The sequence below is a fragment of the Bos grunniens genome, chromosome 11, assembly GCF_055505025.1.
Source record: "Bos grunniens cultivar Pamir isolate PY7600 chromosome 11, Bosgru_T2T1.0, whole genome shotgun sequence".
Taxonomy (NCBI): Eukaryota; Metazoa; Chordata; class Mammalia; order Artiodactyla; family Bovidae; genus Bos; species Bos grunniens.
Window position 1 is genome coordinate 43,393,581 of NC_141175.1, and position 60,948 is coordinate 43,454,528.

Consider the following 60,948-nt stretch of genomic DNA (forward strand, 5'->3'; position numbering starts at 1 on the left):
ATTGGGAGAAATTTGGAGATTCTCTCATAGACCCAGCTACAGAACTCTTAAAAACTGATGGGACCGAGCTATGAATTAAAGAAGAGATCATTCCACCATATACCTGAAAACACATGTTTTCTACATTTACAACACATTTATACAAACACAAAAACACACATGCACACACAGGTTATGAGTCTGTTAGAATACACAGCATGGCACTTCCATATAGTAAGCTGGATATTTTAACTCTGAGAATGGCCCTAGTTTCCAGCCTAAAAGATTGTGGAGGGGTATCTCAGCAGAAGATAAAGAACAGGGATATCACCAAACCCGTCAACAAAGATTTATTTTTAGCATGTCCATGTGTTTCCACTTTTCCAGATCAGGCTTCCCTGCCCTTCAGCAGTTTATATTCTAGAGAATAAAACACAAATCAATCAATCATTAAACTAATTTTAATTTCTGGAAAGTTCTCTGTAGAGACAGATTAGGCTAAAGTGAGAGAAAGTAACTAAAAGTGATCAGGGAAGAATCTGAGGCTGTGATATTTGAGCTGAGACCTGAATGGTGATAAAGTGCAACCACATGAAGAATCAGAGGAAAGAGCCTGTTAAGGAAAGCAAATATAGGGTAAAAAGACTCTGAGACAGCTGAGAGTTTTATACGATGAGTTACAGAAAGAAGCCCAATGTGCCTGGAGCAGAGCAGAGAAGGTGAGACTCGGGAGATGAGGTCACAGAGTTGAGTAGGGAATTTTGCTTCCAGCAGTGTGGCAGATCAACTCCTCTGAAAATCCTCCTGTTGCAGAACCTATAGTGCAGAATCAATTACAATATACTTTTTAATGCATAGCTGAAACTATGAGAAAGTAAGGTAGACCCACATGGTCAAAGAGCTGCTTTGTGAACTGAAACCAGAGCAGTGAGTTAATCGGGAAGCAGTGTCTGCCCTAGGGCAATGTTATTTGGAGCCCAGAGCTTTGAGGATTAATGATCACTGGGCAAACACAGGATGGAGAGATGGTGATGAGGGCCCTACTTCTCAGTGAAAGGCTAGGGGGAAATAGACTAGAAAAAGCAGCCATAGTAGAAACCTGTATCTCTCAGCTGCAATTTCACTTGCAGAAAAGAATAGTCTGGGGTTCAAATTTGTACTATCATGGATGGTAAGGAAACCTCAGTGAGAAATTAAAATGGCCCTTGGATCTCAGGAAAAGGAAATAGAAATTGTCTTAGAGGAATGTACCTGCTCTTCAAGTACCTCATGATCCTCTTCAATGAAATAGCAAAATTTTTATTGAAAAATTACTACATTTGTAAGGAGTCAAGCTACTGTAAGAGCCACCAGAAACAAGGGGCTTCCAAGGTGACTCAGTCAGTAAAGAATCTGGCTGCAATGCAGGAGACCCAGGTTTTGATCCCTGGCTCAGGAAGATCCCCTGGAGAAGGGATGGCTACCCACTCCAGTATTCTTGTCTGGGAAATCCCATGGACAGAGGAGCCTGGCAGGAACAACAAACAATCAGACTTCCAGGAACTTCAGATGATGAAATTCCTAGATATAGAACATAAAATAATTTACATTAAATGTTTAAATAAGTTTTAAAAGGAAACTCAAAAACATGAACAGAAAACCAACATTTCAACTAACCAATTTGGATAAACTTAGTGCCTGATATGGACGGAGGTTCATGACATTGTACAGGAGATATGAATCAAGACCATCCCCAAGAAAAAGAAATGCCAAAAGGCAAAACGGCTGTATGCGGAGGCCATAGCTGTGAAAAGAAGAGAAGTGAAAAGCAAGGGAGAAAAGGAAAGATATACCCATTTGAATGCAGAGTTCCAAAGATTAGCAAGGAGAGATAGGAAAGCCTTCTTCGGGGATCAGTGCAAAAAATAGAGGAAAACAATAGAATAGGAAAGACTAGAGATCTCTTCAAGAAAATTAGAGATACTAAGGGAACATTTCATGCAAAGATGGGCTCAATAAAGGACAGAAATGGAATGGACCTAACAGAAGCAGAAGATATTAAGAAGAGGTGGCAAGAATACACAGAAGAACTGTACAAAAAAGATCTTCAAGACCCAGATAATCATGATGGTGTGATCACTCATACTTACCTAGAGCCAGACATTCTGGAATGTGAAGTCAAGTGGGCCTTAGGAAGCATCACTACGAACAAAGCTAGTGGAGGTGATAGAATTCCAGTTGAGCTATTTCAAATCCTGAAAGATGATGCTGTGAAAGTGCTGCACTCAATATACCAGCAAATTTGGAAAACTCAGCAGTGGCCACAGGACTGGAAAAGGTCAGTTTTTATTCCAATCCCAAAGAAAGGCAATGCCAAAGAATGCTCAAACTATCAGACAATTGCCCTCATGTTACACGCTAGCAAAGTAATGCTCAAAATTCTCCAAGCCAGGCTTCAGCAATACGTAAACCATGAACTTCCAGATGTTCAAGCTGGTTTTAGAAAAGGCAAAGGAACAAGAGATCAAATTGCCAACATCCATTGGATCATTGAAAAAGCCAGAGAGTTCCAGAAAAAAATTTATTTCTGCTTTATTGACTATGCCAAAGCCTTTGACTGTGTGGATCACAATAGACTATGGAAAATTCTGAAAGAGATGGAAATACCAGACCACTGACCTGCCTCTTAAGAAACCTATATGCAGGTCAGGAAGCAACAGTTAGAACTGGACATGGAACAACAGACTGGTTTCTAATAGGAAAAGGAGTACATCAAGGCTGTATTATTATCACCCTGCTTATTTAACTTGTATGCAGAGTACATCATGAGAAATGCTGAGCTGGAAGAAGCACAAGCTGGAATCAAGATTGCCGGGAGAAATATCAATAACCTCAGATATATAGATGACACCATCCTTATGGCAGAAAGTGAAGAAGAACTAAAGAGCCTCTTGATGAAAGTGAAAGAGGAGAGTGAAAATGCTGGCTTAAAGCTCAACATTCAGAAAACTCAGATCATGGCATCTGGTCCCATCACTTCCTGGCAAATAGATGGAAACAGTGGAAACAATGTCAGACTTTATTTTGGGGGGGCTCCAAAATCACTGCAGATGGTGATTGCAGCCATGAAGTTAAAAGATGCTTACTCCATGGAAGGAAAGCTATGACCAACCTAGACAGCATATTGAAAAGCAGAAACATTGCTGTGTCAACAAAGGTCCATCTAGTCAAGGCTATGGTTTTCCCAGTGGTCATGTATGGATGTGAGAGTTGGACTGTAAAGAAAGCTGAGTGCCGAAGAATTGATGCTTTTAAACTGTGGTGTTGGAGAAGACTCTTGAGAGTCCCTTGGACTGCATGGAGATCCAACCAGTCCATCCTAAAGGAGATCATTCCTGGGTATTCATTGGAAGGACTGATGTTGAAGTTGATACTTCAATACTTTGGTCACCTGATGCAAAGAGCTGACTCATTTGAAAAGACCCTGAAGCTGGGAAAGATTGAGGGCAGGAGGAAAAGGGGACGAAAGAGGATGAGATGGTTGGATGGCATCACTGACTCAATGGACATGGGTTTGGGTGGACTCCGGGAGTTGGTGATGGACAGGGAGGCCTGGCGTGCTGCGGTTCATGGGATTGCAAAGAGTTAGACACGACTGAGTGACTGAACTGAACTGAAGAGTCTAAAAATGGAAATAAAAACATAACAGTTAACATTAAAAATCAACGGATGATTTCTCATTAAAAATGGCCTGTATTATTCCGAAAACATAAATATTTCAAAAAACAATAAAAGGAGAGGTAATTGTTTTAGATTCAGAGTCTAGAAAGATAATGCTGCTGCTGCTGCTGCTGCTGCTAAGTCGCTTCAGTCGTGTCCGACTCTGTGCGACCCCATAGATGGCAGCCCACTAGGCTCCTCTGTCCCTGGGATTCTCCAGGCAAGAATACTGGAGTGGGTTGCCATTTCCTTCTCCAAGAAAGATAATAACCAAGTGCAATTTGTGAACCTTGATTGCACCTAGGTTTTAAAAATACTACTAAAGATATTTTACTGACAATTGAGAAACTATGAATATTGACTATGAATTAGAATAGTAAATTAATCCTAGTGTTCTTAATAGAATGATGTAACCAGTAGAATGTTGAAATCAATTCCTTATGTATCTATTTGTAGTCTCAGAAGGAGAGGCTAGTGAGAAAGGGAGAGAATTACTTTCTAGAACAGTTTTACTAAAATATAACTGACATAGCATAAATTCACCCATATAGAGTATATAATTAACATCTTTTGGTATGTTCACTGATATATGCAACCACCACATCAACTTTAGAACATTTTCATCACTTGAAAAAGAAACTATACACTCATTACCTATCCCCTTCGTATACTCCCACTCCATTCCACCCCTGACTCCTTACCGGCCCTAAGCAACCATTAATGTACTTTGTCTCTAAAAATTAGCATGTTTTAAAGTTCATACACAGTGTATTATGTATCAATATTTCATTCCTTTTTCCAGCCAAATTATATTCCCTTGTTTGGATATACCACAGTTCATGCTCCGATAAATATTCAGGTACAAGATTTTCATTTCTCTTGGATATAAAATAGGAGTGGAATTGCTGAGTCACATGGTAACTCTGTTTAATCATTTGTGGAATTGCCTATCTTCCAAATGGCTACACCATTTAACATTCTCACTATATGTTGCTTTTATTCCACTGCTCAGTTGTGTCCAACTCCTTGTGACTCCATGGACTGCAGCACGCCAGGCTTCCCTGTCCTTCACCATCTCCTGAAGCTTGCTCAAACTCATGTCCATCGAGTTGGTGATGCCATCCAACATCTCGTCCTCTGTCATCTCCTTCTCCTGCCTTCAATCTTTCCCAGCATCAGGGTCTTTTCCAATGAGTCAGTTCTACGCATTAGGTGGCCAAAGTATTGGAGTTTCAGCTTCAGCATCAGTCCTTCCAATGAATATTCAGGACTCATTTCCTTTAGTATTGACTGGTTTGATCTCTTTGCAGGCCAAGGGACTCTCAAGAGTCTTGACTAACCATCAGGGGTATGCAAATTGAAACTGTAATGAAATATACTACTCATCTATTAGGATGACTAAAAAAAATTAATCTTTGAAAATACTAAGTTCTGACAAGGATGCAGAGCTTTGGAATTTCTCAGTCACTGAGAGTAGAAATACAAAACAATACAGCCATATTGGAAAACAGTTTAGAAGCTCATTGCAATCTTAAACATCTATTTACTACACAACCCAGAAATCTTACTCCTAGGTACTTAACCAAGAGAAACAAAAACATATGTATACATATAAATGGGGCTAGCCTCCCGATGAGGATGAAAGAGGAGAGTGAAAAAGTTGGCTTGAAATTCAACATTCAAAAAACTAAGATCATGGCATCTGGTCCCATCCCTTCATGGCAAATAGAAGGGGGAAATATAGAAGCAGTGACATATTATTTTCTTGGGCTCCAAAATCACTGTGGACAGTGACTACAGCCATGAGATTAAAAGATGCTTGCTTCTTGGAAGGAAAGAAATAACGAACGTAGACAGCATTTAAAAAGCAGAGACATCATTTTGCCGACAAAGGTCCATCTAGTCAAAGCTATGTTTTTTCCAGTAATCATGTATGGATGTGAGAGGTGGATCACAAAGAAGTCAAAGAACTGATGCTTTCGAATTGTGCTGCTGGAGAAGACTCCTGAGAGTCCATTGTACTGTAAGGAGATCAAACCAGTCAGTGTTAAAGGAAATCGACCCTAAATATTCACTGGAAGGACAGATGCTGAAGCTGAAGCTCCAATACTTTGGCCACCTGATGTGAAGAGTTGACTCACTGGAAAAGAACCTGATGCTGGGAAAGACTGAAGGCAAAAGGAGAAGAAGCTGCAGAGGATGAGATGTTTAGATAGCATCACCAACTCAATGGACATGAATTTAAGCAAAGTCCAGGAAAATGTGGAGGACAGAGGAGCCTAGCATGCTACAGTCTACGGGGTTGCGAAGAGTTGAACATGACTTAGCAACTGAACAACAATACACATAAATGGGGTATAACCTTTAAAACTTGTGAACCATGATATTTTACACATATAACTTATGTAATACATTGACTATACTTCAATAAAAAGGTATATATATAAATCTGTATGCAAATATTTCTATCAGTTTTTCTCATTATCATCCTGTACTGGAACAATGTAAATGTTCATCAGCTGGTAAATGGGCAAACAACAGTAGCATCTACAATCAACTACTATTCTTTTCAGCAAAAAACAGAAAAACCTATCAGTACATGTACCAACACACATGAATCACAAACGACGTGGAAGTTGTCTTGTGGTGGAGCTGATGAGACTCAGTCATGGAAGGTATGAGAGAGAAAAGGAATTAATGGAGATTTTGAAGTGAAGTGAAGTGAAGTGAAGTTGCTCAGTTGTGTCTTTGCGACCCCATGGACTGTAGCCTATCGGGCTGCTCCGTCCATGGGATTTTCCAGGCAAGAGTTCTGGAATGGGTTGCCATTTCCTTCTCCATGGGAACTTCCCAACCCAGGGATCGAACCCGGTCTTTACCGTCTGAGCCACAAGGGATTTTAGACGTAGGCAACTGGGACTCTGGTTGTCTAATAAGCAAAGACAGAAAAGGCTAGGGGTGTGGGAGACACAGTAGCTTTAGAACTGAGAGGAAACAAGAGCTCTTTCTTGGCCATATTAATTTTGAGATGCTTCACAGATACCCAAATGGAGGTATTAGATACGGGGTTTCAGTTTGAAATGGTTTGGATTTATACTTCAAGGATTTGACGAGCTCACCAAAGAGATGGTGAAAAGAGAAAGGGCTAAGGACAAAGCTCTCAGGCCCTTGAACTTAGCAGTTTGGAATTTGGGAGGAATGATGAGAATAGGCCAGTGAGGCAGAAGGAATATCAGGTGAATGTGGGATCAGGGAACCAGAATATTCTACAGAAGAGATTTCAAGAAAGAGGGTGTGGCCTGCCATGCCAAAAAATTGTTAATCATAAAATGAGGCTAGACCGTTGATGACTAACAAAAAAGTAAGTCATCACTGACCCCAAATAACAGCCACTTCAGGGCTGTGGATGAATGCTTAAACTTAGAATGAGAGGTGAAAAAAATAATTTTAGAAAGCATGCTTAGGAAGCTTTGAAGTGAAAAGGAGTCTTACTGTTGTTTTTTAAATAAATAATATCAAGGTTTTTAATACATTAACAGGAAAATTCTTAGAAAAGGAAATGGCAACCAACTTCAGGGTTCTTGCCTGGAAAATCCCATGGACAGATGAGCCTGGTGGGCTACAGTCCATGGGGTCACAGAAATCAGACACGACTTATCAACTAAACCACCACCACCAGGAAAAATCTAACACACAAAAACTGATGTTTTGGGAGAGTGGTTCTGACCACAGAACTGAGTCTCTGAGAAGGTGAATGATAACTGGAGCATAGGAGAAGCTGGCCTTGGGTGAGGTCAGACACATGAGAGGGAAGCTGTTTCTGCGAGCTGTCCACTGTAGCTATAGGTGAACCCGACAGGGCTGGGGGACCCTGAGACAGCGCTTCCACGGCATCACACAGGTATTTGCCGAGGCCAGGAACCCACTGCCTAGGCTCAGTCTTGCTTGTGTCTCTCCAGGCACTGGTTCCTCTCTGAAGTCCAGCTCAGCCCTGGGTCATATTCAGGATGGAACAGCTGACTGTGGATCTCAGTTAGAACGAACCTGCCAAAGAAAGTACCCTGCCCTTCTTTGGGGAATCTCCCTAGTACCCCCCTTTTCCTCAAGCTGCTTACATTCCCTCCAGAGCCTACCTTGCAAACAAATTCATTCCAGCCCCTCCTCTTCAGAGCTATGTCCCCTTTCATGGGTGTGTGTGTGTGAAGAATGAGATGCTAAATCCAGTCAGTTTGCTCTCTCCTAGTGTACACGACAGTTCTCATGACTGGTAGGGCACCTGTAGCACAGGCTTGGGCTGACCACAGAAATCAGTGGCCAGGAGGCATTTAAGTATCTGACTTCCCTATTCTGTAAGAACTTGACCCACCTAAAGAAACCAGTCACGACTGTAAGTTCAGGGCCTCCAGTTCTGAATGCTACGCCACAGGACTACTAGCCTATGATGCCCTGGCCTTGACTGTTCTCTGGAGGATGGAGGCCAGACTGTCAGACAGAAAGGCAGAGGCTTTGGGGGATTCAGCTAGCCCACCAATCAGCAGCTGAAACCTGTCTTCATCTCATGCGCAAAGCATCCATCTTGCACCAAAGGCCAGTTCTCATTTCGTATCACGATCTAAATTGAAGTCCAAGCTGTCTTCACATTAGGGATGAAAGAAATGTTTGGATGCATGCTTGGCCATTGCAGCCATGCTTAGTATCACATAGACACGTGGCTGTCATAGCCTGTGCTCATGACTTTGACCCCTGCCTTTTCAGGGTCAGCATGATTTTCAGGCATACAGAATGAAGTCAAGAATTCAACTGCATTTTCAACTGGGTAAGGTGATAGGTTTGACATGCCACTAGATATGAGACAACATCTCTGGAACATGATCAGGAAGCTTTCTTTGAGAGATGATCAGCACTGGCTGAGAGTCCCACTCAACTTACAACCAGCCTCTCCGAGTTTAGAAGTCTATGATCTCTTCTAAGAGGTGGGGGTGATTTCTCCTGCTCTACATGGCTTGACATGTACCCTATAACATACTGCTTTTGTGTTCTGTAACTGCAGGTGCATTGTGAAGATATTTTAACACAGTAAGCTCAAAGTTTGCTGCATGTTAGAATCATCAGGGGAGAAAAACTGTCTTAGAATCTCTGAATCTGGGACTCAGGCATCGATATATTTTAGTTTTCCAGATGAATTCAATGTGCTACCAAGTCTTTTATGAAAGTATTAGTGAACAAATGTAAGTTAAACTTTGATCCCCATGTGGTGCTACCAATACAGATAATGGAGGTGACAAATGGGTAAGCAAGTCCTACCAACCACAGATCTCACATATATTCAGACAACAAGCCACACATCACAATGTACTCATCTGCTCAGTAACTGTAAATTTTTTCAACTGCTACACATCAATTTCAGAAAAGTTAAAATGTGAAGAAACATGTGGCTCGGAATTCGGGAAACAGTAATATTTTTGGTAACCAGAGGAAAGTGTACCTGGAAGCTTTTCAACCATAAGGTCCTTATTTTTGACTCTGAGTTTAAAGACCTCATCCCTCCCTGTGGTCTGGGGACCAGGATCACCTAGGATCTTGTTAGAAATGCAGAATCCTTCCTTCCCACAATTGCTGCCTCAGGATCCATAGTTTAATAACGCCAGCTCCATACGTTTAAATTTGAGAGACTGCAATTTAAGAAGAAAAGATGGGCAAACAAAACCAAATGTTAAAATTTAACAATTCGAGAGGCTTAGTATTCCATAAATTCACTACGCAACAAAGCAAGATCATTTTGTTGTGGTTTCCTCTTCCACATTTTATCCCATGTGTTAACAAGACATGAATCCTTCATGGAAAGCTTTGAGAGGAGTCATGTCAAGTAACCCAGGGGAGGCTGATGTACATCTTTACATTCTCTCTCCTTCTGTGGTATCAGTTACTAAGAACATTTACATGATGACACTGTCTTTGTCTCTTAGAAGTCTATCTGTTCCTTCAATTGATTCCCATCTGAAGTTATGGTGCTCAGCTTGTGACATCATGATTGTCTCCAAGGCAACTGATTCCATAAACTCAGAAAGAGGACCGCAAGTGAATAAGAGCCGATGTATTCATAAGTAGCAAAGTTCCCATGTTCCTGTAAATAACCCTAGTCAACAGACAAATATACGCACCAAGCATTATATATAAGCACATACAGAGACAGAGCAGAGTGAGACAGAGTCTGAGATAATCATTACTCAACAGGGCAGTTTTCCAAACCTGAAAGCTGTCTTTAATGCTTCAAGGCCTGTACAGCTTCTAAAACAATGAGAGGACATATTCTACTTTTGGTCATGATTATACCAAACCCTACTTTTGACTTTCTTTAGCTTGAGGGGACTGTTGCATTTAAGCCAAATGCATACCACTGTAGGGTCTTCAGAAGGAAAAACAGGCCACACTGCCAGAAGAATTGGATTTTTTTCAATACTCTGAAACAGATGAAGCATACCAACCTCTCCAAGGACCAATACTCACACACATGACTGCATACTTGTGCCCTTCATATATAATAGCTCCCTAAATATTGAGATGTTTTATTCAATTCAACAAATATTTCTTGGATACCTACTCCTGAAAGGCACTCTGCTGGGCTCTTCAGGGAGCACCCAGAGGAGTCATAGGAAATACTCAACTGATATCTCACAGCCCATTACATTACCAGGGTACCTGCCACATTCAATAAAATCCTTTGAACTTCAAATTCCACTGTGAAGGAGAAAGGGGATAATAACAACAATAGCACGTAATAGATCTATATCTATATTGAGGGTATGCCTTTCATGTATTTTGAATTTGATTTTGCCTGATTTTCATCTCCTGATTTTGTAGGTTCTGTTTTGGAATGAGGGAACAAACACAGAGAGATTAAATAACATGTCCAAGAACGCACAAAGAGAAACAGCCAGAGGTGACACCCAGACCCAAATCTCAGGCTCTGCCCATGATGCCCAGAAGTTATGATCCAGAAGTGACCATAAAGTCTGAAAACATAGATAATATGAACTTATTATAAATCTTACCAAGAAACTACTTATTATTTACCTGTCACCCTATAGCGTGTGTGTGCTGGCATATGAGGGGCAGGTATCAGAGTAAGGTATGTGCTATGTGGAAAGAAAAACAGAAAGGTTTTCCATACTGGGACACTTTTATGAAAGTAGCATTGAGCTTGACCTTCAGAGAAGCCAAAATAGAGGAAAGTAATCCAGATGAGGAGAGAACATAGCCAGTCAACAGGGAAACTATTGGGTTAACACGGTAGATTGAAAACACCTCTGATTTTAAACACTGCAGAAAACCCTAAAACCATAGTAAAGGGGCTTCTTTTGCAAATGACATCAAGAGAGAGGAGACAATGACAACTAACCTTGGACAGCTGTAAAGCAGGTAAGCAGTTGAACAGACCTAGACCTGGCAGCGGAGAAGCTGAGACCTAACCTTATTTATACTGCAGAATCCTCAAAAGACTCAGCAAAGGGCATCACCTGGGATGAAGCGGGGATTGAAGGGAAACAAAGAACAGGAAAAGCTGTGTGATGGGTACTTTTGTTTTTGTATTTTGACTTGTATTATAATTCCTAATCTCCCCCACATTCCAAGATGCCATAAGCCTTCCCCTCCCTCATCGAGTGAGAAGACTGAAGGAATGTTCTCTGAAGAAGGTGTAACAGGAGGTCTCTGTATTAGGGGATGCCATTATAGCTGAGGCTATGGGAACTGGGCCAAAAGAGCCATATGCACACTGATGCTCTGACCCCCAGCCTTAATCTCCCACTTGATCCCAGAACATCAGCAGCCAAACTCTCATCTTCCATGGAGGAGATGAAAAAAGTCTTCTCCAGGGAATCATATCAGCTTAAAAAGAAAGGTGTACAGATACTGACGTTAGGTCTTTCCCAAGAAACAGGCAAAATTATTCCACTGTGAAGCTCAAAGTGGGCAAGTCACACCTGCACACCCAGAATTTTTATCATCTGTTTAGTTCTCCAGTCTTAGGCATGAGTATACAGGCAAGAATGACCAGATATCTAAGGAAAGCTTCCAATATGAAAGAAGGACGCCAATACACATACACACACACTGGAGAAACTTAAACAACAACAACAATTATATCCTCAGATATAAAACAGCATATCCATGATCCAAAATGAGAAAGCTATAAAAAGGGAGCATTTAGAAATGAAAAAAAAGCTTTCAAAAATTAAAAATATATAAGCAGAAAATTTTGAAACTCAAAATAAAGGCTGGGGTATAAACTTGAAGAAATCTTTCAGAAAATAAAGAAAGAAAAAAAAAAAAGAGTTGGGAAACAAAGGAAAAGACATTCACCAGCCAAATCAGGGAATTGCTCATGTCAATAATAAGAGTTTCAGAAAGAGAGAAGAAATAAAGTAGGAACAAAATAAAACAACAAGCCAGTAATTTATAATAATTACAAGTGAAGTATGTGTGTGTGCTTAGTCGCTCAGTCATGTCTGACTCTTTGCGATCCCAGGGACTGTAGCCAGTCAGGCTCCTCCGTCCTTGGGATTCTCCAGGCAAGAATACTGGAATGGGTTGCCATTTACTTCTCCAGGGGATCTTCCCAACCCAGGGACTGAACCCAGGTCTCTTGCATTGCTGGTAGATTCTTAACCATCTGAGCCATCAGGGAAGCCAGTAAGTGGAGTATAACCTTTAAAAATTGTGAATCACTGACATACCTGAAACTTACATAACATAAATCAACAATATCTTGATAAAAAATAATTAATGGGTATAATAAAACTTTAAGTCTATATGATGAAGAAAGACATTGTAAAAAATAAAAAGTAAAGTCTATTATTATAGGATGTAAGTTGTTAGGCTAAAAGGTTCCCTAGGTACCTAGTACGTAGGGTAAAAATACATCATTAGAAAATTTCAGAATACCTGAGATAGAAAGTAGATCCTACAAGCTTCCGACAAGAAAGTTTACAAGGATTTTAAAGATAGAATCCCAGGAAAATAGCTAAACACTAGACCTAGAGGCAACCAGTCCATATAGGAGCAGTACAACTCAAGAAAAAAATATCTATTAAGAGCATTCATCATCAAGATTTCCAATACCTCTGTACTGTCTTTGTCACCCAGGGATAGACTGCCTAGGCACATCTTGCCCAGCTTCTTATTAGTACTTGGCTTCTTTTTATTTTGTTCCAGTCAAGTTTCTGTTCTTCATGCCCTGCTGCCTGGAACGCCTATAGAAAGCCTGCTCCTGTTAGCTGGAGGTGAAACAGAGCAGAGTGAGCATCCACTCCCCTATCAGCTTATTCCAACCACCATAACAAAATTCCATAGACTGTGAGCCTTCAGCAACTAATATGTATTTTCTCACAGTTGTAGAGGCTGGATGCACACGATCAAGGTGTTGGCAGGTCTGTTTCTCTTGGGGCCACTCTCCTTGACTTGCGGATAGCAGTCTTGCTATGTCCTTATGTGATCTTTCCTCTGTGTTTCTGGTTTTATTGATGTATCCAAATTTCTTCTTATAAGGACACAGACTGGATTAGGGCCTTCCCTAAAGGCTTCATTTTAACTTAATCATTTTTAAAGGCCCTATCCCCAAATACAGTCACATTCCAAGGTATTGGGGTTCAGGGTTTCAACATATAAACTTATGGGGGGGCGGTTACAATTCAGCCCATAACAACTCCTGCTAATTTTATCAACCTTTAAACTGTACACATGCCTTTTATGGGCTTCCCAGGTGGCGCCAGTGGTAAAGAACTTGCTGCCAAAGCAGGAGATGTAAGAGACATGGTTCGATCCCTGGGTCAGGAAGATCCCCAGGAGGAAGGCATGGCAACCCATTCTAATAATTTTTCCTGGAGAATCCCATGGAAAGAGAAGCCTGGCAGGCTACAGTCCATGGGGTCACAAAAAGTCGGACATGACTCAGCGACCTTCACATTCACTAATACCTTTTATATATTTAAAATTAAAAGAGAGAAGATCATAGAGTTTGAAGGGTAAGGAATGAGTAATTCTCTTTACCTTGAGCACAGGAAATGGGTGGAGGAACAAGTGTACAGAAAGCTGGAAAGCTAAGGCAAAGTTAACAGTGTGCAAGTGTTTGACTTTTAATAGGAGAAACAAAGTCTGCTGGCAGTCTGCAAGGCCATTGTTTGCTTTTGAACAGGAAACAGATATAACTCAACCTGTGTTTTACTAATGGTTACCTGTAGAAGTGAATAGGCTGGAGAACACTGTCAACTGACCTCATGTGGCTCTTTGCAGCTTCTGTCCTGACTGAGCTGGGCCAGACTAGGAGCTGGCTAAACCAAATCAACATGCCAATGAGTCAGTCTTTTTCCTTGCCTCTCCTCACCTTCCATTTTATTATTAAATAGCCCTGCTTGTTATGTGGAAGGATCTCTCTACCTACATGTTCTGGCCCAGGACCAGTGGAACAGGATGCTGGTGGCAATGCTTATGGAAGGCATCAGTAGGTTTTTGCAAATGTGTCAGAGCAGGCAGAACTGGGAAGGAAGCAAGGGATCACTTTTTGTAGCTTTAGAGATCATGGCTTTCCCCAACTGCCCAAAGGACCCACTTGGCTATGACCCTTGCTGTGCTGCTGCTGCTACTGCTGCTGCTAAGTCGCTTCAGTCCTGTCCGACTCTGTGTGACCCCATAGACGGCAGCGCACCAGGCTCCTCTGTCCCTGGGATTCTCAAGGCAAGAACTAAACCCAATAAATCTCATGGTATAACACTAAGAGCAATCACTGAGTGGACTCCCTAATACTACATGCTTGACATGGGCTATCTCACTATGTCTGCTTTTCACAAGGAACTCATTAATCAGGCATTATCACACCTCATCTTTGTTGTTGTTCAATCACTAAGTCACGTCCTACTCCTTGTGACTCCGTGGACTGAAGCACACCAGCCTCCTTGGTCCTTCACTATCTCCTGGCTGCTGCTGCTGCTGCTACGTCACTTCAGTCGTGTCAGACTCTGTGCGACCCCATAGACGGCAGCCCACCAGGCTCCTCTGTCCCTGGGATTCTCCAGGCAAGAATACTGGAGTGTGTTGCCATTTCCTTCTCCAATGCATGGAAGTGAAAAGTGAAAGTGAAGTCGCTCAGTTGTGCCCGACTCTTAGCGACCTATGGACTGCAGCCTACCAGGCTCCTCCATCCATGGGATTTTCTAGGCAAGAGTACTGGAGTGGGGTGCCATTGCCTTCTCCAACTATCTCCTGGAGATTGCTCAAATTTATGTCCATTGAGTCAGTGATGCTACCTTACCATCTCATCCTCTGCCACCTCCTTCTCCTTTTGCCTTCAATCTTTCCCAGCATCAGGGTCTTTTCCAATGAGTTGGCACTTTGCATCAGGTGACCAAAGTAACTGAGAACTGGGGAGTTACATAACTTACCTGGGTTTGCAGCTTTCCATGATGGATTCAGGAGTTAAAACTCCTTCTGTCTGACTCCAAAGCCCCACGCTTTTCCTACTATGCTATGTGACACAAGAGATTTTTATCTTTCCACTTACCATCTTCAACCATAGCCTGTTCACATCAAGGAGATATGAGGAAACTCAGAGGTCAGCTGACCGCGTACACCTTGCAGCAAACCCATTTACCACAGGCCTGAAGGACAGGCACTCCCACTGCTCATTACTCATCATTGGTGGTGGTTCACTCCATTAATCTGGGTAGCCTTGACAAAAAGTTCCTTGGTTTTGTTTTTTTTTAATATTTATTTATTCACTTGGCTGTGTTAGGGTTAAAGTTAGGTTAGTTGTTAGGTCTCAGTTTTGGCACACAGGGTCTTCACTGTGTCCTGTGGGGTCTTTCACTGTAGTGTGGGGACTCTCTAGTTGTGGCATGTGGGTTTAGTTGCTCCGAAGCATGTGGGATCCTAGCTCCGGAACTCATGTCCCCTGCATTGCAAAGTGGATTCTCAACCACCGGACCTCCAGGGAAGTCCCAGAAGTTCACTGTTGAGCAGAGATCTAACCTCCTATACATTCACTTAGCTGGTCTTTGTTCTGTGCTTAAGAACAATTCAGTATCAGTCATCTATATTCCTTGTGATATCCTCAGGAACTTCCAGGAAGCACCACCTTCAGTTCACATGGGCTTTCCTCCTGCCTGTTCAACAACCCCATTTTTCTCAGATAGCGCATCCTCTAGATGTCCATTTACATGTCAGTGACCCTCTGAATATGTCACTGGAAGAATGGACCACAGTACTGCAGGTGTAAATGAGCCGCACATGGAATACCATGAACTGCTAATGGAGTCCACATGGATGCATCCTGGCCACTCACAAGATTCTGAAAGCACAGTGAGCATGACTCATTGCCCTTTTTATCCCCAACGCCTTGCAAATAGAAGGTGTTCAGTGGTGTTTCTTGACCCCCCAACTCATTTGTTCAGTGATATTCTTTTCTTAACTCTCCTTGGGGCCCTTTATATGCTCTCCGTTTTCCAGAAAAACTGGCTTCAAGAGTTGATATCTGCACAGTAGAGCTGTTCCTAATAAGCCATCTGCATCTTGGGACCTCTTTGGGGCAGTGATAAATGTGTCAAGGTCTATGACATACTTGTCAATAACGGACATAAAACCATTTTATGTCAGCGTTCTTTGTACTTCAGTGATAATCTATCTGGAACACGTGAAACACTGATCAGAGTCAAATCCCTCTTGTATTAGTTATCTATTGTTGCATAACAAGTTATCCTAAAATTTAGTGGCTTAAAACAGCAATAATTATTTTTCTGGGCTTCCCTCAGCTCCTGTGTGTTAAGAAGGTAGGTGTAGCTGGGCTGAGCAGTTCTGGCTCACGATCCCTCTAGAGGTTGCATCAGCCTTGGCTGCTGTCATCTGAAAGCTTAACTGGGGCTGGAAGATTTTGTTCCAAGTAATGCACTTACATGGCTGGCGAGTGATGCTGATTAAGAAGGCCTCCTCCATTCCTCTCCCCACAGGCTTCTCCACATTGCTGCACGGATATCCTCACACAGGGTAGCTGCCTTCCCCCAGAGTAAGCCACCCCAGAAACCAAGATAAAGCCTAGGGATTAGCTAGAAGAGGCCAAGCCACTTAAATTCATGAGGTTTTGTGATCCTAATGAGATCCTAGAAATCTACAGTTCATTTGTTCATTTCTAAATACTTATTGAGCATTTATTATATGCAAAGCACATTTCTAGGTGCCTGGAATGTATCAGTGAACAAAACTAAACAATAAGCAAATGTATTCATTCACCATCTGTCTTCTCTCTAGATTTTGAAAAGGAGATAGTGACATCTGATTTCTGGGTTTGAAAGTCATTCTGCTAATTCTAGAACGTGGCCTTCATACATGTGAAACCAAAGCAGCAATAATAACAATTATTATTATTATATAAATAACATTTGTAGGACATTTACTATGTGCCAGATGTGTGCTAAGCAATTTACGTGTATTATATCATTTGATACATTTGAAACTCTTTAACAGCTCTATGAAGTAAGTACTATTATCATCAGCATTTTATTTTCAAATGACAAATCTGGAGATTAGGTAAATAACTTGTCCAAAGTCATATAGTTAGTGAATAGATGATCTGGGACTCAATCTAAAGCTCTTACATCAAATGTGTTCTTAAAGTTGATGAATCATTCCCTAGCAGATGCTGAAACTCAAATGCCTCCTGAGACCAGGTAAGTGATGTAAGGGGAGAGAGCAGTGAAGACACTGGTGAGCCATCGGCTTACGTCTGTCTTGAGGCAGCAAAGTTCACATTTTTCTAAAATGCTTCACGGGCCAAATAAAATACTTCCCAGGGCCAGATTCAGCTAGAAAGAACCAGTTTCAAAGTTTAGGTATCATATGCTAAATTTAATTAATTTCTCAACCACAAGAATCTTTAACAATCTTGTATAGCTTGGTTTTCATCCAAAGTTTATATTTAAAATATTGGCTACTCGTGATGAATAAGACAGGGGAAGATAGAAAACAACTAAAACTTTTCTCTACTTCATTCTTCACTTATTCATTCAACAAATATTTTTGAGAGGCTTCTATATGCTAAGCTCTGGAGTTAAAGCAAATAACAAAATAGATGTCATTCCTGCCTTCTTGGAACTTAGGTCGAGTTAGCAAGCTTTGAATCAACACTCAAGAGGGGATGCACAATGTTTCTCAAACTTATTTAAATATTTTTCAAGACCTAAGTGTTCAGCAACAACATGTGTTCCAAGGAAAAGACTGGGAAATACTTTGCCTTAAACTGGGAGATGCAAGATGACGGCACATTAGCTGAGCTGTCGACATGCCAGGTTTGGCCAGCATAGTAATTGATAAAGCTCTGGGAAACGTCTTTATGAAGGGGCTGCTCTCTGCTATTGGGCACAGACTCCACCATCATCCTTTGGATGTTACCTGTCCTGCTTCAAACATTCATATTGCCTAATGGCTCCTAAACACACTTGCATTTATTGTCCCCCTCTCACGACACAGAATCACTGCTGCTCTGAATGCCTATTGGCATCTCAGAAAAAACTAAGAAGGAATGAAATTTGGTGATTTAAATATGCCAGGTGGAGATAAAGTCTGGGTGATGGCTGTAAAGCAAAAATGCACATGCCCAAACGGGAAAACAGCAGAGACTACAGGCATCTCTGTGGAATAGCAGGAAGCAAAATGTTGTCATGGGAAAATGACTTGGGAGACAGACCCACAGGCAATAAAATGAGATCCATGCCACCCTGGAGTGCACTCGAAACAGAACTCCTCAAGGATAAGACTGTGAGATAAAATACAGAATTTCCTGATAAATTTGAATGTCAGATAAACAGCAGATACTTTTTTAGCATAAATATGCCCCAACTATTGCACAGGGCACACTTATAATAAAAAAAATTATTTGGTATTTATCTGGAATTCAACTGTAACTGGAAATTATGGGGTTTTATTTGCTAAATCTGCAACCCTACTCAAGGGACAACTAACCAGTGGCTTGGTGGCAACTTGCAGATTTTTTTTTTTCCTAATGTGAAGAAAAGGAACTAGTGGGCACCTCCCATGTTTAGACGCTCCTCTCAATGGCCTGTTTTGGATTATAAAGACCGGAGGACATGCAACCATTAGAAATGCAGAAAGGCTGAAGTTCAGCTGTTTGAGAACAGAATCAATGGCTTTGGGCCTGGGAGGGGACTGTACAAGCCATCTAGACCCACCCTCTGTAGCAATGCTAGAGAAACAGCTTAAGCAATGGCTTCATTATAACCAGACTGAAAAATACCACTGCAGGGGTATTGGACATAGGCACCCAGACTTGCATCTTGCTCTGGACAAGGAAGAACTATCCAGAGGCTGCAGAATACCAAGCCAAATTCTGGTTAATGGTCAGAGGAAGGAAACTATAATTTTTCATTTTCAACATCACCTAATGTTTTCTATGCTTCGTTCTAAAGGCTTTGAAGAAAAAAAAAAAAAGCACTTTGTTCATGATTAAGTTTTATTATAAAAGTATATCTAATTCCACAGAAATGTCTGTGTCTTCAAAAACACAGTCTTTTCGATTCTTAGACCATGGTTTTCTCCCCACTGGAATGAGGGTCACTGTTGCACTTTAAAATTAAGCTGGGGTTCTTTGAAAAGAGTTCTCATTATGGTGATCCATCACCCTCAAGGACTTTCATAAATGAAAGGGAGTATCACTGTGCAAAGGTTTCTTTTCTGAACAAAGTGATATTTGAGCTGCAACAGTTTTTTAAAAAAAATCAGACTTTCTCCTTAGGAAATTCCAACAGGAAAGAGTGAAGGTTGTAGAGAATTTTCAGGGCCAACTTTTTCCATTTCTTATTCAGAAAGAGGAAACTTACAGGACACAAGGAGCTGTGTATCTTTAATTTCCTTTCTTTACTGATCACTTTTTCCCTGAAGCTCATTAGTGCTTTTATGTGGATGTGCTTGCGGATCACAGGACTTTGTATGCATGCTTATGTGTGTACGTGTGTGTGTGTGTGCACAGATGGGTATGTGAGGAATACATGTGGTTCTATCATTTTGTGTGATATTGAAACTTATTCCTTTGCACCCCAGTTCTTTTGGTATTTAGGGAAACAAAAACAAATGTAAATTTTCTCACACTTGGGTCTTCTGATTGATAATTTTATGTGTCAACTTGGCTAGTCCACAGTACCTAAATATTTGGCCAAAAATCAGTCGTAGGTCACTGTGAAGGTATTTTTTAGATGAAGTAAACATTTAAGTTAGCAGATATTCAGTAAAGAGTATTACTCTATATCACGGGTCCCCAACCCCAATGTGGGGCTTCCCAGGTGGCTCAGTGGTAACAGAATCCTGCCTGCCAATGCAGGAGACACAGGAAACACTGGTTTGATCCCTGGGTCAGGAAGATGCCTTGGAGGAGGAAATGGCAACCGACTCCAGTATTCTTGTCTAGAGAATTCCATGAACAGAGGAGGCTGGTGGGCTATAGTACATGTGGTTGCAAAGAGCTGGACATTACTGAGCAATTGAGCATGCACACAACTCCCAGGCGGCAGACTGCTATGGGTCCGCAGCCTGTCAGGAACCCAGTCACACAGCAGGAGGTGAGTGGCAGGCGAGGGAGCAAAGTTTCACCTGCCACTCCCCATTGCTCCCCATCACTCACGTTAATGCCTGAACCTTTCCTCCCCTTTAATCACTCTGGTCCATGGAAAAATTGTCTTCCATGAAACCAGTCACTGGTGCCAAAAGGTTTCAGGACCTTTGCTCTATATAATGTGGGTGGGCCTTGTCCAGTCAGCTGAAGATCTTAAAAGAAACAAGTCTGCTGAGGATGAGGGCATTTTGCCAGCAGACTGCCTTCAAACTAGGGCTACATCTTCTCTTCCCTGGGTCTCTAGCCTACTGGTTTACCCTGAAAACGTTGATGTGCCAGCCTCCATATCATGTGAACCAATTTCTTAAAATAAAACTCTTAATAAATCTCCAGTTAAATACACATACACACAAATACAGGTCTTTTACCCCAGATTTTATCCAATAAGATGGTCAAATTCTATTTTATATTATGTAATCAGTTCCTGAAATCCTTCTAGAGTCTTCTCTGAGTTCTGTATGGCTTTCTGAGCTATCTTGACTTAAGGGATGCATGAAGAAGCCACCTTTACACTCAGCTTTGGCCAGAGATTTCAAGGAGCTGACTGGACACCTTCTTCCTTCTCTTTTCCACTTCACTCGTGACAGGTGAATTCACCTATAAACATGCATTCTCCCCAACAGCCTGGATCTTAGGTTTTCGCATCAGAGATAGAATGGTGAGTTTATCTGAAAAGACATCCAGGAGGCCAATGCTCCTACTTTCACCATCTGTGTGAATTTTCATATAGCAGCGGCAGGCTTCCAGGGAGACCCTGTGTGAGGGAGAGGGGTGGCAGGCTGGATCCCAAGGTCTCCAGAAACTCCGGGGTCAGGAATCAGAATTCAGTTCTCAGTACTGAATCGAAGACCCTCCATGAGGACCAGCCAGGCAAGAGGATGAATGAGAGCCTGTGAGCAGGCCTCCTTGGATGACATCCCTGTGACCCAGATGGCATTGAACAGTTATGCTCAGTTTCGAAGGAACACAGGATCACGTGTGTCTTGGGTGTGCTAAGAATCCACCAGTGAGGTTAGGCCAAATGCTCACATTCTGCTTTCGAATGCACGGGTATCAAAGTTAGTGCAGGCTCCTTGACACCATAATCCATTATCAAAAACTGAAAGCAGCTGGTTGGATTTCTAAACTTTCTACACAGAGAAACGCATCTGGTCCCAGTTTGCTGCAAAGAAATCAGTTTCATTCTTTCTCACAGCTTGGCTACAGAAAGCACTGGGGCAGCCTGGCTCCCCCAGATAAAGGAAAGTCGTGCTGGTCTTAAGGCTTCATTCATGCTGAGAAATGTGCTGCCCATCCCCACTGCCAATGCCTGTCTGCCTCCAGCCTGGGGCCTCAGCCAAGCAGGGACTCTGAAACCCCACCAGTTCAGAATGAGGAGGCTGGGAGTTAGCAAAGCAGCTCCAGCCCCTCAGAGAAATCTGCACAGATCATGTGTACGAAGGGGAAAAAAAAAATCATTTTTAATGGATTGTCTCAGAACCGTTTCTTTAGGATTGTGCAAAGTTGAAGTATCGACTAACTTTCTGTTAATTTCAAAGGCAAGGCTCAGCCATAATTTATTCCTTTGATTCCACTGACCATCAGCAGTTGTGGCTACTTTCTGTCCGGCTACAGAGAACAGTTAAATGATGATGTCCTTACCCCCCTTTGACTTCTCTTCCAGCCTGTTTCAGCAGTCTCACCCAGGCACTTCCTGTCTCCCCAGCTACACTGTCTGGCACTTATTTCAGACAAGTCAATATGTTTAAATTATATCTGAACTCAAGGTAATTAATCATAAAGCTCTATGCTTTGTAATTTTTTTTTAAACTTCTGGTTGGCATTCCACTGAATCACAATTAAAAAAAGAAAAGCTATCAGGGATGCACTGTGAATATCACATAAATGCTCAGGCTGGGAATCCTTTCTGGACAAACCACAAGGAGTACATTGCAAACCTCCCCTCTTTCAGGGATCTGAATAAGAGGGTCAAGATGGCATTTCAAGAAATGTTAAGCAGATCAAAGGAAAGACCCATATGAGCTGGCTGGATCCCAGTGTACAGAAACAATCTAATTTGAAAACATGAAAGTCAGGTGATGAGTTGTCTCTTTAATGCATTTTGCAAACATAGCAAAGGCTTTGAAGCTTACTGCATAATTATGCCATGGGACTGTACTGCATACACGTTACTGAAGATTGATAAGTGCTTGCTTCAAACAAATTGTGGTTTCCTCCAGTTTTAATGGCAGCCTTGTAGCACATGACTTCAGTATTTAGTTTCATCATTTGTATCTAGTCCAAGGCTGGAATGCAAAGCATGTAATGGTTCCCGACTCCATCAGGGGTGGACTGGCATTCAGGCTCCCATCCTTCAGTGAAGACATCCCCATCTAGGAAGTGGACGATTACCATTAAGACACTTCCAAGAGGATGAGGAAAAGGCAAACCTAGGATTCAGATACATGGAGTTGGAGCTCATGCAGTGATACAATCTTCAAAAAAGATTGCTAATTTAGACACATTTCAGAATTTATAAAAATTATATACACTACTGTATCAGTCAGGATTCAGTGTAGAAAACAGAAACTTAAGATAATTTAAGTAGGAAAAGACTTATTTAACACAGAGAATCAGGTGCTTTCAAAATCAATGGATGGGCTGAAGGAGCAGGTTCTAGGCTGGGCCTGCTGGAATGACTTGCAGAACCATCTAATGATGGTTAGACATGTCTGTTTTAGGTTAGTAATCCATCTCTTTCAAAAGCATCTCAGAGTACGATTTGTCTTACCACCCTAAGTATCATCTTCATGTCACATAGGCCTTGATATAACTATAGAAATAAAAACAAAAACCAAACAAACAAAAAAATTTCAGCAAAATACCCATGCACATTCTCCAAGACCAATTTTTTTAAGTCTTGCTTCCCAGAGGTTAGCATTCTAAGACACACACACAACTAAAATCACACAATTTATCTAATGTCAAAGACAGACAGTGTAGGGAGGCTAACAGTATGTATTTATCTTGGCAGATCCCAAAGGAAGCTCTACATTTCAAAGTTTAAAACAGATCTACATTTTAATTACAGCACTATAGTCAGAATTAGCACACACAAAAAAATGGTTATTCTCAAGACAATAAATTAATTGCATTTTTATCATCTTTTGAGACATGAGAAAATATTAAGTGTATTCTAAGATAGGTGTGGACAAACTATCCCCATGCTTGTATTTGTCAAAAGCAGCTCTGTTTATTATTTAATAGTTGCTTTCCACACCAATGGCAGAACTAAGTAGTTGCAACAGGGATAGTATAGCCCCATAAAACCTTACTATTTCCTTTAGGGAAAAGCTCCCTAACTTCTGCCTTAAGGTGCATGTATGCATGCTAAGTCGCTTCAGACTCTTTGCTAGCCTATAGACAGTAGTCCATCAGGCTCCTCTGTCTATGGGATTCTCTAGGCAAGAACACTGGAGTGAATTGCCTTGCTCTCCTCCAGGGTATCTTCCTGACCCAGGGATGGAACTCACATCTCTTAGGTCCCCTGCATTAGCAGCAGGGTTCTTTATCACCAGCGCCACCTGGGAAGCTTACTTTAAGGTAACGAGGACCATATATTAGATTCATAGACGCTAGTTCTCAATATCAGCACAGATTGCTACAAGTCAGTTACTCCCATACCATTTAAACGTTGAGTCACAATGCAGAATCATTTCCCCACACACAAAAGCTATCTGGTGTTTTCCTGTTGACAATAAAGATTTTTTTTTTCTACTATCGCTTGGACTGAGCAGCAAGCTTTTAAAAATGCTAGCTACCAAAGAAAGGCAGATCCAAAAGAAATTTTGTATATCCAACAGAATTTTCTGCAACGATAGAAAGGTTCTACATCTATGCTAATACAATTGAACTAAAATTTTAATTTTATTGAATTTTAGTCTAAATAGTCACATTACTTATAGTAGTTACCATATTATATAGTGCAGCTGTAAGTCATAACCTATGTTCTGGCTTTTTTGTTGTTACTAATGATGCCTTGTTTAAAGACAAAAGATTTTAATGTAGATGATAGGGATATGGACAGACAATAAATATTTCAAAAATATTTTATAAAAAGGCATCTAGGTTAAGTGTTGTATAAATAATCAACACATGGAAAATACCCTCTTATTAGCTGCATATAAAATCCAAATTGCAATGGCAGTGAAATCTGGTGAATAAGTGCCCTTAGACCCTCAATACTGAAAACATTTTCATCCTTTTGAAGACTCTGATTTCTAAAGCCATGGCTGTCCTTTATTTACATGGACTGAAGTTCAAGCCTTCAGCTTAGTTCATAAAGTTTTAAAATCACTAATCTACCCAAAACATTCATATTTACTACCCATATTTTCCTTTATGGTTCACATCATGTTTATTAGTTACATTTCAGTTCTCCCAATCATTTAATTGCTGTTTTTCTCATTCACACACTCGATAATTTGGGGAAAGTTACTGCTTTTCACCCGTGACCATGATTTCAATAGACAATGTTCATGGTTTGAACAACAATTTATTTTACTTTTCTCTATTGTATCTTTCTGGATATGAAAGAAACAGATTGGAAAGACCTAACATACCCACTCATGACCAACTCAAAGGAAGATGAGGAGCAACAACTCCACACCAAATGCCCTGTCCAGACTCACACGTCTGTCTGACGTACAGGATACAGCTGGACATCTCGACTTTGCAGCTGCCACATAGACCCCGTGTGGCCAGGAATGTCAGCTTAAGTCTGAGACTGAGTTAAGGAGAGGAGAAACAGCAAGAGTCTGTGTGGCACCGACGACACTTTCCATGATGCCCTCTACACCTGGTACCTTTGTCCAATCTCTGAGGATTTGCTCTAGAGCCATAACTATGACACAAAACACCAAACTGCCATGTTTGGGAAGTAAATAACAAAAAGTTTTGTGGCTTTAGCCAATTTTAAGGCCATTTGTTCCCACTGAAACTTGAAATCTAAGAAAGGGAAACATGACTTTGGGTCTATTTGATTATGTCTGATACCTCTTCTCTTTTCATCAAAGGATACTGACAAGGTGAACTAGATTGAACATGGTGGTCCTACATGATACAGTTTCTCAAACTTTAGTTGACAATTACTTTAGCATTCTGCTTCAAGGATAAAGCCTTCTCAAGAAAATTTCCTGTTTAAGCCTAAAAACAATGGAGAAATCCAGAAAGCTCTAGAATGTAACTACAGAAGAGTGCTCCCCAGCAACACTGCCCACCAATTAGTTAGAACATGAGAGGTCTCTTTTTCCACCACATCAGTTAGAATTCTAAAGGGTTCCTACCAAGCCTGCCACTGATAATCTTATTCAGAGAGTAAGCCATGATTTGAAGGCCCTCAAGGAATGGTTTCCCTCCACAGCAGCCTAGAACGCTTGACTTAGGTAAAATAGTAGCTATGGAAAGTCAAAACCACCAGTCCGTGCAGGTTCCAATAATAAAACGTACGTGCAATGAATGCAGTTTTGGACTGTGACTACTTCTACATTTGCCACGGCAGTACAAGTTTCCAGAACTATTGTTGGCTGAAGTTTTGGTCTAAGCGGATCAGTCACGGTCTTGAAAGTCACTGTAATCAGAGTAACCAACACTCCTGTGTTTCTGCCAATTGAGCTACTGTGTAGACAAACCATGAATAAGATTGGCTTGGTTGCAATTGGAATAGTCTATATTGCCACAGAGGGGCTTCCTCCATGGCTCAGTGGTAAATAATCTGCCGGCAATGCAGGAGACCCCCAAAATTCAGGTTTGATACCTGAATGGGAAAGAACCCCTAAAGGAGGAAATTGCAACCCACTTCAGTATTCTTGCCTGAAAAATCCCATGGACAGAGTAGCCTGGAGGGCTACAGTCCAGAGGGTCTCAAAGAAATGGACACAACTGAGCGACTGAGCACATATTGCCACATGCAAAAGGCCTCATGCTTTTTGTCAAAAGAGGTGCCTGCTAAACTCCAGTGCTACTGTGTATGACCATGTTTCCTCTGGACTCTCACCCAAGGAAAGCCTCTCAGTGTGGGTAACTGTAATACGAGAAATATCATTTGAAGTCAGAGGACCCACAACCCACATTAACCTGTTTGTGTCTCAGTTTCCTTACTCATAAAAGTTCCCTTACAAGTTATTTTGCCAATCAAAAATGGTAACAAAAATGTTCCTGTTGCATGGTGAGAAATTTAAAAATATCAACTATAAAAATGCCAATGGGCTTCTCTGGTAAGCTCAGTAGTAAAGAATCTGCCTGCCAATGCAGGAGACATGGGTTCAATCCCTCATTTGGGAAGGTCCCGCAAGCCACGGAGCAACTAAGTCCATGTGCCACCACTGCTAAGCCTGTGCTCTAAAGCCCAGGAGCCACGACTGCTGCAGCCCATGTGCTGTAGAGCCCATGCTCCACAACAAGAGAAACCACCGCAATAAGAAGTCCATACATCGCAACCAGGGCGTAGTCCTCGCTGCCACACCTAGAGGAAAGTCCACACAGTGACACAGATCCAGCACAGCCACAAGGAAAGAAGTAATAATAAATTAAAAAATTTTTCAAGTTAATATTTTTTAAAATATGTCGTGATTTTATGACTGAATCAGAAGAGGCTATATGATGTCAATCACAAATTGACATCAAAACCAATTTTTTTATCTTCTTTGCTATCTGGAGTTAAAACTTCCTATTCAAGCTTTTTTTTTTAAGCTGTACAAGCGATACTCATTCTGGCTGCCCCATCTCAAAGTGTGTGCAAAGTCAGCCTTAATACTGTAGGAATGAGACTTGGCCCTTTAAGCTCACTAGAAACTTACTTCCCACTGTTATTGCAGGATTTTCCCCAACATGCTGAGTTCTAACTCCCAGTACCTCAGAACGTTACCTTATTTAAGGATAGAATCTTTACAGAGGTTATCTAGTTACAATGAGGTCATCTGGGTGGGCCCTAATTAAAAGGGACAATTTGGAGATAGATACACAGGGAGAATGCCATGTGAAGCTGAAGGCAGAATTGGGGTGATGCTTCTGCTTCCTCAAGTCAAGGAATGCCAAGGATTGTCAGAAAACTAGGGGAGATGTGTGAACCTTCCTCATAGCCTAGAAGAAACCAACCCTATTAGCAACTCAATTTCAGACTTCTAGCCTCCAGAACATTTTACAATTGCCCTAGCAAACTAATACATTCTGGAAGGGCTGTCCTCTAACAGAGAGAGATGGAAAAGGAATGGGAAGAAAGAACTAACATTACTTGACTGTATAACTTTAGTTCAAGAGTCTCACATTGTTATGTCATTTAATCCTCATCATAACCCTACAGAGTAGTTATCACCTCCCATTTTGCAGATTAAGAAACTGAAATTCAGAGAATTTCAGTAACTTACCTAATATTCTACAGGTAGCATGTAACAAAACTAAGCTCTGGAGCCATGGCTGACTCTGAAGACTCCCACTGTCCCTAATTTCTAACTTTGCCATCTAACCCTTGAGAAGGAATCTCAGGTCATCTCTAGACATTTTCAGAATTCTTGTGCTCTTGTATTTTCCTGATAGAAACAAAATTTCCTGAACAAACTGTTCCTTCCATTTACAGTAGCTGAAAGCTAAACCAACTGCAAAAGAGATCGTGGCTTCAATCTGACATTATTTCCTGGCTGAATGACCATTTTCTAGTCAGATCAACTCTAATCAGTTTTCTTTCTCAAAGAAACCAAAATTGAATCCTTTCTAATTTTTTCCAGAGTTTTGAGACATAGACAGTAAGCTGTCACTGTGATGGCAAAACGGCTAGCCCATGAGAAGACAGCTGAAATCCAGTTTCTGATTGGCAAGAATAGCACAACCCAATCTGGACATCATTTATGTTAAACCTGGTGTTGGAATTCACTCAGTTTCCACTTGGAATTTCAAGTTCATTTTGTACTTGTAATCCAAAGAAACAGGTGTGCTATGTTCCTGCTCTCACGCTTATATGTTAATCTTTGGAAGTTGGGGGTACTGGATGGGAGGAATAGATTGACTTTGTTTCCTATCTGCATAATGAGAGTTTCTACAGGGAACTGTTTGGAAGCAGACCCAGAGAGAACATAAGACAGGACAACTCCTTTCTACCACGTATCAAAGTTTGTACAACTCTGGCCACATGGTCCAATATCAGTGTTTTTCAGAAGAAAGACATGGGAGAATAAGAAAGCTACAAAGACACCTGCTCTGCATAGTGGTGCTCCAGTGTGGAGCTGCATTTAAATCAGGTGGAAGGCTAAAGTGGTTCAGAACATAGGCTTTGGCACCAAAACTGGGTTCAGCTCCCGCGTCTTCTTTATTTTATGCAGGGGAAATATTTAACCTTACCAAGGTTTAATTGACTTATCTAAAAAAAAATAAAGTACATAGGAGGGAAAGCTTCTCAATTTCAACTTCCACAGAACAGGCAAAAACATTTAACTGAAATGGTATCTTAATATGTAAAAGGCATGGCATGCAGTCGGTGCTCAAAAGTTGCAGGTCCGATGACAATGAGGCTAGAGTGTGTTCCCTGAGCTCCTCTCAGGACTGAGTCAATGTGGCCACTTTCCTCTCTGCGCCATGTGACCTGACAACTGGCTTAAACCATGCTCACAGCTGCAGGCTACCCTCCGAGGAACCCCTGGGCGCTGCCTTTGTCATCTCTATGCTGTGCATTTCTGCAGCAGTGCATGATAAAGTGAGTGGGAGCCCCACCGGTGAGGACTGCGGCCCACAGAGGAGGACACACGCTGGAGGTGGACCCCAGGCTTTCCAACCATTAGGCAGCTGTGGCCTTTGTCCCTTCACTATTGGGTGCTGAGTTTCTTTGGAGGGAATAGTTGCTAAATATGCCAAAGCTTTTAGAGATACCTCTGAGTTTCACATCCTACCCTATCTCCCCCTCACAAGACAGCCAGAGCACAGTGACCATTCCTGAGAGAGCACACTGAGAAGTCCCAGAGGTGGTGGGAGTTGGCCTGGAACTGCAGAATGAGCTGTGGGGAGAGTTCTGGAATAGAGTTCACATTTCAGGACTGGGAGCCTCTGGGAGGGCCTTCTATTCAGGAAGTGGCTGAAACCTGCAAACAGACCACTCCCGCCAGGCCTCCCCAACCCTGAGTAAACTCCGCTAAGCCTCAATTATACATGGTCCCACCAGGGTTTCCTATGACTGTCAGGATCTCTAGGGACCTGGGCCTGGAGACCAACTCCCTGGAAACTGCCTAGGAGGAATACATGTCCATGGCACAGAAGGAAAGAGAGGTCCACTAAATAGAGTGTGAACAGGTACCATTCAGACAGCCAGGAAAACAAAGAAAAATAATCATGAGAACCCAATCTGAATGGAATGATTTGATTTCTAGGTTGAGATGATTGAAAAAGTAAGTTGTCAACTCTCCGGTATCCAAGTATTCATTTATTTGTTCAAATGAGTATTTTTTTCTGTACTTAAAATGGATCAGGCCTTGTGCAAGGCACTGGAGATACAAAGGTGAATGATACAGGTATGTCCCTGACCCCATAAAGATAATGATCAAGGAGATGAGAGAGAGAGGTGGAATCTTAGAGTAGCAGAAGGTGATGAATAATATTTACTTTACTTTCCCTAGCAGAGACTTCTCAGTGATGGACCCAGAGCAAGAATCAATACATGATGAATGTATAAATGAACGAAAATAACTAACATCTGTTGTGTGTATTATGCAACAGGCATGATTCTAAGTATAGACTAAATAAATGTATTAACTCATTTTACATATGCAATGTATTTAATTGACATATACAAATCGATACACATAGTTAAATATATAGCAAATGAAAGTAGTAAATGAACAATGGTGTATGCTTAGCCCCCAAACCTCCTCTCTCCTGAACATGTTTTGAACCTGGAGAAGAAAGGACAAGAATAAACAATGATGGTGGATAAGCTTTGGGTTAGGCATCGAGAAATCTATACAAACATGAAAAGAAAATAGGTTTTGCCACAGTCATAAGAATAAGCTGAGTTCACATCCTAACTTCACCTCATGGCTGGGTGATCATAACCTCTCAAGCCTCAAAATCTGAATCTGTGAAATGGATTCAATAGCCCTGCCTTCTGGGGCTCTGGTCAGGGTTAGTCACACCCATCAGGTTCTCTGTGAGAAAGTGTCCCTGAACTGGGAGGCACCCTCCAGATACTAGTTGCTACGGATTTAGAACTTATTATTAAGAGACAGCAGAGCAGAATGGGAAGTTAAACTTAGAATCAAAGGCCTCCTTCTAAGTCTGGGCTCCATTAACCAACTGATATATGTAAACAGAGGGATTAATTGAGATAATGTGGGTTAAGATGTTTTAGTACAGAGCTACTGTTGTAGAATGGAAGAGGGAGGAAAACCAAGCCCTTCTTGGAGAATGAGTCACCCAAGGCTTTCTCAGAGCTTCTGGATAATCTTTTTGAGCTAGGTTAAATGGACTGAATGAACTGATGAACTCCCAGGACCGCCTCTCCTGAGAGCCTGTGATCACCCCACCCACGTGGGTGTGACCATGATTGATTGACTCTGCCTGTGGGATCAATAAGACCCACCTGCCCAGGGATTCCTGGGGTCCTCTGTTGCTAAGGGAGGAGTTGCTGCTAAGCAAGGAAGAGAGTGACAGGGAAACAGAGAAGGTAGGCAAGCATAGCTCTTCATCCTCAGCCAGGGCGCCCGAAGGCTAGGCAGCTCTAAGTGAAGCCCCCTGAAATGAACACTTTCTGTTTGTACAACAGTGTCAGACCATTTGGGGCAAATTTAACAAAATGTTTCAGCCTTCAGAACAGAGTATCTTCCTTGAATAAATTTGCACAAAGCATATGCACAGTGGGATAAAAGATGATGTGGACAGTATTTTACACACTGTACAATAGATTCTTACTTGGTTGTCCTTGGCCCAATGAACGTGAGACACATTTTGTGTATTAATTATTTCTAATAAAAAAAAGTACAGAGTCAATATAACTTCAAATGCGTGAGTTAATTAGGTGTTTTTGACCCTTTACTCTGAACATATGTGTAATCCAAGGGAACCACAGTACATCTGTGGCTGATTAGTTAAAAATTAATTTACTAAGACCCTGGTTCAGAGAGAGTTAATCAATATCAAGAGCCATCTCTTTAGAATCTCAACTACTTTTGCAAATAGTTTTGACACCACAAGAATTTCAAATTTTTGGTTCAAAACTCTAAACCTGTAAGGTTATAAATTTGGCCTTTGCTGTGAATGGAATACCTGTTATTTTGAAAAATAAATTCACACAGTTCAATTTATAACTCCTTAACATTAAAAATGTTAGAAAAGTTATAACAACTGGAAAATACATGTGTGTCAGGCATTCAGTTGTGTTCAACTCTTTGTGACCCCATGGACTGTAGCCCGCCAGGCTCCTCTGTGCATGGGATTTCCCAAGCAAGAATACTGGAGTGGATTACTGGAAAGATCTTTACTGGAGGATCTTTCCAGAGGATCTTTCCAACCCAGGAATCAAACCTGCGTATCCTGCATTGCAGGCAGATTCTTTACTACTGAGCTACCAGGGAAGCCAGAAAATACATGTAGCAAGCCATTATTTGATTTACTGAGTAAAAATTATAAAGGTACCCATCTGCCCAGTGCCCTAGAAAGCTTTTGTTTATTTATGAGCCCTGGTCCTACTGTCCTGGTCAAGTGAGAAGAGTCCTCAAAGCTGTTCAGATGGGATCAATGTAATGAATCGCCTAGGCTGACTTTCAGACTGTGATACTAAAATTAAAACTGAAACTATATAAGCTCCAAGGCACCTCTGTATGCCACACGACCCTTCCTCACTTATACTGATGCACCGTGTTAGAAATTTTATCTAATCAACTGACATTTTAAGGATCAGAGAATTCAACAAGAATAACAATGTGGCTACAATTTAGTCTTTTCCCCCCTTCATAAAAACATCGTCTTCTATTTGGTCTCCACTCAGGTCAAGACATTTCACTAATTTGCTAGTCATTAAAAAGATATTTTTATACCCAGCCTGTAATATTATCCTCTTCAGTGATTATGATAGCTCCCAACAGAATTCCAGACTCGAAAATGAAGGCTGGGAAGCTGAACTGCAATTATGATACTTTAAATAATTCCACAAAAGTAGAACCACTGTTAAATAATTTATGGCCTTTGATCTTGTCACAGATCTACTGAAATCTTCACATCACTCGAGCTAAATATTTTCAAACAGAAAAAGGATGGTTACTTTCTCCTCTACCACCCACTTGCCCTGGCTGAAGACATATCAATAAAGCTTCCAGATGTTTGTCTTATTGAGAAGTAGGACCCCAGGAGAGGCATTGCTGCCAGTCTTAGGGACCTGTCAACATCAAACACCGTGCCTGGCATTTGACTCCCTGTGCCCAATACATACAGCTCTAAAAATAGACCTGGGAGGAGGTGAGAAAATACATAAAGTTTGATTAAATTTATCTGAATCTGTGCAAGAACCAGAGTTTCCTTTCTTTCAATAAAATTTGGGGGAAGAGGATGCAGGGCAAAGAGATGATCAGGACATTATTTAGCTTTAGAAACAGAGAGCTCAAAGCGGATGAATTTCACAGGCTCTCTGCTGACTTGTTTGCAGAGTCAGTGTTAAGGAATCCTAGGGAACAATTAGGTGATGATATCACGGTTCCTGATAACCCCCCTCAGTAATTATCCCCGTTTTTGCCTCAGGATCTGCAGAACTTGGGTTGTTTTGCAGTAATTTCCAAGATAACTGCAGCTGAGTATATCTGAACAGAATTTAAAAAAGAAAACCATTAGAACAGAAAATATTGAAAGAGAGAAAATTACAATTGTTCGTTTATAAGCAACCTTCAAAGGCAGCCTTTGCCTTGGGTGAAGAAAAAAAGGTACCTGAATTGTTTGGGAGTTGTTTTCATCATGCAGGAAGTATTCAGGCTCCTCTGCTCACAGAATTCTCCAGGCAAGAATACTGGAGTGGGTTGCCGTGCCCTCCTCCAGGGGATATTCCCAACCCAGGGAACGAACCTGGGTCTCCTGCATTGCAGGCAGACTCCTTGCCATCTGAGCCACCAGCAAAGTTGAAAATACTATATTTCAGCAATTCCAAATAAAAACTACAGGGAGAGATCTGAAGGCTATGAAGCTGAGCTGTTAACAGTAATATCAGTCATTTACACAGCACACAGTCTGACCTTCATAACAATCCTGCTGGGAAAAGCAATCCTGGAGAGACTGGGTCAACCAGCCCAGGGTTACATGGGAAGTGGCAGAGATGGCCACCAGCCTAAACCTGTATCTGACTGACTCCAAAGCCCCTGTCAGGCTAGGCAGCAGTAAAGAATTTGCAAAATAAAACGTTTTATACATATAGTGTGCTGCCACCTGGAAGGAAGGTGAGAAGATGCAAGTAGAATATCTGTTTGTCTAGCATCATGCCCACAGTCAGAAGCTCTGAAACAGTAGCTCCAGTCACTGTGGAGAGCAGGTATCAGAGGTCAGGTGCAGGGATCCCCACCCACAGACCACAGAATCTAAGGCCGGCCTGTTTGCCTCTGCCCTCATTGTCCATGATCCTTCCTTGTGTCACTCAATCTGATGAAGGAGCCAGGAGCTCCACAAACCATCTACCAATTTCGCCTTCCTTGTGATCTCCCCACATCTCTTTCCCAGACCGTGATAACCCACAGTGAGAAATCAATTTAGTAAAACACTAAACACTCTTGCCTCAATAATTTTAATCATTTCACAAAGGGTGGAAAATATATTCATTGTAGTACAATTATGCTATAGCCCGTTTCCCAATGTCCTTCTAATCCTGCTCCCCTGACACCTGTTACCCATCTCAGCTTCTCAAGAAACAGACATATGTCATCCTTATTTTTTCCTTTGTCTGTCTTCTTCTGCATCTGACCCACCAGTCACTCCTAAAAACTATCTCCAGATTGCATCTCAACTCCTTCCACTCATCTCATCACCACGGCCACCTCCCCAGTCCAGGTTACAGTCGCTCTCACCAGCATGAATCTAATTACTTCCTACTTGGTCTTCACACAGCAACCAAAGACATTGTTTTCTACACTCTTCAAAGAGTTTTTTGTTTTTGTTTTTTTAATTATACAACAGGTATGTGAATGCACTATGGAAGGCTTAATATGATTCCCAAATATATCCTCTCTTAACCCTGGGGTTGTAAATGTGACCTTATTTAGAGAAATGGTCCTCGTAGATGTGACTAACAGTCTTGAGATGAGGAGATGAGCCTGAATGATTTAAATACCATCCCAACTGTCCTTAGAAGAGCAGAGGGAGATGAGATGCACACAGAAATGGGAAAGGCAATCCGACTGTGGAGGCAGAGACTGGAGGGACGCACACATAAGCCGAGGAATGCCGGTGAGCACAGGGCGCTGGGGAACACAAAGGACTGATTCTCCTTAGAGACACAGCTCTGCCCACATCTTGCTCTCAGCCCAGTGAAACTGATTTCAGGCTTCTGGTCCCCAGAACTATGCGAGAAAAAATATGTGCTATTCTAAGCCACCAAGTTTGTGGTAATTCATTGCAACAGTCACAGGAAACTAACACCAGCACTGTTAATGCAAAATTCAAAAATTAGAAAGGACCTACTGTATAGCACAGATAATTCTACTCAATACTATGTAATGACCTATATGGGAAAAGAATCTAAAAAAGAGTGGGAACATGTAATGTGTATAACTGATACACTTTGCGGTACGGTAGAAACTAACACAAAATTGTAAATCAACTGTACTCCCATAAAAATCAATTTAAAAAAAAACTCAAAAATTATAGATAAAGTTTTAGATACCCCTGAAAGAGAAGAGTGAAAAAGTTGGCTTAAAGCTCAACATTCAGAAAACTAAGATCGGGGCATCTGGTCCCATCACTTCATGGCAAATAGATGGGGAAACAGTGGAAACAGTGTCAGACTTTATTTTTTTGGGCTCTGAAATCACTGCAGATGGTGATTGCAGCCATGAAATTAAAAGACGCTTACTCCTTGGAAGGAAAGTTATGACTGACCTAGATAGCACATTAAAAAGCAGAGATATTACTTTGCCAACAAAGGTCTGTCTAGTCAAGGCTATGGTTTTTCCAGTGATCATGTATGGATGTGAGAGTTGGACTGTGAAGAAAGCTGAGCGATGAAGAATTGATGCTTTTGAACTGTGGTGCTGGAGAAGACTCTTGGAGAGTCCCTTGGACTGCAAGGAGATCCAACCAGTCCATCCTAAAGGAGACCAGTCCTGGGTGTTCATTGGAAGGACTGATGCTGAAGCTGAAACTTCAATACTTTGGCCACCTCATGCGAAGAGTTGACTCATTGGAAAAGACCCTGATGCTGGGAGGGATTGGGGCCAGGAGGAGAAGGGGACGACAGAGGATGAGATGGCTGGATGGCATCACTGACTCAGTAGCCGTGAGTCTGAGTGAACTCCGGGAGCTGGTGATGGACAGGGAGGCCTGGCATGCTGCGATTCATGGGGTCGCAAAGAGTCAGACACGACCGAGTGACTGAACTGAACTGAGGCTATCTCCTCTCCTCCCATCTCATTCTAGTTCTCTCATATGGGGTACCCACTGGCATAAGTTTCAGTTTTTTATCAGTTCAATTCTTTTTCTTTGCATTTGTGTACATGGATATTGGAGAAGGAAATGGCAACCCACTCCAGTATTCTTGCTTGGAGAATTCCATGGACAAAGGAACCTGATGGGCTACAGTCCAGGGAGTCGCCAAGAGTCAGACACCACTGAGTGACTAACACACACAAATGGATGTACTAAAAGAAGATATCTATTTTTTGTTTTAGAGAACCCAAAGTGCTCCCCCCAGTTTATGGTTAGCTTTGTCTGCTTCTGAGCTTGACATAAATAGAATAATGCGTGTTCTTCCGTGACTTACTTCTTTCACCCATCATTATGTTTTTGAGATTCATCCATATCATTACAAGTAGGGATCTAAAGTTTGTTTTCTCTAGGGTAGCATATTCCATTGCATGAAAACAAAGCCTGGGTTCTATTCCTGGTGAGGGAACCAGATCTCACATGCTTCAACTAAGGATTCCCACATGCTGCAATGAAGGCTGAAGATCTCGTGTGCCAGAACTAAAACTCGGCACAGTCAAAGAAATAAATATTTTAAAAATACTTTATAAAATATTTTTTAAATGCTTTATAAAAAATTTACTTATCTATTTACATCCAAGCTCATCTTAGGAAAGAGTAGTTTCATCATAATATTCCCTGCTTGGAGCCCTCCTCTGGCTTCTGACAGCAGTTTATATGACTGACTCTTCCCAGGGCTCTCTTTGCCTCTCACATTGCATTTTATCCCACTCTTCCTGATCCACAGGCTTTCTTTAGGTTTCCTGAACACATTAAACTCTCTTCTACCTTAAGACTCTTGCTGTTGCCCCTCCCTGGACCACTGCATCCCCAGATATTTGTGCCCCTGGCTCCTCCTTTTTGTTCAAATCTTATCAAATCTCACCTGTGCAGCCTTCCCTGACCACCCAATCTGAGTTAGCCTCAGCCCCACTCACTCACTCCCATCAGCCTTTTTTATTTTCCTTGAAGCATCTCTCCCTATCTGCATTTGTCTTGCATATCTGCTTCCTGGTCTATTGTCTGTCTCCCTAAACTGCTGCTCTGTGAAGGCATGAACACTGCCTTATCCACCACTAGATCCCCAGCAACTAGAACACGCCTGGCATGCAGTAGATGCCTGGCAGATATTTGTTGGATGGGTGAATGAATGAGTGAGTAAATGAAGGTGTAAATGAAGTAAATGAAGATGTATTCTTATAGTGAGTAGATTAGACTCCACCAAAATTCAAGTACTCATTCATTCCTTTCACACAATGTATCTATTTTCTACGAGTCCTGAGTTGGTCCAGGTGATGAGAAGACATAGTTTGCTTGCTTGCTACTACTGACAATTTATTTGACTGGCTAGATCAGTGAGAACTGTCCCATGGACACAAGAGCTGAAAAAGCATTTACTGAAGTGGGGTTTTACCTTTACCTTAACCGTATGCTTCCCCCACTCCTGCATTTTCGAGCAGGGTGCAGTGTGTACTCACAGGGTGACTAAGACACTGGACTATTATTAGTGAAGCGGGGGATGCTGATTACAACACCAAGCAGGCCTCTCCTTAGCCGGGAGGGGAACATCTACCCAAGCCTGTTCGATGATTCGGGCAGGATTCCAACAGGTGGAGAGACTGACCCCAACTAGGCCTCCCGCTGAGAGAACAAAACATCACAGAGATGCCAAAGACCAGTTTGGGGGTTCAAAAATAGAACACGATAATAATGTGTCTCACCATTCACTTCACACACATTCAGAGCCTCTTATTATACTCCATGCATTTGATTTCAAAATCCATTTAGTTTCATTGAAGTCATGTGGCATTCCTAATTTCTTCTAGATTATTTTAGATTATTTCTTCATTCATTTTTTAGATTATTTCTTCATTCTCTAGAGGTAGAAAATGCAGTAACTGAAGCCTGCGCAGGACGAAACTGTGGCAGGTGATTTTAGGTGTGTCTTGTGTTCCCTTTCTCTGCAGTGTTTGCCCGGTGTTTAAAAAAGGGTTCTCAGCTATGAGGCTTCTCTCTCTGTTAACATTCACTTCAAGATCCAAACACCAAATTAAAATGACAAGCAAGAGGAACAGGTGGTTATAAAATGTACTAACTATGGGGCTCTGGGAGGAGGGTGACTCAGGAAGCATGGACAGTTTGGTCTTTTTCTCCTAAAACACAAGTCTGAGGCCACATCTCAGTGGGCAGTAACACCTGCACACACACACCTGAGTGGAGTTGAGTGGATTAAGGGTTGTGGAGCCTTGTGATGGAAAACTGCTGCTGCTGCTGCTGCTGCTAAGTCACGTCAGTTGTGTCTGACTCTGTGCGACCCCATAGACGGCAGCCCACCAGGCTCCCCCATCCCTGGGATTCTCCAGGCAAGAACACTGGAGTGGGTTGCCTTTTTCTTCTCCAATGCATGAAAGTGAAAAGTGAAAGTGAAGTCGGTCAGTCATATCTGACTCTTAGCGACCCCATGGACTGCAGCCCACCAGGCTCCTCCGTCCATGGGATTTTCCAGGCAAGAGTACTGGAGTGGGGTGCCATTGCCTTCTCTGGATGGAACACTGGCATTGCAGATAAAGGAAGCTGGGGTCTAGTTTTTCAGTACAACTTGGCTCAGGTGGTAAATAATCTGCCCACAATGAGGGAGACCCGGGTTCGATCCCTGGGTCAGGAAGATCCCCTGGAGAAGGGAATGGCAACCCATGCCAGTATTCTTGCCTAAGAGAATTCCATGGGCAAAGGAGCCTGATGGGCCACAGGCCAAGGGGTTGCAAAGAGTCGGACATGACTGAGCGACTAACACTTTCACTTTACAACGTGGAGAACAAACAGGGGAACACACAGCATGGTCATGTTTACCAAATGAGTCACCCTGTGGCCAAGAATCACAATGCTCCACAAAGAAGCTTAAGGAGTCCAGTTCGCTGAGTCAGGACCCTGCCGATTGGGAGAGCTGATGTACATCTAAAGGGGGTTGGGTCTGCATTGACCGAACAGGTCCTTGATTTGCTAGACTATCAGAATTTCCAATAGAAGTCAGAAATGGAGGTTTCTGAAACATCTAGTTCTAAATGTTGGCAACACATTTGAACCTCTTTCTCCATATTCTGTGGCTCATGCCCAACATGTCTGTGGGCTAAATTTGGCTTGTGAGCCATCAGTTTACAACTTCTTATCCGAGACCGGTAACCTCAATGGCCACAATTAGTTTGATCTCTCACATCCACGTGACCCTTTTCTTACAAAGAAAATTTTGAAACAACTTTCTTCCCCTAAAATATAACTTATGATAAATAATCTACCTATAAATTTAATTCAAAATTTTAAATATAATGTCCTAGCTGTAATGTAAAAGAGAAGTTAAAGATGGGTGAAAGTGAAAGTCCCAGTGAAAGTCCCGTCTGACTCTTTGTGACCCCATGGACTATACAGTCCACAGAATTCTCCAGGCCAGAATACTGGAATGGGTAACTTTTCCTTCTCTAGGGGATCTTCCCAACCCAGGGACTGAACCCAGTTCTCCCGCATTGCAGGTGGATTCTTTACCAGCTGAGCCACAAGGGAACCTCAAGAATACTGGAGTGAGTAGCCTATCCCTTCTCTAGCGGATCTTCCTAACCCAGGAATTGAGCCGGGGTCTCCTGCACTGCAGGAGGATTCTTTACCAACTAAGCTATCAGGGAAGCCCAAAAGATGGGTACTTTATATAAAAATAAATATGTATTTCTGTGTGTAACTGCTAGGACATAACTGCCTTGGAAGGCATGAGGACACTGTCGGATGCTTGCCTCTTCTGAGCAAACGGCTGAGAACACAAAAGCTCCCGATGTAGAGAAATACAGTTTGTTGGTTAGTCATGTGCAACTGTTTTACCCACATGAACATCCATGGGATATTTATAAGGCACACAGGATAGGGACCAGTTCTCTACAGCATAAGGCTGTCCCAGCATTGCTGCTCCTGCCCACTGATCACTGTGACAGCCACAAGGTGCTCCCACAAAACTCCAAATGTCCTTTGGAGGGCTGTGCCACCTCCATTAAGAAACAGTGACACTGACCAACTAACGGGCTGACGCCAGCTCCGCCCCTGGCAGCTGACCAACAGATTTTAGTTGTCAACTGACTATGTGACCTCGGACAGTCCGCTTAACCTTTTTGAGTTTCCTCATCTGCCCAATGGGGAAACAGTGGTGCCTACTTCACAGGTATTTTTGTGGGAATTAAATACACTAGTAATTGCAACATGCTCAGATAATCAAGCTTCAAGCAAACATTAACTTTTTGTATCATTATTGGGTTGGTATCAGATGGCAGTTGCTCTGAGTCATCAACCCTCAGTGGGAAGCTATTGATAATTCCACATGTTCTTTTCTAGATTGTTAAGGAAGCATGGGGAAATAGGCATGTCCTACAGAGATGTGAAACTTCACTTGTAGTGCTGAACAAAGTTTTCCATCATTTGGCTGACTCTAATTCTATTTAAAAGAAGGCTACAAAGATATTGATACCAACTTAAGTTTTTTTCCCAAGTTGCTTCCACTGCAGCACTTTCTATTTTTACCATGTCAGAAAATATGAAGAAATATCGTTACCATATTGCATGTGTTAAATTGATTCTCCCATTTTGGTTCATGGTTTCTTCAGGGAAAGGCCCGAGTGTTACTCTTTTTCTCTTGGTCTGTGGTACCTAACGGGAAGCAAGGACAGTGAGGGCCCTCTCCTAACAGGCATGTACTGGTGGAAACTCTCTCTCTCTCTCTTTGTCTTAACTGGAGGCTCAGGATTTCCATTTCTCGTCTTTCCCCAGATGGCTGCACATTCCCTGGGGTTTACACTGCCACTTCTGATCTGAGTGCCAGCTCCTACGAAGCAATCATCCTCAATGTCACAGCAGCCCTGCCTCCACAGCTGTCCTTTCTCCATGCTTTATATCAACCCTGGTAGCAAACTCAGCACTGTTGCTGACTGCCACAAAACTAAAAAAAAAAAAGAAAAAGAAAACTCTCCCCCAAAGAGTATGTACTCGGTGGAGATTTTACTGAAGATCTGCAGTGATGTGGGATGCTTACAGGACAGCACTGCAAATACTGTATATTTTAATATTAGATCCCTATTTCTCTTGGATGGTTTTTTTGGTCACTCTGTCAGTAAACCTCAGGTCAGGCTGCATGACTCCCCGCTTTCCTCCCAGTCTCCCTGGTCTCTTATTGCTTAGAAAAAAAGAAAGTCTTCCATTTTTGCAGAAAATTTCCCTCTCTTAGTGTCTCCACCCCTGGGGCTGGACTCCGGCAACACCCAAAGCATCTGTGTCCCCCGCAGCATCTGCTCCAGGCTCCATGCCGTCCAGCTCCCGTTAGGACTGGCTGCGGGGAGACATAGTCTCAGTACTCCTGACCCCACTGATTGGAAGTATGCCTCCCTTCTCAAAATGCAGAAGAGGCCAGTGACCTCACTGGCTTTAAACAATATCCCCCCTCTATTTTATAGGACACCGGTCACTAAGGCACAATGGCTTATTAACCTCAGAAGATGACCAGACAGGGACTCTTCAGGTTTTTGCTTCACTGTGTGATACTCATTTAGAAGCTACTCTAGGTTCTGATAACATGACAAATTATTAACTATTAGCTCTAGATAATAATTCCATGCTTGATTTGTGGACAGAATTCATCCACCTGACCCTGTTGCCACCTGAAGAAAGAAAGTGGCTGCCAATGCGCCAGGCATGGACACTGTGTCCCCGGGTTTTCATGTGGAAGAGAGAGAAGGGGCCGGAAGAGCTCATTAACACTAGGATTACAAATCATCGTATTATGAAGTGCAGAAAAAGACTGAGACGTGCTGAGTATGTTCCAATAAATACAAGCAAAAATTTAAAAATTTACTTCAAGATATCATAAATTAAACATGTCTATATCTCTATATTCATATTATCAACACTTGTTATTTCTATGAAGAACTTAAAATCTACCAAACTAGGTACAGAAAACTAGTGTAAAATGAGCAAACACAAATGTCAACATTATCAGTGATTTCATCAACTGAAATATATTTTTTGCCCAAAGTTTAGACCCAGTGCCATACCTTGGTTCAGTCAGTATTGATCTTACATATTTTCTCATATCACTGAACTGGACAAATCCAAAACAACAAAATCTTCATTGAGCTAAGCCCAAAACAAGCCAGTAGTTCATTTAGTTTAACTCACAAATTTTCATATTAAGAAGAAACAAAAACAAGCTACCAAACAAAAAACATCTCTGACATTGAAATTGTCTTCCTCTCTAGAGTACAGTTGAGTAAATATCCATATTTTTCCCTCACTTAAGTTCTGTGATCCAGTGATCAAAGAGCCAAACAAGAGAATAATTTCTCTGATCTACAAAAGGTTAATTAATCATAACTCAAGTTTTGTTTTTTTTTCTCTACTCCCCCAAAAGGGAAGGAAAGTGACAACTTTTTAAAAATAACTCAAATATGGGGGCTACAGACGTACATAACGAAAAATCTGAGGCAGAAACCCAAAATAAATAGACACAATTTAAAGAATTAGACAGAGGTTAGAAGAAAAAAAAAAAATCTCTTCCACTCTCTGTTCATTCTTAGTAGCATAAGAGATACTTTATGTTTTCTTGGCTGGGTTTAAGCCATTCAAGCACTATTGCTGTAACTTTCTTGTCACTTCATAAGCTTTATTTCATAGTTTCAACTTTTAAAAGAACTTTATTCATCACCCCAACTCAAAATCTAGTAGGCATATTTTAAGTATGCTGCCACCAAGTGGCGGCCCTGCTGTGGCCACCGGATTCAAAACCAAAAACCTGGGGCTTCACCTGCCATTCAGAAGTAGGTCTCTACTAACATCTTTCTCTTTATAGACTTTATTAGGTCTCTTTACCAACTTATTTTCCCACCATTGATACATCAAAAACAGCTAACTTGTAGCCTCCTAATAATATATTTCCTCATCTTCTAGCATAAAATTCTTCAGAATGAAAACTCTAAGTAGAAATAGAATTGTCTTCCGTGGCCACCAATAGCTATGTTTGAGTTGGTAATCTCAAGGATTACATCTTAGAGCAAGTGTTCAAGAAATGAACATCTAAGTCACAACCAAGTACCTTTTTCACTCATTCTTAGCCTTTTAAATCACCTTATCTGAATTGCTAAGCTTGGTATCAAAATTTCCTCTCAGCAATTTGTTAAAAACGTCTGAGTTTTCTCAGATCCAAATAGCCCTCTAGGCTTTGCTAACATCCATATATTCTCTTTCTGTATCACTAACAGATATTCCAGGCACCTCATACAGGCTCTTGCAATGAATTCAGTGCTCAAAGCCTACTCTTCCTTTCTTTTCATGTGACACCAAGAGCACATAAGCCTTCTTTTCTATTTCTCTACAAATAGCTAACTTTCCTCTTTATTCATTTTTGTCTCAACTTTCCTGATTCCCCAAGCAGTTATTGCCGATAAGAGCATCTGGCAGAGCTAATTTCTAGGGGACTTAATTAGTTACATCAAGTTCTCAACTACCTTAGCAATACACTCAGAGCTTTTAGCCTTGTAAACTGTCTCAATGATACTTAAAAAGAGAAAGCATCAGAAACCGTTTTCTGAAGGCACCAATATCCCTTACACAGAACAGACATCTTTTTCATCAAAGAGTTATGCGATTTTTTAAAAGACTTAAATTGGTTTCTTGACTGGGGGAATATTCCATACTGCTTTGGGGACATATTTCATCATCCATTCAAACTCAAAACAACTATATACACAACTCTAGAAAAGAGTGAAAATGAGATGATCTCAAAAGTCACATTAATAAATCAGCCACCAATATTCTATTCTTCTAATACAAAACATTGAAACCTCTCCTTTTCCTCTACTTTTTCTCCCCCTCCAGCCCCTCTCCCTTTCACTTCCACCTCCCTTTTCTCAGTCGCTCATAAACTTCTTCTTTCTCAGTTTAACCTTTTCTCAGTGCTGGCTTTGCCAGTTCTTCTGCTGACTGGCTTCACACCCAGTCTGTTTCCACTCTTAGTCCCAGGAGACGACTGCTCCCACCTTCAGCATCCCCTCCAAACTCCCTGTTTCCAGCAATTCTGGCCAGACCCACTGACAGTCCTGCTCTGTGAGCAAAAAAAAAGTCCGTTGAAACACTAATGTGTCTTTTTATTACAGAAGAATAAAGGATTGATTCACCCACCAATGTTTAAAGTGCTCATATTTTTCTCTCCTTCATTACCATCTGCACAAACCCAGAGGCCAGGGAGACTACCTCTGATACAAACTCCACATTTCTAGAATTTTTTTGCCTGTAAAGTGAGGGGACAGAATAGTTAAACTGTAGGCTACTTTTCAGCTTAAAATGAACAGATGCCATTCTTAACAAAATAAATTCAAATAACTTCTGGTTAAGAATAATACTACTTAATAGAAAAGTATTTATGGATTTCCTCCTATGTACCAGACTATATACACTATATACTCACAGTCACAAGCAACATCGATTTGGGCCAGCTAAGTGCAAAGCACTTGCATGATCTCGTTTTCTCCCTCGACAACATTATGACATATGTACTGTAAGTAACCTCTTTTTGCAAATAAGGAAATCAAGGCTCAGAGAGAACGAAAACATTGTTCAAGGTCACACTGTTTATACGTGGTTGGTACAGTCAGTCTGAGACTCCAATAGGCAACCTGCTCATCAATACACTCAGAGCAACTCTACAAAGGTGGTATTATTATAACCACCTAGCAGTGAATAAAGATTCATATGCTGAATCACCTTAGATAATACTATCACGTCATTAAATAGAAATATGCATCAGTCCTCACTGTGACTGGTCCCTAAAACTCAGAGTACCATGGCTGTGTATAAATTGATATTCACATAGAAATGCTAAGAAAAGAGAAATAGAACTGCCTTATGCAAATATATCAACAGAATTGTTTACACAGATTAAGGCTTTTAAAACAGAAATGTCATAAAACACATCAATGTTATAACATTAAATGGTCACTAGGATATTATCATATTCTTCATTTCTAGGAATTCTTTCTACTAATTTGAGTGCTCCTTACTCATATTTTACTCCACTTTATAAAACATAGTAGTCTATATTCTGTGGTTGACCTTTCCAAAACCTAAGGTTTTTAAGGTCTTATTTTGTTATCTGTTGTTTCTGCTGGCTGTTGCAAATGGTGTCTCATTTTTTTGTATGTTTAAGGATTTTTATTATCAAAAGCTAATTTCCCTTAGAATGTGAAAATTCTTTAAGGCCTAAGATGGATGTGGTATTTCTTAAAAAGATATTTGTGTTTGCTTCTGTCAGTGAATGGAGACATTACCAATTGTGGAAAACATTAAAGAAATTTATCAGCTTGAGATATTTTAGGCCACCTAGGTAATGGCTTATGATTATCAATTTTTAAGGAATATTTTCTCCCTTTAGTTCATTGCCAAGGTTGACACAATTTTCCTTGAGGTCCCTGAGTGAAACGAGGGCCTCTTAGTTTTATTTTTAATTTACCCTTGTACTATGGATATAGCCCCACAGAGCCCCAGATTTCGTGAGGGTCTTCTATTATATTCTCTACCTGAACTTTGTCTTCCAAACTTCAAACTCCAGGAAACTTTAAAAAATTGATGCTCAGTTTGACCAAGAAAATGTCCTCACGGTGGTAACCGGGCTCCTACCTTCATCTAGTTCTAGGCTGGAGTAGTCCTTACTTTCTTGCAAAAGTGTGGAAAAACTATAAAAAGCTATCTTAAGATTTTATTCAGTATATTTAGTTGTTTTCAGAGAAGGGTGGCTTCAGGTACTTGTCCACCATCTGAGTAGGTTATTTTATGTCATTTAAACACAATTCCCCTGGTGGTTCAGATGGTAAACAATCTGCCTGCATTGCAGGAGGCCTGGGTTTGAACCCTGGATCGGGAAAATTCCCTGGAGAAGGGAATGGCAACCCATTGCAGTATTCTTGCCTGGAAAATCCCATGGACAGAGAAGCCTGGTGGGCTACACTTCATAGGGTCACAAAGAGTCAGACACGACTGACTAATACTTTCACTTTCCATATGTATGTGTGTGTGATGATTCATATATATGTATATATATGATTCAATATTAACAATATTAATTCCATAGTTTGTTACTAAGACTGGATGACATTAAGTGAAAAGCACTTTCAAAACTGCCAAGTCAGAACACCAAAGAATCGATGCCTTCAAACTGTGGTGCTGGAGAAGACTCCTGAAAGTCCCTTGGACAGCAAGGAGATCAAACCAGTCAATCTTAAGGGAGATCAACCCTGAATATCCACTGGAAGGACTGATGCGAGGCTGAAGCTCTAGTATTCTGGTCATCTGATGCAAACAGACGATTCATTGGAAAAGTCCCTGATGCTGGGAAAGATTGAGAGCAGAAGGAGAAGAGGGTGTCAGAAGATGAGATGGCTGGATGGCATCACTGATGCAATGAACATGAACTTGGGCAAACTCCAGGAGATGAGGAGGGAAAGGGAGGCCTGGAGTGCTTCAGTCCAAGGGATCACAAAGAATTGGACACAACTGAGTGACTGAACAACAACAACATGTAAATAGTAGCCATAACTGATATCCCTTCCTTCGTTCATTCAAAAGTATTTATTAAATGCCTACTGTGTTTCAGACATCATGCCAGGTACAAAGGGCATAGCAGTGATAGAGAAAAAGAGAGAGGAAAAATGAGGCAAAGAAAAGGACAGAGAGAATGTTGCAGTAAAACTCAGTATGCTAAAGTTTCTGAGACTTTACCTACATGAGAGAAGCCGGAACTATGTATTCTAATTCAACCTCATTTGTCTCCCTTGGCCAAAGAGGACCACGGTGGACAGCTTGATAGCATTTTCAAGGCACAGGATATTTGGTGAATCAGCAAGAATAAAACCAGAAAGGAACCTTTGATAGAGCTGGTAGGGTAGGGGTGGGCAGGCTGGCAGATTAGAGCATTTCATAATTTTTTTTGAACTATCTAATTTCTAGATAATTGCTTCAGTTAAAAAGAAAAATTATTTTTAAATTCCCGGAATCACACCCTTGGTGTGAATAAATTCTAATGAGGAATATGCACACATATGGGCAGGGAAGGCCTGAAGTGTGTATTGGTCAGTGTCTCCTAGAGACTGCCCCGCACTGAAGACCTTCTATAGATATTTGTGAATGAGTGACCAGACAAATGAATGGCAGGCGAGAATTCTACCACTGAACCACTAACACAGTCAAACGAATAAGTGAAGTGAAGCTGTGTTGAGAAAAGGCAATAAATACTGATTAAGACTGGAACACATATAGTCTACAGGTTATCTGCACAGGAGTTACAGAAACATGTAATTCCCGTGAGAACACACAGCCCCATGCTAGGGTGGAGGCTTGGTGAACTAAGCTGGAACTGAATTTCAGCTCCCACTTGCCCTCCCAGCCGGGCCCCTTTATGCAGTGAAAAACCTGCTCAACCACACAAGGCAGCTCAGAGCTTAAAAGCACAGGTTTGGAACCAGATGCAAGGATTGGAATCTTATCTCCTCTTCCTACTAACCTTATGACTTTAGACACGTAACTAAGCCTCTAGTTTCCCTGAAAGTAATGTAGAGATAACAGTACCTGGTGAAGAGTCTTGTCAGAAAGATCTATTGTGTGACTGCATGCAATACAGCACTAAGAAATCAGTTTTTAGATACTAATCGGTCAATCAACATATGCCATATTCCTGTACCCCTCACTTTGGGCACATTTGCAAAAGGTGTTTCAGTTTGCATGATCACTCAGCTATAGAATATATGTGGGTTTTTCCTCCAGTGGACAGAGCACTGAATGTAAAGACTGAAAACTTCTTTTCCACTGACACCTCAGCTATCCACCACACACCAGCTCAAAGCTGAGAGACTTGCAGCAACTCCCTTCACCTTCTCGACTATCAGGCTTCTTTGGATTTTAAACTGAAATAATACTGTCCCATAGTCTTATTCTAAAATTTATTTTTTTAAGATTATTTTTTTAAATGTGGACCATTTAAAAAGATTTATTGAATCTGTTACAATACTGTTTTTCTTTTATGTTTTGGTTTTTTGGCCACAAGGCATGTGCGATCTGAGCTCCCTGACCTGGGATCCAACCCACACCCCCTGCATTGGAAGGTGAAGTCTTAACCACTAGACTGTGAGGGAAGTCCCTGTGCTATAGAGTTTAAAACAGAAAGTGCTTTCTTTTCATTGTAAAGTATGATAGTATGGTTACTATCAGAGGTACTGGAAGTAATCAAAAAGCATAAAGCATAAATCCATTCCCTGTATGGATTCTCCTGTATCCATAAACATAGGGGACACTCAGTAGAGACTTCTGAATAAATAAATAAATATTACCTGAAGAAGTTATTCCAAAAGGTCCTGGAGAGTCAGCTACATCAGCTGTTCTCAACTTTGCATTCTGAACTGATCTGCAAAAATACTGCTGCCTGGGTCCCACTAGGTCTCACTCCCACAGACCTGGATGGAATCGGTCTGGGATGTGGTCTGGGCATCTGGATCTTTAAAGCTCCCTTGACTGATCCTAATGCGAGGCTCTAATTTAATGAGCCTGAGTGGTAGTAAGGCAGACATAGATACTTGACAACCCTGAAGTAATTTCCAATCCCCTTCTCTCCTGCCAATCTTCTCTGCAAAGGCTGGAAGGAGAAATGACTCATTTTCTCAACTTCCATTAAAGTTAAGGGGTGACCATGTGCCCAGGTGTAGGTCAACGGTCAGAGGTATGCTGAGTCAGAGCAAGGGGTTTCTTTAATGCTTTTATTGTCCTGAGAAAGAGACAGCTGCATCTCATGTACCTCTTCTGGCTATACCCTCTTCCTGCCTTGAACACTCATGTGGCTGAACTGCCATGAACCACAAGAGAAATGCCAACCAAGAGGACCCCAGAAGTGTCAGCCTTGACATTGTTGAGCCTCTCAATTAGCTTCTGCAATTACCTACCTCTGACTTTATTGTTATGAGAGAAAAACAAACTCCTCGTCTGTTTAAGCCACCAAAACCTAGCTTTCTGTAGCATGCAGATGAACACAACCCTAACTGACAGAAAGAGATCCCATCTATTTTCTTTTGCCCCAATCTTCAGAGGAGATGCTAACATACTAAATACTTTTATGTAAATGCAACTACAGGTTTATTTACAGAGTAATGAGTTTGCCTGGAAAAGAATTTAAAGAGTGGCTTACTTGAAGGTGTGGCCTCTTCTGATTAAAATTTCTCATAGACCATCCTACCTGTTGAAACACCCATGATGTAAGAGGGAGAAGGGACTTTCACTGAATGACTTTCTGGAAATTTTTATTCCTTAATTGTTCCTTTACCGAATTACACAACATTTAGATTAAGGACAGGCTTTAGAGAAAAAGTACACCCTCCACTTCCAGCCCTCCCAACCTTGGGTGAGTGTTCGGGGAGGAATAATTAGGCTTACCTGGCTGATTCTGGCAGCTCTTTTCTGCCTGCCTGGCAAAGAGCTGGCGAGGGCACTGGCTTCTGCTCTCAGAAGTCTCACCGTCCCACTAGGTCTCCACGAGCTCCTGGCACAGCTGTGCCAGTCCTCTAGCAGCTGGCACAGGCTGTATGGGGTCTCTCCTCTCTTGCAGGATACCCTCATGACCACTCCCATTTTCATATGCTTGGTCAAAGGCTCCCCACTCCCAAAGTATCTATAAAAGGGGTAGAAATAGAAGAGCAGGATTCCTTTCCTGGAGCACAACTCACAGAGTTTTCTACTATGCCCAGACCCCCGTAGGCCTCTCCATGATATGGCAAATGAAAGCAACTGTGCTTATTCTATCCCACTGAGGACCCGCTGTGTGGAAGTCCCAGCTTGCATTGTACAACTTTCCTGGGATCTTCACACTAAAACAAAAGGTTCCCCTTCATGCACAGTTGGTGGGAGTGTAAACTGATACAGTCACTATGAAAAGCAGTATGGACCTTTAAAAACTGAAAGTACAGGTACCATGTGACCCAGCAATCTCATTACTGGGCATATACCCAGAGAAAACCATAATTCAAAAAGATACATGCACCCCAGTGTTCACAGCAACATGATTTACAATAGCCAGGACATGGAACGACATCAACGTCCATCAACAGATGAATGGATAAAGAAGCTGTGGTACATTTATACAATGGAATATTACTTAGCCATAAAAAGAAATGGAATTAGGTCATTAGCAGAGATGTGAATGACCCTAGAGAATGTTACAGAGTGAAGTAAGTCAGAAAGAGAGAGATAAAGACCATATTTTAATGCATATATGTGGAATCTAGAAAAATGGTATAATCTTATTTGCAAAGCAGAAACAGAGGCACAGATGTAGAAAACAAATGTATGGATACTGGGGGAAAGGGGAGATGAGATGAACTGGGAGACTGGAGTTGACACATATACATATTGATACTATGCATAAAATGGATAACTAAGAAGAACATACTGTATAGCACAGGGAACTCTGCTTAATACTCTGTAGTGATCTGAACGGGAAGAAAACCCGAAAGGGAGAGGATATATGTGTATGTATAGCTGATTTATTTTGCTGTGCAGCAGAAACTAACAACATTGAAAACAACTATACTCCAATAACAATTAACTTAAAAATTAATAAAAGCAGTTCAGTTCAGTTCAGTCGCTCAGTCATGTCCAACTCTGAGAACCCATGAACTGCAGCACACCAGGCCTCCCTGTCCATCACCAACTCCAGGAGTCCACCCAAACCCATGTCCATTGAGTCGGTGATGCCATCTAACCATCTCATCCTCTGTTGTCCCCTTCTCCTCCTGCTCCCAATATTTGCCAGCATCAGGGTCTTTTCAAATGAGTCAGCTCTTCATATCAGGTGGCCAAAGTACTGGAGCTTCAGCTTCAACATCAGTCCTACCAATGAACACCCAGGACTGATCTCCTTTAGGATGGACTGATTGGATCTCCTTGCAGTCCAAGGGACTCTCAAGAGTTTTCTCCAACACCAATAGAAGCAGTGGAATCCTCAAAAATAAATAGATAGGTAGATGCACAGATACACAGATGCATAAAACCAAAAGTTCCCTGCACTGATTTAGGCTTCTTTCTCCCCCACTCCACTTCTTCTCTTGGGATCTCTATCAGACTAGATTTGCAACTTTCATTGCAAATAATATATTATCTTGGGTTTCCCCTACTCAATGAAGTTGAAAGTCACTCTCATAGTTATTAAATAAAAAAATGTATGAACTGGCATGGAAGGCTCACCATACTGTGAACTTTAACAACCTTCCCATCATTATCCTTCACCACTCTCAAGTGAAGCACTGGTACCATACTGTTTTACATCCTGCTTCAGAAACACCATTTGAAAAGCCCAATGAGATTCCTGAAGTCAAGATATAGTACAGTATTTGACAAAATTGTTTAATTACTGGAATTACCTGGGCAATTGTTTAAAATACAATTTCCCAGGATCCACTCCAAGAAAACGTGATCCTTTAGCACTGGGTTTGTGGATTTGCCTTTTCACAAGCATAAAATGTGATCTTAATGATTCAACAAGTTTGAGAAATATGATGACTGATAAATAGGTAAAGAAACACTCTTCTCCTATTTGGTTCTGTGCAAAACCTACCTGTCCTTCAAAGCCTAACTCAGATTCTTCATCTCTGAGGTCCTCAGACCATTCCAACTGTGGTGCTCTCATCTGCCCTCCACTCACCCTCGCCTGGCACTCGATAGTCTTCCCTATGATCCATGCTTCAATTTAAGCTTTCATATGACTCATTAACCCAAGGGACCCTAAACCAAGGTGTGCATCAGAATTACCTGGGGAGGTGCTTTCAAAGTGAAGATGTCAAGGTGGCTTTGCTTCTGTTTACTTTATCCAAAAGATAAAGGGTGATGCCCAGGCAACTATACTTTGGAAAAGCATTCCAGATGCCTCTGGTGAGTGCCCACCCCTCTTATGCTCCAGCTTATATGACACTCTGGGAATCCTTCCACTGATCATACTGTGAGATCTGTAGGGGCCAGGACAGTGTCTGACCCTTCATTCTAGTTTTCACCAAGGCTTACCTCATCACTTTGAGTTTTGTAAAACGAGTATTCAATCAAGAAGAAAGAACTATTTGAATGATTGATTGATGATCAATTGAAAAGGGTAAAAAAAATGGTCCTTTCAATGGCCTATAATTAATTTTCATTCATCTTCTATTCCTAGTCCATTCTCACAGCTATTTGCTACAAATTTTGAAATGTCTAATGAATCCACTTGTTCCATACATATGAATGATACTTCAAAAATCAGTGAGAGATGCCATACATATTAGAAAGATGGATGACCTCCCACTTTTCCCAGAGTACCAAATCAAGAACTCCCCTCTACTCCCCCAAATGTCACATACATGGAAAATCAGAAGCAATGTACAGAGGCATTGTCAATGTGAATCTCCAATGGCCACGGAGCTACTCAGAGGGTGCTCTGACATCTTTCAATGTCATGACCACATTTAATGCAATGATCTTACATTAAAACAGATGCCATCCCACAAGTTATTTAACTGATATGAAGAGTACATCATGAGAAATGCTGGGCTGGATGAAGCACAAGTGGGAATCAAGATTCCCAGGAGAAATACCAATAATCTCAGAAACACAGATGACACCACCCTTAAGGCAGAAAACGAAGAGGAACTAAAAAGCCTCTTGAGGAGGGTAAAAGAGGAGAGTGAAAAGGTGGCTTAAAACTCAACAATCAAAAACCTAAGATCATGTCATCCAGTCCCATTACTTCAAGGCAAATAGATAGGGAAACAACAGAAACAGTGACAGACTTTATTTTCTTGGGATCCAAAATCACTGCAAATGGTGACTGCAGCCATGAAATTAAAAGACGCTTGTTCCTTGGAAGAAAAGCTATGACAAACCTAGACAGCATATTAAAATGCAGAGACTACTTTGCCAACAAAGGTTTGCATAGTCAGAGCTATGTTTTTTCCAGCAGTCATGTATGGATGTGAGAGTTGAACCATAAAGAAGAATGAGTGCCGAAGAATTGGTGCTTTTGAACTGTGGTGTTGGAGAAGACTCTTGAGAGTCCCTTGGACTGCAAGGAGATCAAACCAGTCAACCCTAAAGGAAATCAACCCTGAATATTCATTGGAAGGGCTGATGCTGAAGCTGAAGCTCCAATACTTTGGCCACCTGATGCAAAGAACTGAATCATTAGGAAAGATCCTGATGGTGGGAAAGATTGAAGGCAGGAGGACAAGAGGATGACCGAGGATGAGATGGTTGGATGGCATCCCCGAATCAATGGATGTGAGTTTGAGCAAGCTCCAGGAGTTGGTGATACCACAGGGAAGCCTGGTGTGCTGCAGTCCATGGGGTTGCAAAGAGTCAGACACGACTGAGCAACTGAAGAACAACAATCCAGCAAGTAACAAAACCAGCAAAGAACAGTCTATCAATTAGAATAATATGGCAGCCCAAATGGTGAATCTTATAATTCTGACATTGTAGGAAAGTTTCTGCCTGCTGAAAATCTCGTCTCTGCTGGATTGTCAGGGAGACTGTTGCCACAGTCCCTTTAAGATAGTGGGTTGTCAACAAACAACAATCAGGCACTGACATCTCTTGGTGATTGATTTGTCATCTTGGTTTCAGTTACCCATCAGGACTTTGAGGAAAAGGCATGCAAGACAGGTAAGTTTTGATTGATGAGGAGATACTGGTTAAGTAAGGGGAGTAGGGCTAATTATGGCATACCAGTGAAGGTTCTGGCTGGCAAGGCTCTGAAAAAGCCTGAGAACAAGTAAGAGCTAGAGGAAGGGAGAAGGTGATGAAAGAAAGTGATTTAAGAGCTGGAGGGACATTCAACTGACTCTGAGTGTCATCTTTCCACAAAGTATGGGGGACATGATGTGCTGTGTTTTGGATTATGAAAGCAGTGTTCCAGAAAACTATGTGAATCTAGTTCCCAGGATCCAAAGGGACCAGCCAGTGCAAACTTCCAAATAGGAATGAAGTCTGATTCTTATTTAGAAATGATGGGCTTAACTCATAAATCTGGCTCATCTGAAATGAGGGTCAACCAGTGGACCTGCTTTCCTTTACTCCAAACTACATTCAGTCCTCTGGACTCCTAGGACACTCTCAGTATAAGTGGTGCAGGCGTGCTAAGTTGCTTTCTCATGTCCGACTCTTTGCAACCCCATAGACTGTAGCCCGTCAGGCTCCTCTGTCCATGGGATTCTCCAGGCAAGAACACTGGAGTGGGCTGCCATGCCCTTCTCCAGAGGAGCTTCCAGACCCAGGACTCGAACCCTCATCTCTCACATCTCCTGCACTGGCAGGTGGGTTCTTCACCACTAGTGCCACCTGGGCAGTTGCCCAGTGTAAGTGGACCCTCTTGCAATTAAAACAGATAACCAACAAGGACCTTCTGTATAGCTCATGGGACTCTGCTCAATATTCTGTAATAACTTAAATGGGAAAAGAATTTGAAAAAGAATAGATACTTGTATGTGGCCACAGGACTGGAAAAGGTCAGTTTTCATTCCAATCCCAAAGAAAGGCAATGCCAAAGAATGCTCAAACTACCGCACAATTGCACTCATCTCACATGCTAGCAAAGTAGTGCTCAAAATTCTCCAAGCCATGCTTCAACAGTAGGTACCATGAACTTCCAGACGTTCAAGCTGGATTTAGAAAAGGCAGAGGAACCAGAGATCAAATTGCCAACATCCCTTGGATCATCGAAAAAGCAAGAGAGTTCCAGAAAAACATCTATTTCTGCTTTATTGACTATGCCAAAGCCTTTGACTGTGTGCATCACAACAAACTGTGGAAAATTATTCAAGAGATGGGAATACCAGGCCACCTGACCTGCCTCCTGAGGAATCTGTATGCAGTTTAAGAAGCAACAGTTAGAACTGGACATGGAACAACAGACTGGTTCCAAATAGGAAAAGGAATATGTCAAGGCTGTATATTGTCACCCTGCTTATTTAACTTTTATGCAGAGTACATCATGAGAAACGCTGGGCTGGAGGAAGCACAAGCTGGAATCAAGATATCCGGGAGAAATATCAATAACCTCAGATATGCAGATGACACCACCCTTATGGCAGAAAGTGAAGAGGAACTAAAAAGCCTCTTGAAAGTGAAAGTGGAGAGTGAAAAAGTTGGCTTAAAACTCAATATTCAGAAAACTAAGATCATGGCATCTTGTCCCATCACTTCATGACAAATAGATGGGGAAACAATGGAAACAGAGAGAGACTTTATTTTTGGAGGCTCCAAAATCACTGAAGATGGTGATTGCAGCCATGAAATTAAAAGACGCTTGCTCCTTGGAAGTAAAGTTATGACTAACCTAGACAGCATATTAAAAAGCAGAGACATTACTTTGCCAACAAAGGTCTGTCTAGTCAAGGCTGTGGTTTTTCCAGTAGTCGCATACGGATGTGAGAGTTGGACTATAAAGAAAGCTGAGCACCAAAGAATTGATGCTTTTTAACTGTCGTGTTGGAGAAGACTCTTGAGAGTCCCTTGGACTGCAAGGAGATCCAACCAGTCCATCCTAAAGGAAATCAGTCCTGAATATTCATTGGAAGGACTAATGCTGAAGCTAAAACTCCAATACTTTGGCCACCTGATGCAAAGAACTGACTCATTGGAAAAGACCCTGATGCTGGGATAGATTGAAGGCAGGAGGAGAAGGGAACGACAGAAGTTGAATGGGTGGATGGCATCTTAATGGACATGAGTTTGAGTAAACTCTGGGAGTTGGTGACGGACAAGGAAGCCTGGTGTGCTGCAGTCCATGGGGTCGAAAAGTGTTGGACTCAACTGAGTGACTGAACTGAACTGAACTGATCTGAGACACTTGTATATGTATAACTGAATCACTTTGCTGTACACCTGAAACTAACACAACATTGTTAATCAACTATAATATAAAATAAAAAATTTTTAATTAAATGATATATTAATATATAAAAAAAAGTTCTTTCCTCATGTGTGCTAAATCACAAGAGCGTAGTGTCCGACGCTTTGCAACCCCATAGACTGTGATCACCATAGAGAAGTCATGTGAGGGGAGCAGTACTTCCTGGAAGTCTCACTGAAGATGACCTTGATGACCTTATTCAAGACCTAATTGGACAGGAGCTTTGTTGCTGTTGTTTAGTCGGTAAGCCGTGTCTAACTCTTTTGTGACCCCCATGGACTGCAGCTCGCCAGGCTCCTCTGTCCACAGCATTTCCCAGGCAAGAATACTAGAATGGGTTTCCATTTCCTTCTCCAGGGGATCTTCCCCACCTAGAGATCAATTCTCCATCTCCTGCATTCGTAGGCGGATTCTTTACTATTGAGCCACCTGGGAAGCTCAGACTGGAGCTAGACACTCCTAAATTTTTCCCAGTGGGAGAAGCACGTAAACATGGCATTTCTAAAATGTGAATATCCAACTCACCTTCTGGAGCATGCCCATAATAAGTAGTTGCTAAAATTGTGATATACCCTCACCTGACCTCCAATGTCCCCTCCTGCCTCCTACCTCCATACCAAGAAGCCACAAACTTCTGCAGAACTGGTTTGGTGAAGTTTTTGAGTGCAGAAGTTCATTCCATCAATGAGGTTCAAGGAAAACACTCAGCATTAGGTGGGACATAAAGATACTTAAAAGAACGTGATTTGGACAGAATGTCAAGACAGACACAAACATTGTATTTCTCAGTGATGAGAAAGGGATGAAGTCAGAATCCCACTGGGTGTGGTAATACAGAGAAACAGGGACAGTTTTTCTGAGGCTAAAAGCTCTTGAAAAGCTGAAAGTGGATTCTTCAGAGCCGAAGTTCAGACACTAAGAAGATGCTCACCAGAGTTCAGAGCCTGAGATTTCGATCTCTCTACAAAAGGTGCGCAAGGGGAGACAGTTCGGAAGTGACAATTTTGAAAGAATTCCAGAAACCTGTAATGAAAGCATATCTTGATATATATTCTCTCTTGTTTTAATCTTTAAACAAGTCTTTAAAAATTAGAGATCAAGAACTGGCAGTTAATTTACAAGTTAATCTGTCTAAATTCCTGCTTCCCTTAGGCAATGTTTCACTCGCACTTACCCATGAAAAACTAAGACCCTGGAAATATCAAGTTGAAAGTACAAGGTCACACCTGTAGTTAACAATGAATGGCAGCAGGGAGGGGAAGGTACTAGTGTTGGTGTCTTACAAGGGCTCTTAACTCCCTGGAGACTTCTTGAAATCATGTTCAGAATCACGTGAAAGAACTAGGTATCAGATTGGTTCTTCCAGGCTCTAGCCTAGCTCAGTGCTTCTCAAAATTAAGCATGTATCAGAGTCACCCCAAGAACTGGTGAAAACACAGATTGCTGGGCCCAAACCCCAGAGATTCTGACTCAGTAGATCTGGGGTACAGTCCAAGAATTTGCAATTCTAGCCATTTCCCAGTGATGCTGATACAGCAGACCTGGAAATAGCCTAGATCATATCTCAGAATCTGTTTTCCTAGACCATTTCTTGGGGTCTGATTTTTGTGACTGGTAGGCTGCCTTGATCCAGTTTACTCCATCTGGGACAGAGAGGGGGCAACTTCCCATTCAGGCTGAGGAATGTGGTATCAATTCTGAGGCCAGTACAAAGAGGTCCGTGGGATGATGGTGTAAGCGGATTCAGGAAAGCAATTCAGTTCAAAAACACCAAGCAAGAGAATTAGGGAAATGATGAGTGTGTTTATCTGGTTTCAGAACTCCAGAAGTCTACAATCAGGCTTTGCCTCAACCCTCGGCTGAGCCCTATGGGGCTTGGAGTAGACACTATATGTATCTTAGAAACAATATGTGGTTTTTATAAATGTGTCCTCCCCCTTCCCTTCTTTTTTTCCTTCCTTCCTTCCCCTCTCTCTCCCTCCCTCTCTTCTTTTCTTCTGGAATCACTGAGTTTAAAAAATTTTTTAACTAAGTGAAATTGACAAAATACAGACTGGAACTCATCTCAAGGCTATTTACCATAAAGGCCACCATCCTGTTTCTCCTGAGCTTTTTCCTAATGAAAAAAAAATGGAGGTCCATTTGGAATTTCCCCGGCATCCTTTACAATGGTAAGCTCCTGTGGCTCAGGCCCCAACTCCACTCTGCATTAAGTAGGACTTTAGGGTTTGGTTGGCACAAAGACAAGGACAGCGATCAAAGTCAGGGTGGGCGAATCATCCATCTCACTGTCAATGGCATGTATCACTCGGATGCTTCAAGCCCTATATACACACATCATTTTGTGTGATTTATGGCCCTAATTAGATCCCAGTGGCAGTATTCCATCAGCTAACAATGCATAGCCTAATCACCTTTTCTTCATACAAATGATTTCCTTAACTTTGCATGCATAACTTAACAGCTTTTATTTTAAAAACTCATGTTAACAGCTTTCCTGTGGCAACCAGTAGGGGTGCTATGATAAGAATCTAATTTGCTGTAAAAATGACTCATTTGTCAAATAAGCATTAAAATAATTGTTCCCCTTTTGACTGTTACCCTGCTGTTTCCAGTCATTCTCCAAAACTAAATTATTTACTCATTTGAAAGTTCAGCTGTGCATATTTTAATTGATATTCCCTCATAGGACTCATATTGTTAATGACAATAATTAACCCGAAAAGGCTGCTAAATAATTATGCTAGAAAGATATGAAGTATTTGCACAGAAAGTAAAATCAGCATTTGAAAAACTATCAAAATGTAAAACTTTCATATTTTATGGCAAAGCACAGTAATAGTTCATAATCAAATTAAAGAGAGAAAGGGAAAAATGTAGATTATATGATTTGATGCAGAATACTTTATGTTTTCAATATAGAAAAGTAGTCTAGCTAACAAGATTACTCTGTCATCTCAGTAAGCTTGTGATATTACTATTCTAGCTGGCAATATAAATTGTTCTCCAGCACTTAGCATGGCTTGGGATGGGAGCAAACTAGCTCTTAATAATGATACCAAACACATATTCACTGCCTCCTGTTAGATAAATCTCCCTATGACAGACTCAACAAGCCCCACACACTTCCAACAGAGACACAGCACTAGACAGATTATATCCCTTCCCCAAGATTGCAGCTAGCTCTCAACTTGCTGGGAAGATCTCAGCAGAAGTGGCAAGTCCTTATTCTCTGGGATTCAAAGAGAGCTGTTGTCTTCAGATCCTTATCAAATTAGACAAAGAAGGGACCTAAGAGTCTTACACTTATTAATGTACAGTCTTTCCTGGCCAGTCTACTAGCCTTCTAGTTCCTACAAGCCCACAGAGCTGACAATCCCATGGAGATGACTAGAGATCATTTATCCAAATGGACAGTAAGGACTGTTAGACCCTACCTACTATCCTACCTTAATAGGAGACTAGAAGGTCAGGACTTAGCTATGTATGCTCCACAAATACTTCTGAACTAAAGCAGAAAGCAACTTCACAACACCACTTCAGTGGTGTACTGGTATAAGCCTCCCATATGGCAAGAGCAGACCAACAGGGCATCAATAAAAGCTTCTGTCATTGATTCAATTCTCTTTATTTTTATCTTATAGCTGATATCACTGGAAGCATAATAATGCTATAATAAAAGAGATGATAATATTGGGTATTTATAAAGTTCTATTTATTTTTGCTCACAGGTGCAAAGACTAATGCTAATAGGAGGCAGAAGAATAACTTATGAATACATGCCATACCTGACTTCCAAAAATATCTCCTACAAGCACTGAATACATAGAATAAATGGATAGGTGGATATGGTGCTAATTATACTTGTCATCAAATAAAATTGCAACTTGCACAAAGAATAAAATTTGATTTTATGTATATGTATAGACAAGTCATTCATATGTTGTTATCTATATCACTATTCTTTCCATAAACATTAATTTAGCAACTACTCTGTGCTTAGCACCAACAATAAAGTGGTCAACAGGATAGACAGGGGCCCTATTCTCAAGCTGCTTACATTCTAGCAGCTAACCAAAGGGTATATAAGTAAATTTATTTATATTCTTATAATATAGTATAAGTCAAGATAGTGAAGAGTAACAACCTTTTAATGGAATCCCTCTCTCCAAATCTGCTGAAATAATACAGAGCAATAACTGAACTCAAAAGTTAAACACTTCAGAACCAGAAATGCAGAGAGAGGAAGCTGGCTGGAGCAACTGGTCAACTGGGTTCCAGGTCTGGAAGCAAACACTGGAGCTAGAAATTCAGCTCCATATAAAATGAGAAACTGAAATTAGGGACTAAGCTAAAGGTCCCCTACTGATGAAATGAAACTGAAGTTGTAGATGGGAGACTACTGCCCTATTTTTCCTGGTTCTGTGGCTGTGGATATAAGCAGTAGGGTAAAGACATATTCAGTTTCATTAATAAGGACTGAGCTAAGCCACCCTCTGACTCAGTGTCTATATGTGCCACATTCCTATATCATCCTAAGTGTTAGTCACTCAGTCATGTCTGACTCTTTGTGACCCCATGGACTATAGCCTGCCAGGCTCCTTTGTACATGGAATTCTCCAGACAAGAATACTGAAGTAGGTTGCCATTTCCTTCTCCAGGGACTTCATCTTAAGGAGAAGTATAAAATGTTATTATTGTGAGATCTGATCTTGAACTTAGGGAGGAGGGAACAAAAGGGGAGGCAGAGGCAATTACAAACCCACTAGATAAGGAGAGGTGATCATTGAGGGAGAGAAAATATGACCCAATCAAAATAAGCTTATATAATAAAATTCTGAATATTTAGCATAATCTATGGTTAAGAAATACATCTGAAAAGATTAGCACCAGAAATGTGAATTCATGCTAGATAAAACTGATTATATAGAAGAGCATGACAAAGACTTTAAAT

At 41.4% G+C, this 60,948-nt stretch overlaps 1 long non-coding RNA gene across 1 annotated transcript; it reads right to left on the reverse strand.

Annotated features, from left to right (window-relative positions):
* Nucleotides 1–22,415: 22,415 nt before the first annotated feature.
* LOC147363007 (uncharacterized) lies at nucleotides 22,416–48,669 on the reverse strand. The gene is made up of 2 exons (XR_015136688.1): nucleotides 48,406–48,669; nucleotides 22,416–22,716 (listed from the first exon to the last, which is right to left on the reverse strand). It is a non-coding gene; the product is annotated as an uncharacterized LOC147363007 (long non-coding RNA).
* Between the last annotated feature and the right edge of the window lie 12,279 nt (nucleotides 48,670–60,948).